We start from the raw sequence: 72,089 nt of genomic DNA, 5'->3' as shown, positions 1-72,089 counted from the left end.
AATAGTGACAGATATCATATTTCATAGTTGTCTATTGACAGTTTGATTCAAATATGGATGCATATTGATGGGTGTCGAATCCACCAAAAATAAAATTTTCTACTCTCTCAATGAAAACTTGTAGATAGGGCAAGTAGAGTCGTATCCACAGAGATTGGGTTATTTATCTGAAATATAATAAAATAAAGCAAGAGGGATTTTGTTGTTTCGAATCGTACGGATAAACAAAAATAAGTTAATTCAGAATTAAATAATCAAAGTAATCAAAAAACTAGGTTGAAACAATAAAAAGGCGAGTTCTAGCCAAGTAATTCAGGTATGGTTCAATTCAATTGATCATCGATAAAAAGATTAATTTTTCCTTTTAAATAAATCGGTTATGAAACATCGAGACGCTCGTTGTTCTGCTTTTCCTTAGGTGTTGGTAATTAAGAAACGTTCTTTAATTACTTCTCTTGTTTTTCAATCAGTTCTAGATACGATCTTAGAATTTAAATTGAAAACAGAATTAAGAATTAGAAAAGCCACCGATTCTAATCAACAAAACACAGACGCTGTTTTTGTTTAAATTAGATTAACCTATTCCACTAATATATAATAATCATTCTACTTCACCAAGCATACTAGCCAGCCACTTATGATTAGATCATCAAACAATTACGGATTCAACAATTTAATCTAGCAAAGTTGTTTTTAATCCAAAATAAATAAGATGTGTCCTATTTAATTGAACAAGACAACAATAAATAAAATTAGGAATAAATTAAATATTTAAAAGAAAAGAACGGGTAAAGAAGATCTCACAATCATCGTAGAACCATGATCCTGATTACTCGACTAAAGAAAAGAGTTAGCCACTCATGTTTATGTTCATGGCTTCACAGAAAATTAAAATAAAAATCCTATCCTAATTGAAAAAGAACCAGCGAAGAGTTGCGGCTGTCTTTCTTTCTGAAAGAAAAGGATGCTAAAAACTAGAAAAACCCTAAAACAGAAAGCAATTGTCCTTTTTATAGTGCCAAGTCTGCTTCAGTCATTAAGAGATATTTTTGTGCCAAATATCATCCAAAGGACTTGAACTTCCTCCAATTGTTAATTAAATCTTCAACTGTGAATTTCTCAATAAATAGCGCGATTCTCTCCTTTCCACAATCAGCCATCTCCTATGTATTTTGCCGTCATTCTATCTTGATACGTGACAACTCTAAATTCCTTTTATTTTGCATCTTTTCTCAGAATAATGTAATTAATGCCCAATTTCCTAAAACAAACAATTAATCAAATAATTAACGAATTAAATATCACAAATCAAGGAAATTAAATGCTGAAAAATATGGAATTTCACACACTAACACATATTATAGATATTTCTACCAAACAATCCGTCAAGATGAGTTCATATGAATGATTATTTTAGTGTTTATGAAATATATTCTCTTAGTAAATGGAGTTACATGTGATTCTTACATTTGAAATTACCATATTGTCTTGTTAAGGATTGATATGATTTGACACTAACTCAACATAGTGATTATAGAAGATTGATATAAAGGTGGTGATTTGTTATATCGAAATATATACAAAGACTATGATAGATCAATAATGGATTTGTCACTCTTGGACATGAGAACTAATATCTCATATAAGCTCACTAATAGATGACAATGACTAATTAAATTTGTGATCACAGTAAATTCGAGTTAGTACTCAGTCCAATACCATATAACCCTTATGCAACTGTTCGACTAGATTTTGTTTGCTCCCCCGTATACCTGCTACTCATCTCTCTTTGTAAAATCACAAAAAAGGAATACGCGAGTGAAAAACACTTAGCAAGGTAACTCAGTACCCTAAAAAGAAGTCTAAAACTAAAATTGGTGCTCCACTAGTAAATCTTAATGCAGTCACAGTTCGATACCCTTGTGCATTAATATAGGTCATCTAAGAGGTCACTAAGGTTTAAACTGATCTTGACATATTTGATATTTTAATGAAAACAAATGATACCTTACATGTCCACTCACTGTCGTGCCTTACGCACATGTCATATGCTCTATTAGGATAACTAACATGATACCCTAGTCGCATAGAGAAATACCATATCCTTGCAGTAGTCAAGCAAACATTGAACATAGCGGTAGTAAACACAATAAAAAGAGATGTGCATGCAACATAATAAACAAAAAAACATGCTGACATGAAATCAAATCCATCTTGAAATAAAAATTATTTCGGAACATTCATTGATACCTTGTGGTGGTAGAAGTTTTTTAAATTTTCTCTTTTTGAAGTTCAATTATTGAGTAACATGCATATATGTGTGGCATCAAATATCAATTAACTAATTTCAATACACACATTTGCCAAGATTAAATTGGAAAGAGAAAAAAAGAGAAATTGAAAGTATTTTAACTAGAATTCGTTTCATCATATTTTCGATAAAGCTCACATATCACCCAATTTATCCCTCATTAATTTTTTCTTGGTAAAGTTTTTTTTTATTTTAGTGAAAAGAGTTAATCGAACACTAAGCCCATAGATGAACAACCATGTTCGCATTCTTCTACACCTGACTTGCCTTCTTGCCTTTGGCCCAAAAAGTTATTTGGTTGATACAAACAATTGCAAGTACGAATGTAATTGAAAATGCATTTACTGCATTTGGAAATTTGACAAGTTATATGCCTTGGCAATTTTCCAGTGCAACCCCCCATTTTCTTAATTCCTTGTATATTACAATCATGATGCACATCTGGGATTACATCGGAAGCCGCAACTATGATACTTACAAGTCAATCTAAAACTACTGTGAACTCTAGTACTAGACCAATACAATCCTTTTACTTGATAAATAACTGAATCCAAAATCTAGTATCTTCCCTATCTTTTACATGGAAAATAAATAGATAAATCTGATTATTATTATTATTATTAATTATAATGATAAATAAAGTTTCAAGATATTTACCTTTTAAGAAAACACTTTCAATAAAGATCACTAGATGAATATTACTTTGGAATACCTAAATAAAACAACTTATTCCCATGAAAAAGCACTTAAATTTATACTTGTTATCCATTCTAATATGTGAAATAGTCTCAAGGTTACAAAGCAACAAATTATAACAATAATCTAATAACAACATGAATGACTGAGTAACATACATCTTAATATTTATAATGTCTAATTTTTTGTCTGTCATGCCTGTGTAAATGATATATTAATATTATACCTATTAGATATGTCAAGAATAATTTCTTTCAATCAATATACATTACAAACATCAACTTCAATATTTGTTCCAATGCTCGAGCCTTTGCTTGTTTATAATGTGACAATATTTGATTTCTTAAACATATGTGTTGAGAATTTATACGTCGAAGTTAAAAATAGTCATAATGTTCTAACCTTATTGTACATGAACACTGTCTACATTGTTCATAAGAACATTTTATCTTCTATCTTGATTTTGTGGATTTATTAACTTTGTATTAATATCCATCCTCCAATGCATGTGTTCTGAATGCATTTTACAAATAGTTTTTGTCTAAGGAAATGTCATCTACTTTGAAAGATTGTCTCACTCTCCACTCCTTGGGCATTAGACTTTGATGGTTGGTTAGGGAAATGAGATAATGAATGAAATGCATGACAAAAGCATTCTCAATCTTGGGTGGTACATTAATGTGAAATAGATTTGCACGTTTGAAACTATTCATACCTTTAGTACCATAATGAATATTAATCTTCTCCTAAGATACAGATTCCTCAATAGGAACTTCATCTATTTTGTGACCATGGTCAAAGGAATCGTAATTCAAAACTCTTTTTTTATTTTTACATACCCAATTTTTTAATAGTCTCCAATATATCGACATTATTCATAATCTTCATCTTCTCTTCAACGATAAAGTATAGTTTCTTACTAAATTAAACAAAAAATTTCATAACTAAATGTGTAAATATAATCTTTAAAAAAATTCAAAACAAATATTAAAAAAAATCAATTTAGCACCCCCCCTCCCCCCCGCAAACCCACCCGGCCATGGTATGAAATCATTTACCCTGTATAGTAAATATCAATTTACCTCCAAATCAAATTAACACGACACCGTAAAATATTATTTACCCCTATATGGTGAGATATCAATTTAACCCCCATCACTTATATTATTTTCCAACTAAATTAATTAGAAATTTTATAATTAAATGTACAAATAAAAATCTTAGCAATTTTGGCAAGAATATTGGAAAGTATCAATTCACCCCTACATGTTAAAATACGAATTTGTTGTCAAACCAAACCAAAACAATAACAAAACTCTCCATTTTGATCTATCTTATATATTTTGTAACTAAATTAACAATAAACTTTATAATTAAATGTACAAATATGATCTTGAAAGAATTTTGGTATGAATGTTACAAAATATCAATTTACCACCTACCCCCTCTTGCATGTTAAAATTAAAAAAAAAGAAAAGAAAAAACTCTGCATATATAAATTATAAAAAGAAACCGCTAGTGTAAAATAACATCTAAACATCCTAATTTTTTTCTACCAGAAAAAATTTTATTTCAGTCATTTCTATTATTTATAAGGATAAGGGTATTTTGGTATTTAAATTTGAGTTTTGGTCATATTCGTATAACTCTAAAGAGTTAGTCAATATTGTATACATCCTCCTCAATTTTGTCAATTTAATCAGTAACTGGTTAATCAGTTTCAAAAAATTTGTTTATTAATCTATTAGAAAAACATAAAAGAAGTTCTTGTATCTTACATTACAAAAAAAAAATAAAAATTAGTATATCATAAATATAAAATCAAATTTCTAAATAACATAAGGATATTTTTAAAATTTTAAAACTTTAAATAAACTCAAAAACAATTTATTAGAAAAACTGATTGTAGACATAAAATTATTTTTATACAATCAAATAACTTAAATTTTTTTTTAAATTTAAAAAAAAAATTTATGGTTAGTAGATAAGCCGAACTTAATAGGGTTAATTCTCTTAAAATATAGAGACTAAAACGTTATGTCTTAAATTTTTTTTATTAACTATCATAATTATTTAATTGTCGCAAAATATAGAGATGAGATGTTATTTTTTCGATTAACAGTGTCATTTTGTTCTGCTTTCTGGAGTTCTGGGCTTCTATGGCTTTTAAGTCTGGGCTTGCTGCTTCTGCCTTGGTCTCCCTCTCTGCCTCCTTTGTTCGTAGTCTGGAGTTCTTATTCGGTGCTGTGCCTGCTGTGATTTGATTTCTTGTGCTTTGGAGATGATTGCTGCAGAATTCGGCATATGTTTGTTTCCCGTAGTCTGGGTTTGCTGCTTGCTGTGGGCTTGTGTCTGCTTTTGGAAGCTACAGGATGGAAATCATGATGAAGTGCATTGTACAATTTCTTAGTTTGCTCTTCTTTGGTGGCTGGTTTCCCTGTGGCTGCCAATCTTGTTTGAGGCTATTGCTTTTGCTGTTATGGAATTAGAGACTAGATAGGATTGTGCTAAATCGGACATTTATACTTGTGACTTAGGTTTAGGGCTTGTTTTGTTACTGTTAAGATGTTGGAGATGTCCAGAGATGTTTCCTTGCATGCTTGAGCCTTGCATTCCTCCTTTGCTGTGCTTAGGTTGTATTACCTTTGAGCTTTGTTTTGCAATGTATATACTTACTAAAAAAAAAAAAAAATTACAAATGACAATAGTTAGGAAGAAATCCAGAATCTCTAGGGACTTTATGGTAGTAAAAATAAAAGAGACACGTGAAAATTGAAAAGTTATAATTAGTCGACACAAACTGACAGGGATGACGTAATGCCTGAGAAAGGCTGAAAACTTGAAAAACTCAGAGCAAGTTGGAGCAGAATTGCCCCACTATTTGCTTACAATTATTTTCATATTGATGGACCTTATTCGTTCAGTACTTCCAAAAAAAAAAAAAAAAAGTCTTTAAGATAAAAGACATAATATACCTAACCATAATTGTTAATAGGCAAAGAATTGTTCACACCCCAAGTATGCTATAATCTCTTTTTTCTTATTAATTTTAAAATTTTTATTTATTGACCTATAAAAGGTTAAAATTAATAGAATTATAACTTCTTTAAATTTATCTCTTTTTACTCTCTTAAACCCTAAAAACTAACTATTTCTCTCTTAGATCAAGTTTTAAAAAATAATATTCTCCGCTAGGGTTTAGTTTTCAATCTTCGATGTCAAATCTAGCATCATTGCTGGCGACGAAACTTTTCAGATACATCACCATGCTCTGGCGACGTAAATCTGGTTTGAAAAAATGGAAAGCTTCATCAGATACATCACCATGCTCTGGCGACGTAAATCTGGTTTGAAAAAATGGAAAGCTTCATTGAAAGATGAAGCTCTCCATCTTTTTAGGCTAGATTTACGTCGATCAGCGTTCTAGAGGAGGCAAGAGAAACCATCGGAGCATGGTGATGTGTCGGAGAAGCTTCGTCATTGGCGATGGCACCGGATTTGGAGCTGGAGATTGAAAAATAAACCCTAAGGGGGAATGTAATTTTTTAAAATTTGACCTAAGAAAAATAGTTAGTTTTTAGGGCTTTGGAGAGAAAAGGAGATTAAATTTTAGTTTATTTTTAATATTACAGATAAAATAGCGATTCTGCCTTGAAACCGTTAATTTTAACTGTTTATGGATGGGTAAATGAGATTTTCAAAGTTAACAAAAAAAAACTTGAGATAACAACATACTTTGAGTGGGAAATAGTCCTTCCCCCCCCCCCCCTCTCTCTCTCTCTATATATATATATATATATATATATATATATATATAAAATATAAATGAAAAATGATACGTATCATGAAATATATCAAATTACTACGATATAGTAGATATATTATATAATACAATATATATCCTACAATATAATACATATTACTAATATGGATTGATACATTTAAAAAAAAATGATATAATAGGAGTGTACATGAGAAATCTTAAATTTTTAAGATGTTCATGATATTTTTTAAAATAATAACATGTCAATTAATTTTTTTATTATTTAAAAATTATATCATACAATATGATATGATTCCCGATATATAATACGAAAAGTTAAATTTTCGATATAATTTGTGATACACAATTCGACTACCATGCACCTAGCGCCAAGAAATACTTAGGAAAAAATTACACCATTTCTACGTTAACTCAATTTAATTACAAAATTTTGGTGGGAACATGCTTAAATTGACACTGTTTCAATATATAAACTCACTTGGATGAACTTTGGCCTTTTTTTTTTTACTGCATTCTTCTCAAATTCTCAATCCCTTTTATAACAAGTTGTACCAATAATGCAATATAATTGTAGTGTGGATTCCTACTGAAACAGGAAAGAACGTCAATTACAATTTGACAATTCCCACTCAGAAAATAATTTTCTTGCTATACAAGCTAACTCCCACTCAGAAAATACAAGTAAAATTTATTGGATGTTTGAGGTAATTGAAGAGGAAGAAATCGTAATTTTGATTTTTGGTGTGTGTTTTCAATGTAGCAAGAAGAATTATTGGTGAAACTGATTGCAATGGTGGTTGGCATCATGGCGGATTGCACTTGGTCCAGGTGATTTTGATCGAATGCACCTTTCCAAGTTTGATTCAACAAGCGAAGTTGACAATATTTTTTCTCATTTATTTTTTTAAAATATGGAAAGATGAAATGACTGTCATATCCTTTTACACTTTGTTCACAAAATTAGTTTTTGGTTGAAAAATATTATTTATGCACTTAAATATGGGAGGAAATGTGTTTTTAAGCCACACCTAGCGTGGAAAAATGTAAATCACTCTTTTCTAATAGCGAAAAATTTTATTATCAAGAATGTATGTCGTTAGACTATCATCATAATGTGGTACATAATATGACATTTTAAAACCTGTAATTTTAAGGTTTTTAAAAAAAATAAATATAAGCATTTTAAATTATGTGTCAAAGCAATCGCTTTGACTCCTTTAGAATAAAATGTAATAAACATAAAATTAATGTTTTTAAAACTGGACTGAATCATTCATTTTGATTGGTTAATCATAAACTAATCTATAATTCGATTCGATTTTATAATTTGATTTAATTTATATATAAATATTGGCTTATTTAAAATTTGATCAAACTCGCTAAATCTGTTAAACCGAAAAAACTATTTAAAGTTAATAATTTGTAATTAGGTTTTTTTAATCTATGTAATAAAGTGTCAATTGTTTAATTAATATATTTGAAATTATGTTTTATATATTTAATATATTTTATGTTTAAAAATATGATAAATATTTAATTCTATTTAAAATATATATAATAATTTAATAATAAATTAAACTAATTAATTAATTAGTTAAATTAAATGAATTGATTGAATTATAAACCAGTAAAATAATAAGTTTAATCACTACTCTTATGTTAAAAACTCGGTATATAATATTCGTTCTAGCTAAATGGCTGGCAGTCAATTGTACTAAGTTGTTGGGTATCATAAATTTAGGTATTGGTAACTCAAATGGATGCACAAAACTGACCAAGGAAGTGACGTGAGGGGGTCACGTTGTCACCGGTTCTACAGTATTTCATGGCAGCCACCCAATGTTTGATTCTGCAATTCAATTGATCTACCAGAAAACTAATATCATTATCGTCGTCTTCATCTTTCTATATATTTATATCATTTTAAAGTGAAGCACATCAATGGCATTAAACAGATCCAAAATGTTTAAACTGATTCTGGGTAGATCCAACACCTCTGAAAATTACTAATATTTTCATAATATATACATCGTTGAAAGGCAATGATCGATGCTCAAAACATTAACAAAATAATATAAACTCAAGCATTATTTAATTATTTAATTGTTCACCAAAATACTATTACTTGTGTAAATCCCATCGCACAACTGGAAACACTGCCGGGCAGCGTCCGGATTCTTGGTAATGGCAGCCGTCATCGAAGTTCTGAGAATAGCTAACGGCATCGTAATGGAAAGACAAGTGTTTGGATCCGTAAAAGCTCTTCCCATCTCTTACTAATCTTCGCAGAAAGTTTCGCCATCGGCGGCCTCTTTTGTTGCTGCCACCGCAGTAATGAATGCGGGAGTATTCCATCTCTTCATGCACAGGAAAGCATGAAGGCGACATGATGCAACCACTCAAAGTGTAAAAGGATCGCCGGTGACTCAGATCTTCCCTCTCCATTATTCAGATGCTACCTGATGATAAAGATGAAGAAGTGTTTAAGCTTTTCTCATGTCTCTCTCCAACGATGATGTTACATCTTATATGTATACATATATAAAAAATATTTTATTGGAATTTCCATTATTTTTGCGCTGGTTTAATTATTGGACCCAACCAATGTTTTTCATTTTCTTCTCTTTTTAAAATTTGCAAAGCCAAGCAATCTTGTGACGTTTCTCTTCATCATTTTAAGTCAGTAAACATTACTGGTAAAACGGTGCCATGTTAGGTATGAGAAATTGGGTTCAAATTTTTCAATGAAATATTAAAATTATACTTTGAATTAATGTGATTGAGTAATTATATTGTGCTATTTTAATTAATTACTGATTTGTAATTATCTCATGAACCTCGTAATTATTTTAAAAATAAATAACATTTTCTCACTTAAGTTTGGTTTAAAAACATTTTTCTATCTTTAATCTATATAATTAATATTATTTTACTTAAACTCAAACACCATCCAAAAAAAAAAAAAACAAATAGCATAAGTATATTATAGTAATTTTAAAATCTATTAATTTTAAAATAAAAACGGTAAATTTTTATCAGACTAAAATATTTTAGAGATGACAATTTAACCTTTAAAAATATTATTACATTTTATTCAATTTTTTGAGAGTATAATTCACTTTTATTTTAATAATAGCTAAATGGCACAATTATTATTTCTCTCCATTGTTAGTTAAAGGGCTACATCAACCGAACCACTGCAAGTTAACCTAAATTATAATGTTAACTTTGTTCTTCACGCTTTAAATATATGAAGGTCAAAATTTTATTGGTTCGCATTAACACTCTTGACTCTCCCATAAATCCTTCCTTGTGAAAGGAAGAAGAAGAATCTCAATCAATAACATGTGACTAATTGACCAGCTTGGTTTGTAATTTTTAAAAGTAGACTGATGGTGGTAATTGCTTTAAGAAATCTTTTATTTAGGCCAAAGGACTATTTCTCATCCAAGTTTTAATGCAAGAACAAATATCATCTAAAGAATATCAAAAACTCAAACACTTATCCATAGATTAACTTTTGTTAGAATTTTTTGTAAAAAATAAGGGTAAAATCGTTATTTTATCATTAAATCCTAAAACCTAAAAAATTTATATCATTTCCCCTTAGTTTGAAAAATAACACTTTCTTCTGATGATTAAGTTTTGAAAAATTTGTTTTTCCCCCTAAATTTTTTTTCGCTGGTTATTGGAGAAAGTTTCGATTGTCAACCGACCTTCCCACCACAACCTTCTCCCATCGTATGCCTTCCAACCATAGAATTTTCATCATAAAAAGATGAACCATTTTTGTCGGACGAAGAGACAAAGACAATTTGTCGTTATCCGGCCGATAGATTGGAGTTCTCATTGAACCTATAATTTTAAAAGCAGAAAATAATGGTTTTTGACCATACAAGCATCCTTGAAAGGATTCTAACCCTAAATCTTGTGATAACAAACTATATAACTAACCATCCATTTAAATCCCTTTTGAATAATAACTTCATTTTTTTGAATTTAATTTTTCACTAAGAGCTGCAAAATCTAAGAACTCAGCCATTCATTATTTTGATGGATTTTTTTATCAGGACATGTGAAAACAATAGATAAGGAAGGAATAAACGTTGACTGGCCGCACAAAGAAATTAAGAAATAGAGAAAAGAAGTAGCTAAAGAGTAAAGCATGTGATTTTGGTGCAACGAAACCTGCGGTGGTCTCCACACAAAAACCTGTGGGGACTTGGCCATTGTCGTAATATGAAAGGGCAGAGAGATAGAGATAAAGAGCTAGCAGAACACAAAGTGGCATTTACGAAAACAATGTGCAGGCCCTCTAGTCTTTCTAATATTCGCTGTCCCCATCTCCTTTTCTTTCTGGTTGTTCTATGATTCTTGAATTCCTTTAATTTTCATCCTCACTTTTTTTAAACAACAACAATATAATGATAATGTTTGATCTGGAATATTATATTGGAGCTACAATGATAGTTGTGTTGATCACAAGTGATTATTATTTGTGCTGAAAGTAACCATTGTGAACCAATACACTTTACAAATGTAATGATAGTTTTGATTTAATAATAAAATCAAATAATTAAATACTCTAATAATAATTTACAAATGTGTTTAAATGATTAATAAAGACAAGTTAATACACTTTATATGTTATGATTTAGATAGACAATTATTGTGGGTTTTTGGATCTTTGGTTGGAAATCTAATAATCTATTATATTTGCTTTATAGGTTCCCTCATCAAAACCCTAATATAACATTGTTTTCATTGAAAGTTATCATTTACGAAAGTTGTAAAGGATAAAGAGCAGTCACCCCTATATAGGTAATTTCAAAATTTCAAAAGTTTTATGGATCTAGAAAACATAGTGCTTCAAGTATTCTTTTAACCTTTAACTAATTTAATTGAGTAATACTATGTGTATCCAATTTAAGTATACAATTATGTACATACTTATATGTGTCATCACATGATAAAATATTACTTTATTATTAATTTAAATTCACTCAATTATGTAATGACACTTAGAAGTTGATACATATAGTTTTATTGAATTTAGTTGGCCAAAAGATTTGTTTTCACCCAATGTGTAGTGAAATCTCAAAGTTTCACTCACCAATTTTTAAAAACCTAAATACTCAGTTACAAGTCAAATTCTGTTAAAATTTTCAGTTAAAGTTAGGGGAAAATCATCATTTAACAAAAAAAATTTAAAAACTAAAGTTTTATCACATTTTCCCTACTCAATTTGAAAATCTAACAATTTCCTCCTATCCAAAGTGTGAAAAATGGTCATTTCTCCCCTAAGGTTTTCTCTCCTTTCCTGTGACTAATTTCTTCTCAGTTGTCAATCGGGCTTTTCTCCTACTTCTCTTTTCGTCGACACCTTCTTCTTCCCTCTTTCATTAGAGACAGAGACCGAGTGACAGAGAAGAAGGAGGGAGTAAAACCGATGATTGGAGACAACAACTCATCGTCGAAAAGAAGAGGAAAAAATCTTAGAGAAAAATTGTTATTTTTCAAACTTTGAGTGAGGGGGAGAACGAGAGATTTTTAAACCTGAGAAAGAAAAATGATAAAACTTTAATTTTTAAAATTTTTAAATAAATAATGATTGTATCTCTAATTCTAACTAAAATTCTTAATAAAAATTTACTCATAAATAGGTATTTGAGTTTTTAAAAGTTAGAGAATGAGACTTTAAAATTTCAATATACCTTAGGTGGAAATAAGTCTTTTAGCCAATTTAAGTTAGTATTTTATAGTTGGTAAGTAGATCATGTAGATTAGAATTAAAAGTATTTGTTTTTAATATAAAGTTAATTCTATATGTCCTATTAGACCTAAACGTATTAAATTATAAAATTTACAATTTAAAGATGAGACTTGGGGATTGAGAATTTCAAAATTAGAGTTCCTAGCAAATTGGGATTTGGTTCGATTTAATTTAAGCTCAGAAATCAATGATCATAAACCCCTAAACTGGTATTTCAAAAGTCAAATTTTAGTCAAGTGAGCTCGGTTTTGGCCTTTAACATGATTTTTTTTTGACTCTTTTCGAACTAAATTGCCATCGTGTGCTGTTACCTTCCTATTATGATGTGCAAAAAAATTGTAGAAGGCTAAGCTGCCGCCGACGTGGGGCATGTACACCGACTTTCCTTCCTTATTAACTAGAACAGCCAATCGATGTCAAGGTTAGGAAGAAAAGAAATACAGTGTCGTGGTTTTTTCCCTTCAATTGCGACTTTCGATGACAATCTGATCAGTTGAATCACGTGGAGCAACACTAGATTGAGGTGACCTTTCATTGCCCCGTGGTATGGATCTGAGCCATTGATCTGAATTGAGGAATCATGAATGTTGACTGTAACGCACACCCCACCCTTAAAGCTTGTTACCAGGTCTTATCAAGCACAGAGAATAATTCACTATTAAATTCATGCTCAAAGAATTATTTACTGAATTACCTCACAAACTGAATTATTAGTAATAACAAATCATAACTGAAATCAAAATAATTAATAATAAAGACGTGTACTTAATCAAAATCCAATATTCATAATAATAATGATAATTAAATCTTAAAATGAGTTCGTTCGCTCCATCATTGGCTAGTTGTTTCATCGATATCACTTCTATGCCTCTCATCCGCAAAATCAATAGGAAAGAGCAAGTGCCAGTCATTCAGTAAAATCTCTTTCAACAACCAAAAAGATGACCATACCAGATTTCATTTGTTACAGAAGAAATAACTTAATTCAGCTTTTAGAGCACAGGAAGGCAAAAAGAAAATGGCAATGGCAATGGCGCTTCGCAGGCTTTGATCTTCTTTCAACAAATCTATTTGTCCTCTTTTCAGTGGCTCCAGTCTCTGTTACATGGTTTCGCTTCTTATTTTTTTTAAGTTATACTCTTTTTGGACTTAGAATTGGCTCATTTTCTTGTGATGCTCCTTTTTTTTTTTTTTTTTTGCAGTCATCTTTGCCAAGTGAAGCTGTCTACGAGAAAGAGAAAGTGGTGTCACCGTAAGTTGATAATTTCTTTTCTTCTCTTTTTGTGATTATTTAACTTCATTAGTAGGCTGTTGTTCATGGTGTTTGGATTTTGTTTTCTTTACAGTGGCCAAAACAACTGAACGCTCCACTGGAGGTTGTTGATCCCGAGATTGCTGACATCATCGAACTAAAAAAAACCAGACAATGGAAGGTAATTTCATAGCATTTCTTTGCTTAAATTGTTTGTTTCTATGAGGTTACAATAGCTGTCCGTTCTAGAATTCAAGGTGTATATTTCAAATGTTCATTTGTTTCATAAACTCTATCCTAAAGTCTTACCTGTGTTTCTCTCTAGGGATACAAATATTTGCTACAACTGGAATACTGGATTAACACTTTTACAACTCTAAACTTGAGTTTTTTTTTTGGATGAATTTCTTTAGTTTTGTGGAATATTCTGAAGTATCTAAGTATGCTTGGTTTCATTCAACTTTCTTTCGTTACTAAGTTTCTACTAGTTTAGAGTTCTATGGCTTACCAGAAAAGTTTTGTATGCTTTTGAAGGGACTTGAACTCATTCCTTCAGAAAACTTCACTTCAGTATCAGTTATGCAAGCTGTTGGTTCAGTCATGACCAACAAGTACAGTGAAGGATATCCTGGTGCACGGTACTATGGAGGAAACGAGTATGTTATCTATCTCTTCTGCTAACTGTAATACTAGTGGTATTTAGTATCCACTGATTTGACTGAAAAATTACATGGCTAAGTACTTCATATCTTCTTATTGAATTTCCTGTTTTAGTTGGATGCTGAAACTGATTGAGCTTTTAATTTTCAGGTATATTGATGTGGCGGAATCCTTACGCCAAAAACGAGCTTTGGAAGCATTTCGGTTGGATCCCACAAAGTGGGGAGGTAAATTTATGTAAAGCAGGAAAATTGTGGCCAATATCTGTTCTTTTGTCATTTTTAAACTCAGGATTCTGATTGATTTGCTAACCATGCCAGCATGGGCATGGCAATATGAAAATCTCACTTGATATTTTTTTGGGACCAGACTTATGACCATTTGCAAATTATGAGTCCGCTATAGATCTATGAGTTTAAATCACTTTTGCATTTTAAAGAATATGATTTGATGTCAGAGAGAGGTGACTTAATGGCATAATTAGGAACAGAATCTTTAATGAGATGAGTTCTGTAATTTGTTGTTGTGTTATTGTTTTCCCATATTTATTATGCTCTGTTATTGCAGTGAATGTGCAGTCCGTCTCTGGTTCTGCCGCTAATTTTCAAGTCTACACTGCATTGTTAAAACCCCACGAAGGATCATGGCACTTGATCTTCCTCATGGTGGACATCTATCATATCATATGGCTATCAGGTGTGTTCTACTCTCACTTTGCTTGATAATTGACAGGGTATTGTTACTTTGTACCTGCATTTGCTTCACATCTTTCACTACAAGTTCAAACAGTTGTAGGATAACTTGGCATCTGATAATATGCCATTCTCTTTTCAGTAAAACTGATGGTGTTAGTATAAATTTTTGTACCAGAAGAAACAATAAAATTAGTGAACTCTTTGTCGCTGGCCTTAGTTGAATTTCAAATCTAATATCCAGATCATTGGCGCTCTTTCTAACTGCAGAAAATGGTCTGTTAGGACGGGGGGACACCTATCTTATAGTTTAGGTTTTATTGTATAAAGGGAGAGTTAGGGTTAACAAAAGGAGGGGAAGAAAAATTTGGGAATTTTGGGCAACCTGTGGGTGGCCTTAGGGTTGATTGTGGGAGGTTTCTGACCTCTCCAATAGTCAAATAGGATGCCTCAATCCTTGATTTGTCTGAGTCTATCCATATAAATACCTTTTCTGTTTGTGCTTAAATTAGGAATAATAGTTTGGGATTTTAATAGGGGCCTTTGTCATGTAACTATTAGAAATTGTCTACTCCCTTATTGTGATTGTATCACCTTTCTTACAGAACATTAGGAAAGTTTTCAGTTTAGTTCGGGTTTGCATCTAATTAGAATTTTCAGATCACCTTGACAGAAGTATCTGTGTTCTAGTATTTTTGAAGGTCGAAGCTCCAGCTCTCCATCTTCAAACCATGCATTCCTGAATTAGTTAACTAACCACTGCAGGTTTTACTTGTTTTTTGAGCTGTAAAACCTGAAAAAGTGAATGTATTTTGACTATGGGTGGTAGCTAAGGCGATACATGGTCGTCCCTACTTTCTCCAATATTTCAAAGGGCCCATAAAAATGAGGGTTGAGTTTTCCATTAGGTTGGGTAGCTAGCGATCTATAACGATATGGTTGCATTTTGAGAAACACTTGATTACTCACTTCATGACACACTTCTCTCCTTTTGTGATCTGCAAATTTCTTCATTTTATTTTGAGCCTTACGAAGGTTGTCCTTGAGCTTGTCTAGGATGATGTTTCTGTCCTTAATTATCATATTGACTTCTTCTAGCTTTGATGTTTCTTCCACCCCTTGCATTAACATGACAAGATCCTTTCCATAGAGTGCTTTGAAAGGAGTCCCTAAAGAGTTGTTGTAAGATGTATTAAACCAAAACTTCGCCTATGAAAGTCATTTAGGCCACTACCTTGGCTGCTTGAAACAAAAACACTGTAAATAAGTTTCTAAACTACAATTTACCACTTCTGTTTGGTCGTCGAATTGAGGATGATAGGTCGAGCTGAATTTCAATGAAATCCCCGTAGCCTTGAATAACTTCCCTCAAAATTAGCTTAGAAACACCCGGTCCTTATCTGAAACAATAAAGCATGGAAAACCATGAAATCTTACAACCTCTTAGATGAATTTTTGAGCCATTCCTTCACCGTGAATGGATGTTGAAAAGCTACAAAGTGGTTGTACTTCATCAATCTATCAACCACTACCAAAATGATGTTTACGTTGGCTACCTTCGATAACCCAAATATGAAGTCTATAGATATATCCTTCCATACGCTAGTCAGTATTGAAAGGGGCTATAGTAACCCAACAGAATTGGTTGTTTCATACTTCATTGTTTGACATGTCTCATACTCTATCACATATCTTTTTATATCGACCTTTATTCCCTTCCAAAACAACATGGCAACAATGCGCTTATAAGTTCAAAAATAACCCGAATGAACACCACAAAGGGATGCATGAAATTCAGAGAGAAACTGAGGGATGAAAACAGAATTTTTGGACAACACCATCCTACTTTTGTAAAATAACCTACCACGTTTCAACTGATACCTAGCATGTGACTTGGAATTTCTTAGCAACTCCTACATTATTCCTTGCAGTCATGGGTCCTCAGTAACTTCCCAATTAGTCACATCCAACCCTTCTAATTGAATTGTTGTAACAACTCTCAGCTTTTTGTCTGCTTTTGGATGATGCAATAATATGTTTGCGGCTCCAATTTCACACCCCGGTTTATATTGTATCTCAAATTGTATCCCAACATTTTCATCACCCATTTTTGTTAGTCATTACTGATGACTTTTTGATTTGTGAGGTATTGTAAGCTTCGCTGATCTGTCCTTACTTTAAAGTGTCTTCTAAGGAGGTAATACCTTCTTTTTTGAAACGTCATCATGACTGCCATTAACTCTTGTTTATACACTGATTTCCCTTGAGTTCAAATTGAAAAAGCCTTACTAATGTAAGTGATCGGTCTTCCTTCTTGCATTAATACAACGTCTAGACCCTTTCCTGAAGCGTCCATCTCAACTATAAATTCTTTTGAGAAGTCAAACATCGCAAGGATTGGAATGGTAGTCATGGCCTGTTTTAATTTTTCTAAGGTCGATATGGCCTCATTGTTCCAAACAAAGATATTTTTCTTGAGAAGTCGGTGAGTGGTTCGACTATTTTTTCTGTATCTTTTTACAAATCTCCGATGATATTTTGTCAAACCCAAGAATCCCCTCAACTCCCTCAAATCTCGTGGTATAGGCTAATATCACTGCTCGTATTTTTTTCAAATTCGTCTCAACCCTATCTGAAGATACAATGTGACCCAAATATTTCATATGTTGCTACCCAAAAGCACAATTTTTAATATTCACAACCAAGTGGTGATCCTTTAGCGGCTTTAAGATGATTCTAGTGTGTATCGAATGTTCATCAAATTGCTTACTATATACTAAAATGACATTGAATAAAACAAGGAAAAATTGCTTCAAATATGGTAAAAAAATCTCATTTATCAACCTTTGGAAAGTCGCTAGAGTGTTGGATAGCTCGAACGACATCACTAAAAATTCATAGTGGCCGTAGGTGATCTTCTCGACATCTTCTTTCCTTACACGAATTTGGTGATACCTAGACTTGAGATCAAATTTATTGAACACCATTACTTTTGCTAACTTATCGAGTAACTCATTTATAATGAGTATCAAAAATTTATCTGGTATTGTGATTCAATTCAGTGAGTGATAGTCCATGCAAAACCTCCATCCACCATCTTTCTTCCTCACTAATAGCTAAATGGCACAATTATTATTTCTTTTTAATCTTATTTTGTTGTCATAACTCCCACTACCAATATTGCTCTCATGATCTTTTTAATCTTATTTTTTTGAAAATGTGGATAATGATATGACAACAAGTTAAGAGGTTGAGCGGATGACAACAATCAGATGGTGTGCTCTTAAATATGTTTCAAAAAAAGCTTTGTAGGTTCACAAAATAATGGTTGATCCTCTTCTAATAATTTTTTTAGTTTGACCTTCAGTGTTGGAAATTATAGTGTCTTTAGTTTGCACCATCCCACAATACTTCAGCCAAAATCCTTCCCCTCCATTCGTAGCTGTGCATATGACTGTTTTTAGAGATGATTCCAAGCGGAAAAAAGAGGTTTTATCTTGCACTAAAGCTTTCTTACCTTACCAGTTAAATTTTATCGTTTGTAACTTCCAATTAATTTTGACTTTCTCCTAATTTGCAGAGCTAATCCATGCCCAATATAACATCTATGCTATTTAGTTTGAATGGAAAAAAAATTTGGACTATCGAGATGCCTTGAAATTTTAATTTGACCTAGTCGTAATGCCCCTTCCTATGGATTTTCCTCTCATCCCTCAAGGTTATGACAAAACACGCTAGAGAAATAGGTAGCTTCAATTCCTCTGCCAACATTTTAGAGATGAAATTGTATGTTGCTCTACTATTTAACAGAATAATAACACTCTTCCCTTTTACTAAAATTGTGAACTTCATGGTCTTCGAAGTATTTAATCTGACGATGGAGCTAGCATTAAGAGATACTTCCATTTTCCTCTCCTCTGTGTCTTCTTCTAAGCCTTCAATTTCTCCTTCTTCCTCCTTTGGCTCCTCAGAAACTATCATCACTCTCAATTAGCGGTGGCGACATTTGTGCCTTAGGAAATACCTCTCATCACAGCCGAAGCATAATCCTTTCTTAAGCTTTGATCGAAATTTCTCATCTAAAAAGTGTCTAAAATTTTTGTCCCAGCGTGGCTATGAAATGGTGGTACTTGAGCTATTAGGTTGGTTTGTCGAAGGTGAGGCTAAGCGTATAAGGGTGGAAAGGCGATGGGTCTGGGTATTTAGATTATGGGAGGGTTGGGTTTGATTGGGCCAAGTTATGGTAAAGAAGGTTAGGTCTGTTGTTGGGTTGGCTTGAATGCACAATGGGGCTATGTGATTACGCTATGGAAATGGATCAATGGACTGTTAGGCCAGGTAAGGATGTGGCTTGTATGTGGTTGGTTTAGGTAGGGTATTGGATCCTCTGATTTTGGTGGGTATAATGTGTCTGGTCAGAGTCGATTACTGCATTCTTCTCTATAATCTCTTGAGCTCTAAGCATGACTTCTTTCAACGTCTTTAGTCTGAATAACTTGACCTCCACCCTTACCTCTATCTTAAGTTTGTTTATGAATGCTGACATCAAAACCTCCTCTAAAGCTTCTGATAATGACATCGATAGAGATTCGAATTCATTATGAAAATCCTCCACAGATCCTGTTTGCCTTGACACCATAAGGTCTTTGTACAAGGATCCTTCTAATACTGGCTCAAATTAACATAACATTTCTCTTTTCAATTTTGTTTAGTAGACAAAGGGTTATTGTGACTCATTCCACTGAAACCATCGAAGTGTTTTGCTATCCATACATATTGTGGCATCAACGAGTTTTTCATGTTCTATAATGCGGTTAACAGAGAAATATTGTTTCACTTGGAATATCCATCCCATCGAGTCCTTCCCTATAAACATTGACAACTCTAGATGTCGATGTATCACTTCCTATCGAGCAATCCTTGCATTTTTAGCAACTTCATCTTTCCACTCCCTTTCATCTGCGATTTGCTCAGATTCCTCAACTATTGGAGACATGGGTGTAAGTGGTGGTTGAGGTTCCATCGGTGCATTCCCTTTGTCAGATGGTCTGACTTCTTCTTTAACCACCAAGAGTTCCTTTAGTTCATGTAGGTAGTCCTTTATAGTTTCCATCCCCTCTTCAACTCCTCCCAAATGCTAGTTTACATCTTGCATGTTACTATTCACCTCCCTAAACTTTCCTTCAATAGGTAATTGATGGCTCAAGAGTTTAAAAGGTGTTAGAAGCTATTCATATTGCATCTAACAAAAACATTGTTCCAAGAAGTGTTTGCCATGATTCTTGGTAGGGGTAGATTTGAGCCGAGTCAAGCTCAAACACAGCAAACTCAATATTAGCTCGATAACTGTTCATTCGAGCTCGAACCACGGCTCGAGCTCGTTGAGTGTAATGAAAAGGCAACTCGTATTCGAGCTCATTGGCTCACGAGTTATTTGTGAGCATTTCATGAGTCTGGCTCTGAATACGTAACTAGTCGAGCTATTCGCGAGCCTTTAACAAGTTGAGATCGAATATGTTTAATGATCTGAGCTATTGAGCTAGACTCGATTATGCTTAACGAGCTGAGCCTAAAAGCTTAAAGTTCACAAGATCACAGTTTCAAAATGTTATTTTCGTTTAAACATCACTTAATGCATTTTCATTGTTTGTAAATCAATTTATTTATATATTTTAAATATTTTCAGAAAGAAACACAAAACTAATTCAGCAGATAATCAATCCCTGTAACTTCCATTCTTGTTTGTCAATTGTGGTTTAGTATAAAATTTGGGCTGCTTCTAACAAATTCCCCTCCATCAATGACTACAAGAGATCTATAGCTGCTAACATTTATGTTTTTTGTCCCGGAGTTTTGATCTCACAAATCTTTAGTAAGCACCCTTGGGGAAGACAACAACATTTTCAGTTTATTAGATCCTGCATCATCTCTAAATCAAGAAGTCAAACTCACTTTTGAATGATATCACAATATGGTAATCAGTGGACTAAAAATCCGAAAACTCAAAACTATATGGGACTTAATCTTAAGCAATAATCTTCAAGTTCACACTAAAGCATATGAAGCATAAAGAAAAATATGGGAACTCTTAAGGTGAGTTTCCTTTTTTTTTTGTCAAATCTACTATAACCATTGAAGTTCTTACTCTATATCATGCTCACACCCAGACACATTTACTTCTATTTTTATTAATTTTTAGACCTGATGCAGCAGTGATCTGGAGATATTATATGAGTTCAAATTGTGGCAGTTTAGCATTTGTTCAGAAGAAAGCAACTTTTGGTTTAGTTCTTTGACATCTCACTTGGGTATTTTGAAATCTCATATCCTCTCTCCTAAAAAAAGAACTAATACCCCATATGTATTGTTTACCCCGGTGAATTCAATTATTCACTGTTGTATTGTGCAATATTTTGGTTTAAAAAAAAAGGAATTTGATGTAGCCAAGGGTTTGGGAGGCACCTACTTGTATTTTGCAGAATCCATTCATAGTTTTTGCTTTTCCTTTGAGTTCTACATCTTCAAAGTTTGATTACTAGTAAATAGTTTTATATATACTTCATGACCCCAGGCATACACTATTTTATATGTACACTGTTTTACCTCAAAATCCATTATTTATTCAAAAGAGAATAGAAATTTATAAATAGTTTTGAAAAATGGTTCAATCAGTCATCTGAATTTTAATTTTCTCATCTTGTGTATCAAATGCCTAATCTTGATGTCCACTGCTTCCCATATTTTTCTTTATGTTTCCTATGTTATTATTAAAGAATTCTTAGACATAACATAATCTACAAATCAAGACAACCAAATAAGGAAAAGATACAAAGAAAAAATATATCCAAGATCATCATGCCATTCGACAATTCAAACATTTTAAACCCGATTTAAATTAAATAATCTACAAATCAAGACAACCAAATAAGAAAAAGATACAAATAAAAATATATTCAAGATTATCATACCATTCAACAATTCAAACAAATCAAAACAAATTTTGAATCAATAATCTAAACATTTTTAATATTTAAAAATGAAAGTTTTCTCCACCGTTAAAGTATAATAATAGCATTTCAAAATTATATCAATAATCTGATGGGGGTCATTTACTTCAAGGAAGCGTTAAGGGTTTCCCCTAATAAACCCAATATAGTATCACTCTTGTCTTGTCTTCTTTTACTTGCGTTATTTTTTTATCTTTGCTCTGTTTGAATAGACAAAAAGTGTTTGTCTAACTAACAATATAGGTGTAAAAAAGTTCATAAATGTTATTAAATCCAACCAGATTTTATTAAGATAAAAAAAGGTCACATACATCCATAAAGTTACTCAACTATTAAACATTATAAAGACAACAACAATTAAGAATTAAATACTATTAAACAATATGTTACCTTATATCTTTATTTATCTAGCAAGATAAGCTCAGCAATCTCGTTTTCACCTTCCATCTTCAAGAAATTAAAAATGAATGAAAGTTATTAATCATATTGTCAACAATTAAATGAAAAATCAATTTAAAGATCATACAGTTGTGATAAGTAATTGACTACCTCATCTTGTTTCTTACTATTATAACGCGTTCTCATCCAACCGGCTCCACACATAAATATATTGATTGTTTCTGACGATAGAGATGACCTATACTTGTCAATCACTTTACTATCTGCACTAAATGCACTCTCCGAAGCCACTGTTGTAATAGGAATTGCTAAGATATCGACTGTCATTTATAAAAGTACTTTATACTTATATTGATTGTCCCTCCACCAGTGAAGCACATTAAAGTCGCCTGAGTTGACATCATCAGATATCTCAACACTATGTTCTTCCAGATACATTTCTAACTCAGACTTCATGGTTTCTTCTGAGTATGTTTTCTCTTTATGATCCTTTAAATATAGCCAACTATATTTAGGACCATAATGTCTACTCTCTGAATATCGAAAGCTTGATGATTTACCTACAAATTAAATGTTAAAACCTATGATATGTTATAAAGTTTCATTTAATGACAATAATCTAATGTACCTAATGTATTTGATGGTGCTTGTTGGGTCCTTAGCTGATGTTGTGAATGTGCAAATACAGTTGATGAATTTTTTGATGATAACATGTCAACGTTTTCTTTGTATAATTTTTCTAACATTCTTTTGATATATTCTATCTCCACAGGGGCATTTTCTTTACCATATAAAATGGAAAATGTCAAAGTAATTCTAAGAAACTTTATCCTGAAATCATCATAAGCCAAACTAATTAGTTAGAAACATGTTCTTTATATACATATATATTATAATAAACCCAATCAATTGTAAATTAATTACCTGAGATCTATGATGCTAGCAATCGCCATAAGTAAATTCATGCTTTGCTTGATAAGCCCTAATACAATCAACTTTTACTTGTTTCCTTCTAACTTTTTCATAAAGAGGTTGCAGAACGTGACAAAAATTAATGAAGTTGGGGTGCTTAACTATATTAAACGACAATTCAGATATCATAACCAAGTGAGTTAAGACCTCTTGAATCTGAAACACCAACACCATAATCATTGCATTAGTTAATACAATTAATTTCATAACAATTTCATAGTAACAATAAACGTTCTTAATTGAACTCAAAATAACCTTGGGATGCTCATAATTCGTCTTTGTTTTCACCACAGTTGGAGTAGGTAACCCTAAGGGTGAACGCTCAAAACTTAAGATAGTTTGTACCCCCACGACTAAGTCTTTCCCCATTGCTTTCTTCCTTTCAACACATTGACCCATATGTGGTGTCAAATGGGGAGTAGCCTTGGTCTTTTGCAATTTCATCTTTTCTGGCAGTACTTGCATACCGCATATGTAGCATCTCCAATAATAACAAACATATCTTTTGAAAAATACTCCAAAAAAATTGATGTTTTCCTCCTTTTATTAGATGAAATAATAGAATGTGGTGCTTCTGTTTGTCTTTTAGTACATTTAGTTGCTTCGACTTCTTTACTTGAAGTTGAGACATCAAAATCTCCTATTGTAGCCAAATCAATATCAACATTATCAACTCCAACCATTTAAGAAAGTATAGGTACTTCAATTTGTACTGATTTTCTCTTAATGGATGCACATACAGAAGGAGTCATCGTGTTAGCAGTAGATGCTTGCGATGAAACTCGACTTGCTCTATATGGTTCTACTCTTCTTGACCTCATATTCTACATTACAATCACATTTAAACGGTTCGTTGTAAATGTAATTAAAATATATATAGAATATAGAAATTACAACAACGAAGGAAAAATAGTAAAAATATAACTTGGACAGTTAAAAGAAAAATAATAAAACAAAAAGTCCTATCAGGTATTTTTAACTATTATCATTATTTTTAAATCAAAAAGTATTTTCATATCAGTTTTCTATCTTTGATCCCTTTGACTCCATCCATGCCTAAAACCTAACATACAAGTCAATGCTTCAGATTTTTTTTCTTCCCTTATATTACTTTACTAATCAATGAACTAAACTCAGTCTTCTCGGCCTTGAATTGAATATTTTAGATTTCAAATTGATATTAAAGAAACTCTTATTTGAATTAGACTCTAAGGGTTTCACTAGCATGATTTTTCTATCATGTGAAAAATTTATACTAATTAACTTGGAAGTAAATAATGAAGTGTTATAATAGTTACTTGATACAATGATTATAGGAACAATCATTATCCAAAGATTTACAAATTTGACAAAATTGAACAAGATTCCAAGAAATTTAAAAAAAAAAATCAAACCTTTTTATTTAACCCCATCACTACCCCAGTATTACCCTCTATGATAAAATTTGATCAGATTCCCAATCATTAAAAACAAAAAAAAAATACTCTTATCTAAACAATACAATTTCTTGTAATTATAACAATTTCTGTTTTAAGTTCCTTATTGCTCTCAGATGGTTTTGTTTGGACTTTCTTTGCCTTGTGTACTAGTTATGAATTTTACGCATATAGACTTATTCTGTCAATATCTAAATTTTCTATGCTCAGTTACATATTTTTGTTTGTTGAGGGAATTCGGAAATGTATGTTATCTATTCTACAATCATGATTATAAAATATATCTTTAGGCAAAAAAAAAAAAGAATATATCTTTAGGTGAATATAAAAAAAGTCTTCTTAAATGATGTATCATGGAAGATTTAATCAAGAGTTGGGATCATCTTCATAATACTAATGCCTCCAAGGGAGAAGAAAAATCAGTTTTCACTTGTATATTCTGTTTGATCGACAGAACACATTGTTTCATTTTTTTCAAAATGAATGAAATCATACAATGGATTGTGATGATAATTTTAATGCATTTTCTTTCTTTTGTATCTGTAAAACTACTCTTCTATTCAGTTTGAGTCACTAAATTTACATGCTCATATTAATTAAGATAAAACTCAATTTCTTCTTTCAATTGGTGATCTCCTGAGACAGAATATTGGATCTGTGATTCCAGATAAAAATTTTATGTATGACCTCTCAACTTATATTTCAGAATATTGATATAATTGACAATTAGATGCAAGACAAAATAGATTGAAAACCTGAAAAAACTAAGCACATCACCAACAAAAAAAAATTGAATCAAACCAATTTCAAAATGCAAAGGCATAAAACGAAATCCACCATAGCAAGCCAACAACACAAATAAAGAAGTTTGATAAAACCCTCAATTCAGAAACCATAATTCCAAAGTTAGGGTTTAATCAATTTAAGGCAAAAATTAACAAATTAAAAGTGAAAAAAAATGGAAAAACACAAACCTGAAATATATTTGTGTCGTCGACATTGTCGTCATCGTCAAACCTCTCAACGTCGAAATCTCGATCACTGGACAAATCTTTTATTGGCACGTGAGAACACTTGAATTGAACCGTTTCACCCTGAGAAATCCCTGTCGATGGACCGAGAAAATAGGTTGGAACTTAAGATTGAGGAAGGTTGTACTTTGGAACTGGAACTGGAGAGCAGTTGCACATACTTGGAGGAGAGATGCGCGACTAAAACAAAAACAAAAACAAAAACAAGTGAATGAAGCAATTAAATTTCATTCACTTTTCATTTAACCAAAAACGACACCGCTTTTGGTTAAATAAGACTTGGCTCGCGAGCCTAGTTGAACTGCTCGGCTTACAGTTCAGACTCAGGCTTGAGCTCGGTTTCCTTGAACACTGTAGCTCGAGCTCAGGCTCGATTTGAATCCACCCTTATATTAAACCTTGGGTGGAAAATTTAGTTGGCCCAAAAAAAAAGTTGTTTTAAGTATTAACGAACCCGAACCCGAGCCTGAGCCCATGCTGTAGTATTCAAGAAAATCGAGCTCGAGCCCAAGTCTGAACTGTAAGCCAAACAGCTCGACTAGGCTCGTGAGTCGAGCAGCTCGATTCGGCACATGAGCAGAGTAGCTTGACTTCACTCGTAAGCCGAGTCATATTTAACCAAAAACGGTGTCGTTTTTGGTTGAATGAAAAGTGAATGAAATTTAATTGCTTTCTTCATTTGTTTTTGTTTCAGTTACGGATCTCTCCTCTAAGTATGTACAGTCGCTCTCTAGTTCTAGTTCCAAAGTACAACCCTCCTCGATCTTAAGTTCTGGCCTATTTTCTCCATCCATTGACAAAGATTTCTCAGGGTGAAACGGTTTAATTCAAGTGTTCTCATGTGCCAATAAAAGATTTGTCCAGTGATCAGGATTTCGACGACGAGAGGTTTGACGATGACGACGATGTCGATGACACAAATATATTTCAGGTTTGTGTTTTTCCATTTTTTCACTTTTAATTTGTTAATTTTTGCCTTAAATTGATTGAATCCTAACTTTGAAATTAGGGTTTCTGAATTAAGGGTTTTATCAAACTTCCTTATTTGTGTTGTTGGCTTGCCATGGTGGATTTCGTTTTATACCTTTGCATTTTGAAATTGGTTTGATTCAATTTTTTTTTTGTTGGTGATGTGCTTAGTTTTTCCAGTTTTTCGATCTATTTTGTCTTGCATCTAGTTTTCAATTGTATCAATATTCTGAAATATAGGATGAAAAGTCACACATAAAATTTTCATCTAGAATCACAGGTTCAATATTCTGTCCCAGGAGATCGCCAATTGAAAGAAGAAATTGAGTCTTATCCTAATTAATATGAGCATATAAATTTAGTGATTCAAACTGAATAGAAGAGTAGTTTTACAGGTACAAAAGAAAGAAAATGCATTAAAATTATCATTACAATCCATTGCATGATTCCATTTATTTTGAAAAAAATGAAACAATGCGTTCTGTATATCAAACAGAATATACAAGTGAAAACTGATTTTTCTTCTCCCTTGGAGGCATTAGTATTATGAAGAGGATCCTAACTCTTGATTAAATCTTCCATGATACATCATTTAAGAAGACTTTTTTTAGATTCACCTAAAAATATATTCTTTTTTTTTTTAGCCTAAAGATATATTCTATAATCATGATTATAGAATAGATAACATACATTTTTGAATTCCCCCAACAAACAAAAATATGTAACTGAGCATAGAAAATTTAGATATTGACAGAATAGGTTTGTATGCATAAAATTCATAACTAGTACATAAGGCAAGAAAGTCTGTTAGAACTCATATATCACTCTTGCAGGAAGAAAAATCAAAGGAAGAAAATGTCTCTTAAGACACATGGCAGTAAGGTAAAGGAACATGCAACAAAAAGCCATATGCTAACATTATGCACAACAGGCCCACAACTAACAGAGGGGACCACAGGGGTATTCATAGATGAGGTGACATCATAAGAATGGAGGAGGCACTGCAAGAAGGAGGTGGGTATAATAACCGTGGGAAAGAAAGAAAAGGGGAGAAGGAAGAAAATAGAAGAATACGCAGTAAGGGAGAGACCCAGCCTCTCAAATGCTGGTGATGGAGGCCTGAGCTGGAGTTCCTTCAGTCCAGAGCTTGAGTTTCTTTAGTATTTAGTTTCTTGATTTTCTATCTTTATTGTTAAACTGGTTGTAAGAGAAACAGAGCACTCGTGATTTCGTTGGCTGCTATTTTATCTCAATATTAAGGAAACATTCTGAAACATCAATTTGTCTATTGTTCACTACACTATTTCATGCAACATTCACGGTTACATTACTCTCGTATCCACTATAGTCTGATTGTTGTGACAGCCGAATACCACATCAAAGCCAACCCGAGCCGCTTACCAGATATTCGACATCAGGTACCTAACAAAGTCCAAACAAAAACATCTGAGAACAATAAAGAATTTAAAACAGAAATTGTTACAGTTACAAGAAATTGTATTGTTTAGATAAGAGGGTTTTTTTTGTTTTTAATGATTAGAAATTCGATCAAATTTTATCATATAGGGTAATACTAGGATAATGATGGGGTTAAATAAAAAGGTTTGATTTTTTTTTTAAATTTCTTGTAATCTTGTTTGATTTTGTCAAATTTGTAAACCTTTGGATAATGATTAGACCTATAATCATTGTATCAAGTAATTATTATAACACTTCATTATTTAGTTTCAAGTTAGTATAAATTTTTCACATGATAGAAAAATCAAACTAGTGAAACCCTTGGGGTCTAATTCAAATAAGAGTTAGTTTAATATCAATTTGAAATCTAAAATATTCAATTCAAGGTTGAGAAGACTGAGTTTAGTTCATTGATTAGTAAAGTAATATAAGGGAAGAAAAAGAATCTCAACCATTGACTTGTATGTTAGGTCTTAGGCATGGATAGAGTCAAAGGGATCAAAGATAGAAAACTGACATGAAAATACTTTTTGATTTAAAAATAATGATAATAGTTAAAAATACCTAATAAAACTCTTTGTTTTACTATTTTTCCTTTAACTGTCCAAGTTATACTTTTACTATTTTTCCTTCATTGTTGTAATTTCTATATTTTATATATATTTTATTTATTTTAGTTACATTTACAACTAATCGTTTAAATGTGATCATGATATAAAATATGACGTCAAGAAGAGTGGAACCATCTGGAACAAGTCGAGCTTCATTGTAAGCATCTACTGCTAGCACGATTGCTCATTCTGTATGTGCATCTATTAAGAGAAAATCGATGCAAATTGAAGCACCTATACCTATTGAAATGGTTGGAATTGATGATGTGGATATTGATTTGGCTATAATAGGAGATTTTGATGTCTCAGCTTCAAGTGAAGAAACCGAAACAACTAAATGTACTGAAAGACAAATAGAAGCACTACATTCTGTTTTTCCATCTAATAAGAGGAGGAAAACATCAACTGTTTGGAAGTATTTTCTAAAAGATATGTTTGTTACTATTGGAAATGGTACATATATAGTATGCAAATATTGTAAGAAAAAGATGAAATTATAAAAGACCAAGGCTACTCCCCATTTGACATAACATATGGGTCAATGTGTTGAAAGGAAGAAAGCGATAGGGAAGGATTTAGTCGTAGGAGGACAAACTATCTTGGGTTTTGAGCGTTCAACCTTAAGGGTACCTACTCTAATTGTGGTGAAAACAAAAACGAATTATGAGCATCCCAAGGTCAGTTTAAGTTCAATTAATAACGTTTATTGTTACTATGAAATTAATTTTATTAACTAATGCAATGATTATGGTGTTGGTGTTTCAAGTTCGAGAGGTCTTAGCTCATTTGGTTATGATATCTGAATTGCCATTTAATATAGTTGAACACCTTGACTTCATTAATTTTTGTCATGTTCTACAACCTCTTTATGAAAAAGTTGGAAGGAAATAAGTAAAAGTTGATTGCATTAGGGTTTATCAAGTAGAGCGCAAATTTTCTTATGGCGATTGCTAACATCATGGATCCTTGGTAATTAATTTACAATTGATTGAGTTTCTTATAATATATATGTATATAAAGAACATGTTTCTAACTAATTAGTTTGACTTGTGATGATTTCAGGATAAAGTTTTTTATGATTACTTTGGCATTTCCCGTTTTATATGGTGAATAAAGTGTCCTTGTGGAGATAGAGAATATCAAAAGAATGTTAGAAAAATTATACAAAGAATACGTTGACATGTTATTATCAGGAAATTCATTAACTGTATTTGCACATTCACAATATTAGCTAAGGACCCAACAAGCACCATCAAATACATAAGATACATTAGATTATTGTCATTAAATGAAACTTTATAACATATCATAAGTTTTAACATTTAATTTATAGGTAAATCATCAAGCTCTTGATATTCAGAGAGTAAACATTATAGTCTTGGATATAGTTTGCTGCATTTGAAGGATTATAAAGAGAAAACATACTCAAAAGAAACCATAAAGTCTGAGTTAGAAATGTATATGGAAGAACGTAGTGTTGAGATACCTGATGATGTCAACTCAAACGACTTTAATGTGTTTCACTAGTGGAGGGATAATCAATATAAGTATAAAGTACTTTCATAAATGACAGTCGATATCTTAGTAATTCTTATTACAACAGTGGCTTCAAAGAGTGCATTTAGTACAGGTAGTAAAGTGATTGACACGTATAGGTCATTTCTATCGTTAGAAACAGTCAATAGCTTATGTGTGGAGCCGATTGGATAAAAACGCGTTATAATAGTAAGAAACAAGATTAGGTAGTCAATTACTTATCATAACTGCATGATTTTTAAATTGATTTTTTATTTAATTGTTAGTAGTATGATTAATAGTTTTCATTTATTTTTAATTTCTTGAAGATGAAAGGTGAAAACGAGATTGCTGAGCTTATCTTGCCAGATAAATAAAGATATAAGGTAACATAATGTTTAATAATATTTAATTTTTAATTGTTATTGTCTTTATAATGTTTAATAGTTGAGTAACTTTGAGGGTGTATGTGATATTGTTTTTTTATCTTAATAGAATCTGATTGGGTTTAATAACATTTATGAACTTTTTTGCACCTATATTGTTAGTTAGACAAACATTTTTTGTCTATTCAAACAAAACAAAGGTAAAAAAGTAAAGCAAGTAAAATGAGACAAGACAAGAGTGATACTATATTGGGCTTATTAGGGTAAATCCTTAAGGCTTCCTTGAAGTAAATGAACTTCATCAGGTTATTGATATAATTTTGAAATGCTATTATTTTACTTTGAGGGTGGAAAAAACTTCCATTATTAAATATTAAAAATGTTTAGGTTATTGATTCAAAGTTCGTTTTGATTTGTTTGAATTGTTGAATGACATGATGATCTTGGATATATTCTTTGTTTGTATCTTGATTTGTAGATTATTTAATTTAAATTAGGTTTGAATTGTCAAATGACATGATAATCTTAGATATATTCTTTCTTTTTATCTTTTCCTTATTTGGTTGTCTTGATTTGTAGATTATGTTATGTCTAAGAATTTTTAATAATAACATAGGAAACATAAAAAAAATATAGGAAGCAATGGACATCAAGATTAGGCATTTGATACACAAGATGAGAAAATAAAAATTCAGATGACTGATTGAACCATTTTTTAAAACTATCTATAAATTTCTATTCTCTTTCGAATAAATAATGGATTTTGAGGTAAAGCAGTGTATATATAAAACAGTGTATGTCTAAGGTCATGAAGTATATATAAAAATATTTACTAGTAATCAAACTTTAAAGATGTAGAACTCAAAGGAACAATAAAAAATATAAATGGATTCTACAGAATATAGGTAAGTGCCTCCCAAACCCTGGGTTATATCAGATTCCTTTTTTTTAAAACTAAAAAATTGCACAATACAACAGTCTATAATTAAATTCACTGGTATAAACAATACATATAGGGTATTAGTTATTTTTTTAGGAGAGAGGATATGAGATTTCAACATACCTAAGTGAGATGTCGAAGAACTGAATCAAAAGTTGCTTTCTTCTGAACAAATGTTAAACTGCCACAATTTGAACTCATATAATACCTCGTTAAAGGCTCGCGAATAGCGCGGCTCATTACGTATTCCGAGCCAGACTCATGAAAGGCTCACGAATAGCTCGCGAGCCAACAAGCTCGAATACGAGTTGCCTTTTCATTATGCTCGATGAGCTCAAGCTGTGGCTCTAGCTTGAATGAACAGTTATCGAGTTGATGTCAAGTTTACTTGTGTTTGAGCTCGGTTTGATCCGAATTCACCCGTAGTAGACGCAAGTAAGTAAAAAGGATTTTTTTTTTTCTTCCATAATTCATATTCTAATTTCTCTCGTAACAAATATTATAGCCTAGCAGAGTGCAGACAGTAATTCGCTGCAATTCTTTCGCCCGCTAACAGGCTTCTCCAGATGGCATATCTGGTGAAGTTTCCCTCTTGAAAAACACCTTGCCTCCCCTAAACCCTAATTTTAGGAATCAGCTTTCAGCTTAAAGTGAATACTTGTATACTCACTCACAGTTTACCCAGCAACCAAGACAATCCTAATTACGAAACCTCAGTTCCAAGACAATCCTGAACACAGGCTCAGAAACATTGTTGTGGAAATCCTCAACCGGCTTCCACACGGTGAAGTTCTTCGTCCTTTTGTTCAGGATCTCTTGAAGGTTGCAATGCAAATATTAACCACGGATAATGAGGAAAATGGATTAATTTGTATTCGTATTTTATTTGATCTGCTCCGGAATTTCAGGCCTACATTGGAAAATGAAGTTCAGCCATTCTTAGATTTTGTATGCAAAATCTACTGGAATTTTAGATTAACAGTTAGCCACTTCTTTGAGAATGGAGCAACTGGTGTAGCGGATGTAAAGCCTGTTAATACTTCCACTTCTTCTGACCAAGGGATTGCCGGTACTGGGTACACTGGGACTGTCCAGCTTAATCCAAGTAGCAGGTCTTTCAAGATAATAACAGAGAGTCCACTTGTAGTCATGTTCTTGTTTCAGTTGTATAGTCGTCTTGTTTAAACCAATATTCCTCACCTGTTGCCTTCAATGGTCACTGCTATATCTGTTCCGGGTCCTGAGAAGGTTCCTTCACATTTGAAGTCGCACTTCATTGAGCTTAAAGGTGCACAAGTTAAGGTGAGTTATCTTATTTTTTATGGCCATTCTATTCGGTGGACTAAAATTTGCATATAAGGTGCAGTGTAATTAGATAATGATATATTGTGTGTTAAACATCTAGATCAATTGTGCTTAGGTGATACTTTTATGGTAATTTATGTCATCACTAAGTTGTTTATTTTTCTTGAACCATTGCTATTATTAGTGAGTTTGGAAATCATGCCATTCAAGCATTGCTTCTATAGCAAGGAGCTATGCCTCGAGATGTTCCAAAGCTTGACCTACTTAGTGATTGTAAATGGAATTTCCATCCATATTTGTCATACTATTTTTTTTAGTGATAATTCTTTCTGAGCTTGAATCATAGTAAAGCCTTTCTTTCCCCGTCATTCATAATTTGTAGGGGATGAATCTTTATCTCTTCAATGGAGATGCTTAAGGGGAGGTCAGCAAGCCGTAGTAAGACAATCTAAATATCCCAAAATATCCTTAAGTACAAGCACATCTCTCTATAGATACTCCAATGTGTACCAAGAACTAGGCGTGTGTATAATTCGATTCAAACTGTAAAACTGAACCGAATCATTTAAAAATTATAGTTTGGTTTGGTTTGTAAAATAGTTTTGTTTGGGTTAATAAATTTTTGAAAAATAGTTTTTAGTTTTGGTTGTGATTTAAACGATTTTCAAACCGAACTAAACTAAACCATACATTGTATTTTTTTAAAATACATATATGTAACTATATTTGACAAAATTTTTCAACAAATAATTAGGTGTACAACTTTTTTTTTTCATATTTATATTATAAGTTTATATTAAGTTCTAGAAAACTATAATTCAATTAATTTTATATATATAGAAGTAAATGATTTTAATAGATTCATATCATAATACAAATTGGACCAAATTATAGTTTTTCAGTTTGACATGTGTTAAAAAATCTATAAATATGTATATTACTATATACGGCTTAATTATAGTAGGATTTGATTATGGGAATCAATTATTCATCTTTCCTAATCTAGGATTCCTAATTTGTATATATACATGTATCTCTGTAACAATTTAAATATGAATGAAATATCCTTCTTTCCAATTTTGTTTATGCTATCAGAGTTCGGTGTTCCCTAATGTGCAAATCTGGAAATTTCTTCATACCCTAGTGAGCAAATTCGTAGGTCACCTTTGTAGAGTGATTATTCCATCTCACCACTAGCCTAGGAAGGAGCGCATCTAGACGATAGGTCGTTTCCCAGAATCTGGTCACGTCAAGTCCAACACTTGACTCACATGCGCTACAAGTTTCTTTTGCAACATCCTTACTCGATCTCCATTTCCGATACGCGTGAGTGCTCACTGTCGGCATAATCATACTCAGACAACGCTGGCTATTCAGAACCCTATAATCTTGTGTTTGAAATTGCTAGCTGGTCTTCTTTCTGAGTTTGAAACTACTAAATCTTAAATACTTGTTAGTCCTGAGATTTCATCTTTGCATGACATATTTACTGGGGTACTTTGCACAAAAAGCATCTCATCAATTCAAAATAATAGTGCTCTTGTTAGTTGGAGTAGTGCACATGAAATAATAGTGTACTGAGCCACCGTTCCCGTTTGCCTGTGTAATATGATCTGTTCATGCGGCGACCGGTGTTGGGACGATCCAAACCGAAGGAGTAGCTCCTTCTTTAACTCTCTCCACTCTCGGAATGGCCACCAAAGCTCCCTAAACTGAAACCAACTCAACGCCTCTCCTTCCAAGCAAAATATCACTGCCGCCAAACGCTCCCGTTCGTCCATGCTGTTCATCTGGAAATAGCACTCGACCTTGGCTACCCACCCCCAAAAGTCCACTCCACTGAACAGAGGTATCTCCAATTTTCGGTGATACTGGTCACGACGATTCGTCGTCTCGGTAGCAGCATAATGTGGTGGTCGCTGATTTCTGGACGATTCTCCAAATGCTACATTGTTGTTGTGTGGGTATGGAGGTTGCTGTGGTGGGGTATCGGTTGTTGAAACCCAAAGTTTCCTCCATTTGGTACCCTCTCCGGGGAATACTGTGGTGGTTCTTGGATGACGGTGGGTGATGTTGCTATTGTTTCGCCCTCCTTACCTTTCATGTCTTTAAACAATAACTGCCTTATCTCATGTAAGTTTTCGTCCAGCTTATCAAATTGGGAAGCTGTGTGATGTTCAGCTTTCATGAATCTTTCATCCGTGATGGCTACTTTCTCCATTAGGTTCTTAAGGTTTTCTTCTAAATCTTTCACTTTCCCTTCCATTCTGGTTTTGACCATAACCCAGCTCCAACGGCTCTGATACCACGTTTGTTGCGTACCTGTTCAGGCCAAAATCTCTCCTGCTCCAGTTTTAATTCCTCTTGGCAAATAAATGGAAAGAAATGGAACCTGTAATTTTCATGGCCTCAACATGTAGCATTCATTCTGTATAATTTGTACTCAATCAAATAAAAATAGATTCAATCCAGTCAATAGAAAATGCAGTCCATCCCATTCATTCATTCATCAAGGCAAATGTTTACACCAAGTGCTTCTCAACTAAACTTAGAGCAATGAAACAGAACAATAAAACTAAAAGGAAATGGACATGAACAAAACAAAGTAAATAGACACTGCTAATTCTGGAATTCGAGAGCCAGACCCCTCCTTCTTCTTTGACATACTTCAGTACATCATTCTAACAAAACAAAAACTGCCTTACTCCTTTTTCTGCTGCCATATAAAAGGATGAATTTCCTTAACCGAATTCTGCCTTCTGCCCACTCATAAGCTGCCAAGTGTTTCAACTGAATGGCCAGGATCACTCTGCTTCAGATCAGTTTCTGTAATCCCCAGATTGCCCTCCATCTTGTTAATTCTTGAATCCCCAGCTGAGAGTTTCATCCTTCCTTCCTTTTCTGGGTCTGCTTCCTCTTTGTTTTTCTTGGGCCTGCGGAAATAAACCTTGGTAATTAGGCCTCTATCACCATCATACTAAAATTTTATTATTTTATTAAGAGGAATTATTATTGCAAAAGAGTTTCTGTTTTCTGGATGTGAATCTCTAAGGTTTTGTCTGTTGCATATATTCAATAATTGTTTCCTGGTGTATTCATTTTTGATAGACGCCACTTACTTTTTCATTTGTTAATCATGCATTCCAGGGTTCTTGTTGGAACGGGGCACACATGTTTTGAGACATTATGGCCACTGGCTTATAGTCTACTGGCAGAGATTGTTCACCATGTTCGGGGGGACCTCACGTTATCACAGGTGTTGCTTTAATAAGATGTTTGAAGGCTAATTGTGGGCTTCTGTTTTAATTTCTTAGTTGGCATTAATTCTGCTTTCCTATTATTTCGTAACTGAGGCTTCAATTTCAACTTAATGTAGTGGTGTTGGGTGTTTATTTTTTTTTTTTTCTGATGCCTTTAAAATGTTTTTGGACTATTGTCATTAATGTCACTGGCATGTGTGGTTGTTTTGTCCTTGGTTCTTGGTGTGATGCAGTCATCATAAATCTCTTTTAAAACATGTGAATTCAGGTTTTTATTACGGTAAACATGCTCTCTTAATTTTGTTCTTCCAAATCTACTCACTGCCTCTGTTTTACATTCCAGAGAAGGAATTGCTTTGATTACATGGTATATGGCTTACTTTTTGGTTCCGTAAGTTAGATAATATTCAGCTGCTGTTATGTGGTTTCTAATATATCATCATCATATTGGTGGTGCATATTTCTTGTTCTAATTGATCATCATCAATTAAGAATTTGTTTTTGATTCACAAGATTAATTTTCATTGAAAAGTATATGATTTTGTACCATTAAAAAAAATTGATGAATATAGTGGTCTTCTCTTTTCAAAGAACATATAAACTTTGAATAATACATATTTTTGGCCCAAACCTCCAATTCAATTTAGTTGGAAAATGAAGATGTGTGACAAGTCTATGATAAATGCGGCTCTGATCTATTATCTTGCAATTTGATTTTTGTCATGTTTAAAGATTTAAAATTCTTTTCCTTTCACTCAGTAAATCAGAAAGATGTTTAAAGTAAATCTCTAGAAGAGTTCCAAAACAATAGGACTGGTAAGTCCAATTTGCCTTTCGAGTGTTGTTGCAGTCTAAACTATAGAGATGGGTGCTGTGATAGTAAATTGTTTGAATCTGAATCTATATTATGATGATGTGCCATTGACTGCCACCTATTCATCTTATGTATTGCTTTTTTTCTTCTTGTATATTTTGCAAGCATTTGATTGATGAGTGTTTAACAATTCATTTATATCAGTTGCTGCCAAATGTTTTATCTACATCGTCTTCTTCACAATGCTGACAAACTTGTATTATTGTTATGCAGCTTTCACGGATTATTTATCTGTTCTCAAGAAACATGCATGATGCTTCATTGTCACTAAGTATTCATACTACTTGTGCTCGGCTGATGTTGAATCTGGTGAATGAAAAACTCTATTCGTTATATACATTACTGTATAGTTTACTGCCTTATATAAGCTTATGAATTTTATATTGTATTGTTCTTTTTAGACAAATTCATGCAATGTGTTCTTTTGGATGTAGGTTGCGCCAATTTTTGAGAAAGGTGTTGACCAACATTCCATGGATGAGGCACGGATTCTATCGGTATGAGTTTCAATCTGATTATTCTGTGAGACAACTTTTGATTGGTAAAATCTATGAATTGTTATAGCTTGTTTCTTGGAGTGACATATTTTTCGTAGGGTCACATTTTGGATGCTTTTGTCAGGAAATTTAGTACTTTCAAGCGTACCATTCCCCAGGTAATTTGTGATTGCTGTGTAAGATTCTATTTGCTACTGTGATGCTTCCTGTGAGTTTTTTGCTTAGCAGTGCATGGTTCTTCTCTGCAATATGAACTGTTTTTAAAGGAATTTGAATCTGCTGAATTGCCTGACCTTATTTCTTTTCTGAAAGACCTTACCTTTGGTCCGTTGCTGAACTCTGATAGTTAATGCTTTGTTTTCCCAGCACTTGGCTTATGGTATTTACAGTTTAAATTAACCTGAAGGTAAAATTTAAAGGCCAAAATTTTACATGCTCTAAGCAGTTAAAGTGAATTTTCTTTTTGGTGTTAATGTGTCATGCTTTATGGAGTAATATATAGTTGTGTTGTCAGATTAGATAAACATGGCAATCTGTTTAGGGTTTCATCTTATTATTAACTCTTGGTCTTTCATAAAGATGCTGATATTTGTTCTGTTTTTTAACTTTGTTCAGAATGGGAATAACTCTAATACGTAGCAGATTGTTTCTTATAAAAAAAATAAATCAATAAATAACAGGGGAGTGTAGATGGAGTGTTTGTCTGAACTATCCTTGAATTTTATATGAATATGGGATGTGAGTTGGCTATCCTAACTGGTAGAAAAGTGTGGCAAATACTCCATGGGTGTTCATGGGATAAGTTATTAATCGGTGGTCCTAGGATAAGTTATCCTGTCACTTTGTGCAACAAGAGGCCTGGGATTGGGATTGTAACCCCGTGAACAAATCCATTCTAATGTTTTATCCCATGGATTAAAGCCTTAAAAAGTTCTGGTCTTAAAGACTAGAGGAATTATATTGAAACTCTATTATGCTTCAAAATTGCATGCATATTAGAAGAGTAGGTTTTCTTTATCGCTTGCATATTAAGCTGGATTTGTAACAATAACTTACTGGTTTATTATTAGAAAGTTATTGAGAAAGTTGTACTTGAATCCCCCAAATCATTAAAATGTTGATTTGTTTGACAATGCATCTAATTATGTGTGTTTGATGTACCTTTTCTTCATTTCCAGGGAGCTGCTTCCGTTCAAAATTCAAAATCTTGTCTCTTGGTTCTTGTTGAATTTTCATTATTTCAATGCTAACAACTTACATGTTCCTTTTATGGTGATAGCTGTTGGAAGAGGGTGAGGAGGGAAAAGATCGTGGTACTTTAAGGTCAAAGCTTGAACTCCCGGTGCAGGTTGTTTTGGTTACTTCCTTCTTAGTTAGTTGTTTTATGTTTCAACGTTACTATATATTGAAAGAGCTGGAATTGCTTTTGGAAATTGTCTTGGTATTTAGTCCTTTTTATTTCCCCTTGCCGTCTTTATGGCATTGAACCTTTTATTATTATTATTTTTTAGAAGGAATTATGATAATATCATTGATTGAAATAATAATTATGTGGAGAATGAATAAGCTGTCCACAAAATATAAGATCCATTAGGATCAACACAATATAGATTGAACAACACAATAAGGAGCTATAGACAACTAGAAATCAATGCCAATAGCACAAAATTAACCGAAAACCTTCCCTAATCTAAGTGCATAAAAAAAGGGATGTGTTCATAAAAGCTTTAGAGATTGAAGCCGAAAGAGAAGCAAGAGAACTGACTTTGTCTCATGAATTGAGAATATCTTCCATACATTGATCTTCATAAACGTTTTCATTTATTACTGGCCAAATCACCAAAATGTAGCTAAAATAGCATGACATCACAAGGCTATGGCCTTATATCCTCTACCAAAACCAAAATTGTGTTTCGAAAAATAATCACTACAAAAGACTTGAATAACGGCTTCATCTTTGCTGCTTGGTGAAGTTTGTGTCACGATCTTAAAGAAAAACTACAATGCAAGAAGAGCTGATTTGTAGTTTCCATGGTAAGAGACTAGGATGTGATATTGGAAACATTCTTTGAGTAACATCACCTATATTCCTTTCACAAAGAGAGATTGTCCAAGCAAAAATGTTGACCTTACTATAAGCTGTTTGGTTTCCTAAATCATCAGGTAGTTGAAAAAGCTAAGAGAGTGATCATTATAGGACAACAGTCAAAAGCCGATCTAATGAGAGCTTCTTGTATGATTTTATTGCAAAGTTCTCCCTATTTGGTGAAAAAGGAATTTGTGCAACCATTAACATAACACATTAGTTCGTAAGGGATAACAAGTTATGGTTGTCTCATGCAAAATACGGACCATGAGATTGGTTTCCTTGGTGAAATGAGTGAAATTCTCTATATTTCTAGCTTCTCTTCATCCAATAAAATTTTCAGAGATAAACCTTATGAGTTAACTTGCCTTCTAGTTATTCATCTAGGAGTGTACAAATCATAAAGGCCTTCTAATTTCTTCCAAAAGCTAACCATGTCTATTGTTTTATTCTGGCCATAAGTAGCTTTAAGCCACCAATCATTGCCCTCTTGATCCTTATCCTTGATAAATATAGAAAATTCACCCATCAGAGAATCAACCACCTTAATCGCCCTGAGTAAATACAATTCCTCCAGGCTTGCCACAAGAAGGAAGAAAAATCCATTATTTAATCTGGACCTTTATAAGCTTCCTCCTTTGGTTTCCATGAAGAATAACAATTTCTGAAGATGCTATAAGAAGAGTTTCTTTAATAAGTCTCCTCCTCATGCTTTGTAGCCTGCTAATATTCCATTGATAATCTTCATAGGGTTCTTGTTACACTCAGGTACTGAAAGCCACCCCTTTCATAGCTTAGCCAATGAAAGCTTTGGATTTTCCTGTCTTGGTGTAGCCCTTGTATCTCTATTGATAGCTAGTCTATCTTGACTAAGTTCATGCTTATAGGAGCTGAGGCTGAGTTCATTATCCCCATAAATTCCTTAAACTTATGGAAATTGTTTTCATCAATCTGACACATACAAACCTTTGATTGACTGCATGCTTCTTAAGCCTATTCATCTGATCAATGACGAAATGACTGTAGCAATTTGGTTTTCTTATTGTTTTTTTCTATGTCTGTATTGATAGACAATTGTTTTCTCTTTTTTTTTTTTTAAATGAAAATAATCTCCTTGATCAATGACGAAGTTTGTTATAGATCCATATTGTTCAACCAATTTCTCTATATGAATAGTCTGGTCATTTGCATAAATGTTTTTCAGTGTCTTCATAGGCTAAATTGAGATCTTCATCACCTGATTCGTCTTTTTCATCAGATGTATCTATACCATCGTGACAGGCACCATTAACAATAATTTCAACCTCATCATTCAACATCTCCTCCAACTTGTTGAAACACTTCCCTGCTGCAAGGGTAGCAAGCTCTTCAATGTCACACTCAGAAAAATTAGTTTTTTCTATATCATGAGTATTAGCTCTCTCTTTTAATTCTACCTCTAAGTTAAGATTATCTACTATATGGTCAACTTCTGATTGTGAAGCACATATTATATTACTCATGTTAGTTCTTTATTGTTGTTGTTAACTTCAATTTATGGGTTTATCATATAAAATGCTTTTCTTATTAGTTTTTTTGCTGTAATGTTTTCTTGTTGGCTGCATTTCAGAAATATGTAGATACTAACTTATAATAATTTAAATGAAAATTTGGATGTTTAGCTCCCTAATTAGTGTTTTTTGATATTCTGATGTTGTTGACCATTGTCTGGGGCAATAGTGGAAGTTGGGTGCTGAAAGTTATGAGCCTATGTGGGTTCTCTTGTGATAATGCCATGTATTTTCTTATGTAAAAAATAAGAAGTTAATGTATTAATTTTTTATTCTTAAGTTTAGTTCAGTATTTCAGTATTATTAAGTACATAAATGGTACTAGTCTCATTTCTCCTGTCAGAGTTTAGCAAGTTTCAAGGAAGGTGATTTGCTTTTTACCTGTACATTCCAACTTGTTCACATTTTGAACTTCTCTTTTTCTACTATTTCAATCTTTTATATTTGAACAAAATTGAGATGAAAAGTATATTTTCATTCATACTTTTACTGTTACAGATATATATATTAGGCATCCTAGATTAGGAAAGAGGAATATTTGATTCCTATAATTGTGATCCTATAATCAACTTCTATCATAATTAAACCCTTATAATTAAGCCCTATATAATAATGTACATATTTACAGATTCCGTAACACTCCCCCTTAAGCTGAAGCATAGATGTTAATTATTCCCAACTTGTTATAAATATAATCAATTCGAACTCTATTTATAGCTTTAGTGAAAATATCCCCTAGCTGTTCTCTAGTCTTTACATATCTTGTAGAAATAAAATTCTACTAAATTTTCTCTCGAACGAAATAACAATCAATCTCAATATGTTTAGTTCATTCATAAAACACAAGATTAAAGGCAATATGAAGAACAACTTGATTATCATACCACAATTGTGCTGGTAATAAAATTTGAAAACCCACTTCAGTCAAAAGTTGATATACCCATATTATTTCACACACAGACTGAGTCATAGTTCTATATTCTGATTCTGCACTAGATCGGGATATAACACTCTGCTTCTTGAAATCTGCTTCTTCCACAATATCAAATTTCCTCCAACAAAAACACAATAATCAGTAGTGGATCTTTTATCTATCTTAAAATCTGCCCACTCTACATCTAAGAAACACTCAATGTCAGTGTGACCATAATTTCCATATAATATGCCACATCTAGGAGCACCCTTCAAATAGCACAGAATTTGCTCTAAAACTACTCAATTAATCGACTGTTGGAGAAGACATGAATTGACTCACAACATTGACAGAATATGCAATGCCAGGATGAGTCATTGTCAGATAATTCAACTTTCTCACTAATTTTCTATACTTCTCAGGTTCTTCAAATGGTTCACTATCTTTTGTAAGTTGTAGATTAGACATCATTGAAGTGCTACATGGTTTAGCTCCTAATTTTTCTGTCTTAGTCAATAAGTCAAGCATATATTTACTTTGAGGTAAGAAGATGTCTTTCTTACTTTTTATCACTTCAATACCCAAGAAATATTTCAACCCCCTAAATCTTTTGTTTGAAACTGAGTGTGAAAAAATGAATTAAGAGAGAAAATTCCCATTGTATCGCTCCTCGTAATGATAATATCATCAACATACATAACTAGAAGAATACTACTAGCTTCAGACTATCTGTAAAAAACTGAATAATCACATTTGCTCTTTATCATGTTGAACTTTTGAACTACCTGATTAAATTTTCCAAACCAAGCACGAGCACTTTGTTTCAAACCATACGAGGATTTGCGAAGATGACAAACCTTCCCGTACTCCTCCTAAGCAAAAAAACAAGGGATAAGTGACTGTTGATCATCTAAACCAAACCATCCAATGACTTTCTTTCTTGTAGGTAGATTTACCAAATCCCAAGTACCATTATCATCTAAGACATTCATTTCCTCTATCATAGCCTCATGTTAACTTGGATGAGATAAAGCTTCATGAGTGGTTTTGGGAATAAAAATATAGTTGAGTGATGCAACAAAGGAACAAGAAATAGGGGATAAGTGACTATAAGAAACACAAGAAGAAATAGGGTAAGTACATTGTCTTTTACCTTTTTGAAGAGCAATTGGTAGATCAATATCACTAGGAACTGGATTTGATGACGAAGAGATTGGTTCAATACATGTATCCGAAGGTTGTTGACATCTGGAATAGACCTAGGTAATGGGTGGCCTAACAAGGGTAAACTTTTCAGGTGGAGAAACTGTTGGAGAACTAATAGATGTAAGAGCAATAAGTGGAGAGACCTCTAGAGGGTGAGAAGAGGTAACAGTGTACACCAATAAATCATCATCTTCCCCTGAATGGAGTAAGTAGGAGAAGTAGGCAAAAACGGAACGTTTTCCAAAAAGGTAACATCAACTAACACCAGATATCTATTTAGAGTGGGGCAAAAGCACCTATATCCTTTTTTAAGACGAGAGTATTGAAGAAATGCACATTTTAAAGACTTTGATCTAACTTTGTGACATCGGGACGAATATTACGAACAAAACAAATACTATCAAATATTTTAGGTTTAATAGGAAACAAAGATTTATTTGGAAAAAGAATACTGTAAAGAATCTAACCTTGAAGAACCAATGACGACATGCGGTTAATAAAAAAAAAGGATGTGGAAACAACATCAGCCCAAAATTGTTTGAGAACTTGCATTTGAAATAAGAGTGTTTGAGTTGTTTCAAGAAGGTGTTTATTTTTCCTTTCAATTACTCCATTTTAAGATGGTGTGATAGCATAAGAGGATTAATGAAGAATGCCATTTTGGATCAGATACGACTAAAAGGATTCAGAAAAATATTTGTTGGCATTATCACTACGTAAAGTATGAATAGAAATATTGAATTGTGTTTTTATTTCAGTATAAAAGGCACAAAAATGAGAAAACACTTCAAAACAATTTTTTATTAAATAAAACCAAGTCATACGAGAATAATCATCAACGAAAGTAACAAAATATTTAAATTTAGTTTTAGACACAATAGGACAAAGACCCCAAACATTTTAATGAACTAACTCAAAAGGAGAGCTAGCTTGTTTATTGACTCTAGAACCTGAAGACAGACAATGATGTTTGACAAATTAACATGACTCACAATTTAACGAAGATACATGACTAAATTGTGGAAATAGGGTCTTCAACAAAGGTAGAGAAGGATGTCTGAATTGACAATGAGCTTCAAATATAGTTAAGGTGCTAGAACATGCAATGGATCTTGGCATTTGCATATCAAAGACGCCCAGATTCATGTCCTCTACCAATAATTTGCTTCGTTGTAAGATCCTAAAATAAACAATGATCAGGGAAAAATGAAACACAACAATTAAGAGTACGCATGAGTTTTCTCACAGAGATTAAATTAAAAGAAAATTGTGGTTGACTCAAAACAGATGACAATGAAATTAATGGGGTTGGATTAACAGTGTCAGAACCAAGAATAGATGATGTTGATCCATCTGCTAAATTAACACTAGAAAATGATGCAAATGATTGAAAAGTTGAAAAGAGACTAGGATTACTTGTCATATGATTTGTAGCACCAGAATCAATGACCCATTTGGCTGATGAGGACACGACATGTATTTGATTTGCCTAACTCAGCAATGATAGTGATAAGAATCAATGAAGACTTCAGTGATTCTTGGTACTGAGAGAACTTGACATATTCATCTGCAGAAATCATAATAGTCTTTCCAGATGATGAATTGGCAATAGTGTTAGTAGCTGCAACATGTGCTAATTGGAATTTTGGAGCCCGATTTTGCAATTTTCTATAAGTGCGCTTTGTATGTCTTGACTCATGGCAATAATTGCACAAATCCCTCCTGACTTCTGACTTCGATCAGTAACCTTGTCACGGTTGCTACTTGCCCTCTCTCTATTACCATTCCTATTATATGAACGTCCAGGTTCGGGTGCACTACTTTGACTAACAAGAAACTATTACTCTGAAATGATGGAGTGCTTTCTGTGCGAAGTATCCTATTAAATGTGTCATGCAAAGATGAAATCTTAGGACTAGCAAGTATTGGATATTTAGCAGTTTTGAGCTTAGATGGAAGACCAACTATGAGGCTTATGATGGCCATTTGTTCTTGTTGCGCTTGTTGAACCTTCACATCAGGACTAAAAGCTAATAGCATATTAAGTTCTTTTGAAGTCTATAAAATAAGATGTGATAGTGCTCTCCTGTTTTTCTGCATGATAGAAAACTTTGCATACCTCATATATATTTGAGAAAGATTACCTCTTCCAGGGTACAAGAAGTCTAAATATTCCATTAGTTTTTTAACCAATTCATAGTGATTAATTAAACTAACTACCTCACTTTTAATGGAATTCCAAATCTATAGGAGTAATCGGACATCATCTCTCAGCCATACTTGTCTAGTACCATCCATAGGAAGAGCTTGTGTAAGTTGATCATCTTTCTCAAGGCTTAATAGATACAGTTGAACGGTTTTACTCTATTCTAGATAATTGGAACCATTAAACTTGTGTTCAGTGATTTTTGACATAATAAAAACCATATCAATCATAGTTATAGGTTTAATATCAGTCATAATAGCGCTCGAAACAACCGAATAGAATAAGCAACAAGAAATTGTTGGACTACCTGATTTATGTTGCAACTGAGTGCACGAATATGTTGTACAGAAAAAGAGAATAGCAAAAAAGGAGCTGAAATCTAATTAGGAAGAGAAATTTGGTGATAGCAATTGTTCCAACGACAGCGATGACACATGCGATGAGATTATGGGGATCTGAATCATCGGCGTTGTCTGAGTTTGACTGTGCCGGCAGTGAGAACTAACATGAGTCAAAGCAAGAGATTCGATGTGAACGTTTGCAAAAGAAACGTGTGGCACGTGAGTCACGCACTAAGCTTCCGATGATCGAATTTTGGGAAATGGGCGATTGTTTGGGCGCGTTCTTTTTTAGAGTGGCGGTGAGATCCAATGGTTACTTTACAAGGGTGAACTACGAAATTGCTTACTAGGGTAAGAAGAAATTTCCAGGTTTTGCACACTAAGGCAAATCGGGCTCTGATAACATGAACAAAACTGAGATGAAGAGTATGTTTTCATTCATACTTTTACTGTTATAGAGATACATATATATATATACATTAGGTATCCTAGATTAGGAAAGAGGAATATTTAATTTCTATAATTGCGATCTTATAATCAACTTCTATCATAATTAAACCCCTATAATTAGTTTCTATATAATAATGTATATATTTATTGATTCTTACAAAAGTAAAGGGAAAAAAAAGTGAGGCTTCTTGCAATTTAGTGCACTATTAGATCAAATTTTTCACCTTCCAATTTGTGAGACTAGTACTTAACAGATCAATTAGGTATCGAACCTCTGTTTAAGCATTATACTTTTGGTTTCTCAGATCAAGGATTTGTTAATTTTAAGATAGTCCTGAACAATTGTGGTTTGTGACCAAACATTGAAGATTGTGTTATTTCTATTCATCAAGAAACGTGCCTTCGACAACTTTTAATTTTTTGTCATGTAGTGTTGGAATTGGGTTAGCATTCCCTCCATTGGGAAGAATTTGAATGTTTCACTGGAATGTTTGGAAGCCAATCTATACTATTCATTTTCTTCACAACATTTTTCTTATTGTTAAATTGCCAGCCGCTTCCTTCTTTCAAACATCACATTTAATGTTTTTGATGGCTGTCTTCCTAAATTCTGGATATATTGTATTGCTGCAGGCAGTTTTAAATTTGCAGGTCCCTGTGGAGCATTCAAAGGAAGTTAGTGACTGTAAAACTTTGATCAAGACTTTGGTTATGGGTAATTGATCTTTTTAATTTTTTCTTCTTATTTCCTTTTAATGTAATACCGGTTCATTGGCAGAGTTCATAGAACTTGTAATGCTTGCTACTCCCACATAAATCTTCCCTAATCCACTGTTAATGATTACATGTCAAAACTAACCAATCTTTGGCTGGATTCATTTGTAGGAATGAAGACTGTGATGGAATATGAGATAAAAAAAAAATAATTCTGAATTTTTTCTTCTGATTCTTGAATTGATAGTACATGGTATTATATAGTAGATTACAAGAGGAAAAATAGGAAACTAAATCACTCCTAAATCTGGAAAATTGTTTAATCCTTCTATTCAAGGGATTTTAAATTGGGTACTTCCTAATCTAACTTAATCCCTCCATTTAAGGGATTTCCTAATCTTATTTACAACTCATTACTTCCTAATTTATTTACAACTCAACACTCCCCCTCAAGCTGAGGAATAGATGTCTTCCATTCCCAACTTGAATACAAGATCATGGAATCTCGAACTGTTCAACCCCTTTGTTAGAACATCAGCTAATTGACATTCTGATGGAACATAAGACATACACACTAATCCTTCCTCCAATTTCTCTTTAATGAAATATCTATCAATTTCAATATGTTTTGTCCTATCATGTTGTATAGGATTATGAGCAATATTGATAGCTGACTTGTTGTCACAATAAAGTTTCATAGGACCTTCCCATTTGACTCTTAAATCATCTAGGATAATCTTCAGCCATAGCAGTTCACACAATCCTTGAGCAATAGCCCTAAATTTTGATTCTGCAGATGATCTTGCCACCACATTTTGCTTCTTACTCCTCCAAGTTACTAGATTACCTCCAAGGAAAGTACTATACCCTGTAGTTGATCTTCTATCCACTAGAGAACCTGTATAGTCCGCATCAGTGTAAGCCTCTAAAGTAAGATTATCGTTCTTCTTGAACAAGATTCCTTTCCCTAGATTGCCTTTTAAGTAATGCAACACCCTGTAAGCAGTTTGAAGATGAGGTTCTCTTGGATCATGCATGAATTGACTAATCACACTCACCGAGTATGCTATGTCTGGCCGAGTGTGAGCAAGGTATATGAGTTTACCGACTAACCTCTGGTACATTCTTTTATCAACGGTTTGTTCTCCTTTAGCTTCTCCCAACTTATGATTGGGATCCATTGGGATAGAGACTGGCTTACACCCAATTTTTCCTGTTTCTGTTAATAAATCAGTCACGTACTTTTGCTAAGATATGAAGATCCCTCTTAGAACATATTTTTATCATCGGCAAGATATCTTGATCATTATGAATGGTTGTGCAAATTATATTGACCATAAGATTTTTATCAAAGTACATTTTATTTTGTTTTATAAAATTGTTACTAGTGTTATGCTTTGTTATACTTTTGATTGCTCTTCTTATATATTTCCTTTTTAGTTCAGGTCATTAATCAACAAAGGATGCCTAAAGAACTTCTTCAGAACAGCCTCAAGCCTATCTTAGTCAACTTGGCAAATACCAAAAATCTAAGCATGTCTCTTTTGCGAGGTTTGACCCTGCCTTCTTGAACGTTTGTCCAATTGGTTTAATGTTACTTTGGGTGGAAAGTTGTTGGAGCACCTTAAGAAATGGTTGGAGCCTGAAAAACTTGCTCAGAGTCAAAAATCATGGAAGGCTGGTGAAGAGCCCAAAATTGCTGCAGGTAACATGTTTAACTTATGTCTTGTTATAGCAGTTTGGTTAACTTGTTTAGACTTCCACATATTAATGAGATCGTAGTTTTGTTTCTTTTTCTTTTCAGCTATAATTGAACTCTTTCACTTGCTTCCTCAAGCTGCATCAAAATTTCTTGATGAACTTGTAACCTTAACCATTGATTTAGAAGGAGCTCTTCCCCCCGGACAATTCTACAGCGAGATTAATAGTCCATATCGCCTTCCACTTACAAAACTTTTAAATCGATATGCAATGCTTGCTGTTGATTATTTTCTTGCTCGATTAAATGAGCCAAAATAGTTTAGACGGTAAGCTTATGATGCTTGATTGAAGTTGTTAACATATTTACTAGCATATCAATGAGATTCATAAGAGTTCGTCATCTTCTCTTTTTTTTTCTTACACCTTCTGTTCCAACTTCTAGGTTTATGTATGTGATACAGTCAGATACTGGTCAACCATTGAGAGACGAGCTTGCAAAGTCCCCACAAAAGATACTTACAATTGCCTTTCCTGAATTTATGCAAAAACTGGATACAGCTACTGGATCATCAACTCCACCTGCTGCTTTAATGGGGGATGAATGCCTCACAGTTCCACCCCCTGATAGTTCTAATCTATCATCTGCAGCCCCTGCTGCAGCATCAGATGCTTATTTTCAGGGTCTTGTACTTGTCAAAAAATTTGTGAAGTTAATTCCCGGCTGGTTGCAGAGTAATCATATTGCGTTTGATGCTTTGGTTCTTCTCTGGAAGTCACCGGCAAGAATGTTTCGTTTGCACAATGAACAATAGCTCAACTTAGTGCAGGTAAAGTCATTCACTATTTAGGCTTGATTTAGTTTTAAAATTTGTTACCTTAGGATCTGCTGTGAGTTTACACTAATTTTTTCATTTTTCCAGTAAAATGTTTGTGTGAGTCAATTACTATGTGGTCCTGGTTCTTTTGTAATCTTGATTCTCATGTGTAGGTGAAAGAAAGCAAATGGCTTGTCAAATGCTTCTTGAATTACTTGCATCATGACCGAAATGAAGTGAATGTTCTCTTTGATATCCTTTCTATCTTCTTGTTCCATACTCCAATCGATTACACCTTCTTGAAAGAGTTTTATATAATTGACGTAATTAAATTTTCATAATCGTATTTTGAGTTTTAAACTTATGCTAGTTTGTTGGTGTCTGTATAACAAATTGTTACTGTCTTTAGGTTGCAGGAGGTTATCCCCCCAACATGAAGAAAGCACTTCTATTGCATTTTTGAATCTTTTCCAATCTAAACAACTTGCTCATGATCATCTGGTGATTGTGATGCAAATGCTAATTCTTCCCAATGTTAGCTCATGCATTCCGGAATGGCCAAAGTTGGGGGTTGTTGACCCTAATATTATAAAAACAATTGTTGACAAACTTCTTGATCCTCCAGAAGAGGTGATCACCCCAATTGTGCAATTTGATTATGTTTATTGCAATTCTTTTAGAAGTTTTGCTGTTTAGATTTATATAATGTTGTCACTTATATATTGATTATTCTTTGCCTTCAATTTACAAATATTCTCTATTTCTATCATAGGTTTCTTCTGAATATGATGAGCCATTAAGGATAGAACTTTTGCAACTTGCGACGTTACTTCTTAAGTATCTCCAGAATGATCTTGTTGATCACAGGAAAGAACTTATCAAATTTGGTTGGAATCATCTCAAACGGGAAGATAGTGTTAGTAAGCAGTGGGCATTTGTCAATGTGTGTCACTTCTTGGAGGCATATCAGGCCCCAGAAAAAATTATTCTCCAGGTAACTTGCAATGATGCATGGTCAAGTAGATCTATAAACTTGATATCTATATAATTGCTTTCACTAGTTACGGCCTTGTCAGCAAGTTCTTGGTATTGCAACATCCTAGGAATCTTTGTTCTTGTCACTATCAACTTAGTGTGGAATACTTTTTGCTTGTATTGTACCATTACAACTCAATGCTACAGAGGGCTTTGGGATAATTAACTAATTTGAGTGGACTATGTAAAATTCTAGACCACTTTATTGTATTGACATGTCTTGAATTTCAGTCAAATCAACATATTTTCAATTGAGTACCTCTTCAGGATCGATCTGAACAGAAAACTGATGAGTGACAATGGCAGGTGCTTGAGTTAAAAAAGTGCTGATATGAAATTATTGACTTCATGACCATTCGCTTATTTTCTCATACCATTGATAAAAATATACTGATGTGGGTATAAAAATCAGGTTTTTGTTGCACTTCTTAGAACTTGCCAGCCAGAGAATAAATTGTTGGTCAAGCAGGCCCTTGATATACTAATACCAGCTTTACCAAAAAGGTTGCCTCTTGGGGATTCTCAAATGCCAATTCGGATACGGTACACCAAAAAGATTTTGGTTGAGGAGGGTCACTCACTTCCTAATCTGATTCACATTTTCCAGCTCATTGTACATCATTCAGATCTCTTCTACAGCTGTAGAGCACAATTTGTGCCTCAGATGGTGAATTCTCTTAGTCGACTTGGATTGCCACATAATACTGCAGCAGAAAACAGGCGCCTTGCCATTGAACTTGCTGGATTGGTTGTCAGTTGGGAAAAACAAAGGCAAAATGAAATGAAAGTGGTAACCGATAGCAATGCCCCCAACCAGATGACTGATGGATTCAATCCTGGCTCTGCTTGCACTGACTCTAAATGTCCGGTTGATGGGTCTACATCTTCTGTTAAAGTAGAGCCTGGTCTTCAATCCCTATGTGTCATGTCACCTGGGGCTACCTCATCAATCCCTAATGTAGAAATACCAGGATCTGTCGGCCAACCTGATGAAGAATTCAAGCCAAATGCTGCTATGGAAGAAATGATTATCAATTTTCTTATCAGAGTGAGACTTCCTTTCCAATTGTGAATTTATTTATTGTAAGATCTATTTGAGATGCCAGATTATAGTTTACAATTTTTTGGAGTCTGCTTTCCCATTAATATCTTTTTATAAATCTAAAGCTGTCTGATTAAATGATGAATTGCTTGATTCCTTCTTCTTGGAAGCAAATTGCTTTAATTTTGTTCTATGGGTACAACATTGCATAGTGTTATTTGTGTGATATTTCTATTGTCCATTTGTTTTTATATCCCCACTTCTTTATCAAAATCCCAAACTCTCAAGTCTTCTTTTATTTTACATGAAATTATATGACTATTTTTGGTCCAGTTTTGAGATACTTCAGGTTAGGAGATTCTCACAGCGCAATTTTTTCAAAGATTATGGCAGATTCGTCTCTTCATTTATCATACTTGCATTATGAGATCTCTATGTGTTGAAGCTTTTAATTCATCTTGTTTTGCCACACTTCTTGTGGAAAGGGCTGTATATTTATTTTTACTTTGGGGAATCGAGTTACTGGAGTTTTTTATGAAGAAAACCATTTTTCTTGTGTGTCTGAAAACAGGTGGCATTGGTCATAGAGCCTAAGGACAAGGAAGCAAGTATTATGTACAAGCAGGCTTTAGAGCTACTTTCACAAGCTCTGGAGGTGTGGCCAAATGCCAATGTTAAGTTTAATTATTTGGAAAGGTTGCTGAGCAGTATTCAACCAACTCAGTCAAAGGACCCTTCCACAGCTCTTGCACAGGGATTGGATGTCATGACCAAGATCCTGGAGAAGCAGCCACACTTGTTCATTAGAAACAACATCAATCACATATCTCAGGTATTGTCCCCTATAAATTAGGCTTTTGATTTTCCCTCGTTTCTCTGCAGGTGCCTAAATTTTCACATTTATCATTGTATTTATAATTTTCAGATTCTTGAACCTTGTTTCAAGCATAAAATGTAATTTGCTGGAAAGTCGTTGTATGCCTTGTTGAAGATGGTCTTTGTTGCTTTCCCTCCAGATGCAGCAAGCACACCGACCGATGTAAAGCTTTTGAATCAGAAGGTCAACGAGCTAATACAGAAGTATATAAATATGATTACAGCTCCTCAGACATTGGGAGAAGATAACTCTGCTAATTCAATTAGCTTTGTTCTTCTTGTCATCAAAACCTTGACAGAGGTGCAGAAGAACTTCCTTGACCCTTCACTCTTCGTTCGTATCTTCCAACGTCTGGCACAAGATATAGGATCTTCAGCAGGATGTCATTTGAAACAAGTATGTTAATGTGACTTATAGAATTATGATATAATTCCCATTTTACTCTTTATTCAATTCTTATGAGGCTTCAAGTTTCTGTCCATCAGCATTTTCTTTCTGATGCCCTTTATGATAATGTTGATAATGAGGACAAATATGCTGCCGGTCTTTGATGGTAATGATGTCTTTTCCTACTTACATTGCTAGAATTTCACTTAGGGTAAAATATGTGCCAGACATGACCAGTAAATGCTGGAAATTTTCAAATGCTTCAGTAATTTTATGAGATTTTGCTTTTTGTTAATTCTTTTTCTCTTCTTCTTCTTCTTCTTCTTCTTCTTGGTATTATTATTATTATTATTATTATTATTATTTATGTCATGCCCTATAGGATTTATTCTGTTTTTACAATTAGGCTACATTTATGCTGCATCTAATATTTTTATTGCTCCTAATGCATGCATTTCTCATTGTCTTCCAAAATGATACATGTTTTCTACTTGTTTATGCACTGATCAGATCATTTGATACTTTTTTGGGACAAGTGGAGTTGATAGCAGGGATTCTAGTCTTCATGTTAGTTAAGCATTAAGTTATGGTTCTGCAATAGAGGTTCGGTTATGGTGATGCTGTTTGAAGGGTGCTTTTGGTTGATTTAGGTTTCAATTTTGAGAACATTTTTGAACTCCATATTATGTTTGGAATGTCAAGAATGGGGTCAACTTCTTTTCTCGAAAGTTCATTATAAATTGCTGTGTGGACTCCCTTGTTCTTACCCATGTCTTCAAGATTAACATATTTTTGACCTTGTAAGATGTACTGCTTTCCTTTCTGGATTAGGGATCTTATTTGCAATTGTCATCAACCGATTTTATGTTATCTTATTTTGTCCACTTTTAATTTTTTTTCATATAAAGAAACATCACTTGAAAATGTCAAATTAAATGCCGTGACTACTTTCTCCTTACAATCTTAGTGTTGTAATTGTATGCTTTCCTTCGTAAATTTGATTGGCATGACACTCGATGTCTGCTTTATGTTCATTTTTCTTGAAATCCTTGAAGTAAGATATCCTTCACATGCAGGGTCAGCAAGCTGATCCTTATTCTGCTGTCTCTTCATCATGTCAAGTGGTTGATGTTGAAGCAGTCATCTCAAATATAAAATCTGTCTTAAAGCTTATAAGTGAGAGAGTCATGCTTGTTCCAGAATGCAAACAGACCGTGACTCAACTATTGAATGCCTTGCTCTCAGAGAAGGGTACTGATCCTAGTGTGCTGCTTTGCATACTTGATGTGCTGAAAGGGTGGATTGAAGATGACTTAAGCAAACCAGGCACATCTGGCTTATCTAGTGCTTTCCTCACTCATAAGGAAATATTGTCTTTTCTTCAGAAGCTTTCACAAGTTGAAAATGAGAACTTTCTCCCTGATGCTGTGGACGAGTGGAACAGGAAATATCTTCAACTGCTTTATGAAATTTGTGCTGAGTCAGATAAGTATGTGACTTGCTTTGAGTTAATTTCCATTATATTTTATTACAGTACTAGTAACATGATTGGTTGACTTCCAGATATCATCTGGCTCTACGTCAAGATGTGTTCCAGAAGGTTGAAAAACAATACATGCTTGGTTTATGGGCAAAGGATCCAGAAATGAGGATCAAATTCTTCTCACTGTATGATGAATCTCTTGGGAAGACCTTGTTCACAAGGCTTCAGTACATTATCCAAATTCAGGACTGGGAGGCATTGAGTGATGTCTTCTGGCTTAAACAGGGACTTGATCTTATTCTAGCAATCTTGGTTGAAAATAAGCCTATTACACTTGCTCCGAACTCTGCAAGGATTTTTCCATTTGTGGTTTCAGGTTCACTTTCTGATAGTTCAGCAATGCAGCACCAGAGTACAGATGTTCCAGAGAGTCATGATGATACTCCTCTAACATTAGATAACCTTCTTCTGAAGCACGCACAGTTTTTGAGTGAAATGAGCAAACTTCAGGTTATATTTAAATTTTTATATATACTTTTTAGAATCTTATTTCTAGTGTCACATTGTTCTAGTGCTGAACTTTGTTTGCCTTGTAGTCAACCATGTTCTTAATATGGAATCTCAAAATTAATTTAGTCACTGTATTAGAATGAATTTCTATCTAGATTTCAAATTTGTAATTAGGTTGTTTTAATTTATTTGTCACTACAGTTCATGGCTTGGCTGATATACCTCACCCTAGGTTGTTTTTATGGAGACTTGGCCTCACTATTGAAATGATAAATATTGGTTTCTTAACACCCACCACCCCCCTTGGTGCATCGTTGATAAATACATGCCAGTTGGAGAGCTTAATGGGTAGAATGCAAAGATTGACTTAATGTTTGTCACTATTATTTTTTACTTCCATTTAATTTCTTCTGTCAGATGAACTAAAGGGACACACTAATTGGCAAATACTTGTGCTGGCATCGTTTCTTTATTTATGTTTTTAAGTGACCATAGCATTTGTTAATGATAACCCTTTTGTAAAACGGCTTGTTGGAAGTTTCTTCATTTTGGATACATGTTGCATATCACATTTAAGCCTGACTTGTTTTCTTCTTCCAGGTGGTTGATCTTATTATCCCATTGAGAAAGCTGGCTCACACTGATGCGAATGTTGCATACCATCTGTGGGTGTTGGTATTTCCCACTGGTTGGGTGACCTTACACAAAGAAGAGCAGGTCGCTCTAGCTAAACCAATGATTTCTCTTCTGTCAAAGGATTATCATAAGAGGCAACAAGCGAGCAGACCAAATGTTGTGCAAGCACTTCTGGAAGGACTTCAGTTGAGCCATCCTCAACCTCGGATGCCAAGTGAACTCATTAAATACATAGGAAAAACTTATAATGTGTGGCACATAGCATTGGCTCTGCTTGAAAGTCATGTAATGTTGTTTATGAATGACACAAAATGCTCTGAGTCTCTAGCAGAGCTGTATCGTTTGCTCAATGAAGAAGATATGAGGTGTGGGTTATGGAAGAAAAGATCAATCACCGCAGAAACCAGGGCAGGTCTTTCACTTGTTCAGCATGGTTACTGGCAGCTGGCTCAAAGTCTTTTTTACCAAGCAATGGTTAAGGCTACTCAAGGAACATATAACAATACAGTGCCAAAGGCTGAAATGTGTCTTTGGGAAGAGCAATGGCTTTACTGTGCTTGCCAACTTAGTCAGTGGGATGCATTGGTAGACTTTGGGAAGAGCATTGAGAATTATGAAATTCTACTTGATAGCCTATGGAAATTGCCTGATTGGGCACATTTGAAGGATCATGTAATCCCAAAGGCACAAGTAGAGGAAACTCCAAAACTTCGTTTGATTCAAGCCTTCTTTGCCTTACATGACAGAAATATAAATGGTGTAGGGGATGCTGAAAGCATTGTTGGGAAAGGTGTTGATCTTGCTTTAGAACAGTGGTGGCAGTTACCTGAAATGTCAGTTCATGCAAGGATTCCTCTTTTGCAGCAATTCCAGCAGCTGGTTGAGGTTCAAGAATCTGCTAGAATTCTCACAGATATTTCCAATGGGAACAAGGTTTCTGGCAGTTCTGTTGTTGGGGTACATGGAAATCTTTATGCTGATCTCAAGGACATCCTAGAGACTTGGAGGCTGAGAACTCCAAATGAATGGGATAATATATCTGTTTGGTATGATTTGCTTCACTGGAGGAATGAAATGTATAATTCTGTTATAGATGCATTCAAGGATTTTAGCAACTCAAATCCACAGCTTCATCAGCTTGGTTATCGTGACAAAGCTTGGAATGTGAATAAGCTTGCTCGCATTGCCCGTAAGCGAGGCCTTTATGATGTTTGTGTGATGATACTGGAAAATATGTATGGTCATACCACCATGGAAGTACAGGTATTAGATGCTATAAAGAATGTGTCATCTAGAAAAGTATAAAAACTATTTTCCTCTTTGCCAAATGGTTGGCTTCTTCTCAAATATTTTGGGACGCCTCATCTTTAATTTTTTTTTACCAAGGAACAAGTAGTTGTACCAATTATTTGAAGTTCTGTAATGAGATTTCTTGATTTGTAAATTCAATTCCATCATTTAATCAGGTGAACTTTATGATGAGTCTGCTGTGTTAATCTCTCCTGAGCTTATCTTTAGTCATTTTTTATGATTATCTAATTGCTGATTCTCTTGCATATTGCAGGAGGCCTTTGTTAAGATAAGAGAACAGACGAAAGCTTACCTGGAGATGAAGGGGGAGCTTAGCAGTGGGCTGAATTTGATCAACAGCAATAATTTGGAGTATTTTCCTGTGAAACACAAAGCAGAAATTTTCCGCCTCAAGGGGGATTTCCTGTTAAAGCTAAATGATACTGAAGGAGCTAATGTTGCATATTCCAGTACTATCAGTCTTTTCAAAAATTTGCCTAAGGGGTGGATAAGCTGGGGAAACTATTGTGACATGGTAATCAAATGATCTGCTTTTTCTTGCCATGGAGTCATCTGTGACTCAAACTTGGTACTGTGGTACTGATCTGTTTTTTTATTTGTAACTTAAGGTGTATAAAGAGGGCAATGATGAGGTTTGGTTAGAATACGCCATTAGCTGCTTTCTTCAAGGTATTAAATTTGGTGTTTCTAATTCCAGCAGCCATCTTGCTCGTGTTCTATATCTTCTAAGCTTTGATACTCCCAATGAGCCTGTGGGTAGGGCATTTGATAAGTACTTGGAACAAATACCCCATTGGGTCTGGCTTTCTTGGATTCCACAGCTACTACTTTCACTGCAAAGAGCAGAAGCACCTCATTGCAAACTGGTCCTACTAAAAATTGCCTCAGTGTACCCACAGGTAGATTTCTTTACAAATGTGAGATACACACACACGCACACACACACAATGTTTTTATTTTGTAAGCTTTATCCTTAATTGTTTTGAACTGTCAGGCTCTGTATTACTGGCTCCGCACATATTTGCTTGAACGTCGTGATGTTGCAAATAAATCTGAACTAGGTAGAATTGTAATGGCACAGCAAAGAATGCAGCAAAATGCCTCTGCTTCCAGTGCTGGTTCTCTTGGATTGGTTGATGGAAATGCAAGAGCCCAGTGTCAGGGTGGGGGGATTTTACCTTCAGACAAACCAATTAATCAAGCCACTCAGTCTGGTGGGATTGGATCTAATGATAATTGTATCTCTCATGGGCAAGATCCTGAACGGCCGATAACTGCAGAAAGTAGTGTGAACACATCCAATGATCAACCTGTGCAACAAGGTTCTGCCACCAATGAAGGTGGTCAAAATGCAATGAGGCGTAATGGTGCTTTAGGTTTGGTAGCTTCTGCTGCCAGTGCTTTTGATGCTGCAAAGGATATAATGGAGACCCTCAGAAGCAAGCACACAAGCCTGTTTGGTGAACTTTCTGTACTGAATTTCTTGTTTTACTTGAATGATGATTCATGAGGATGTCATAGTAGATAAGTGCAAATAACTGCTTCACCAGAAAATCATGCTTCACTATTATTTTATTTATTTATTTATTTTTTTTGTCAATTTGAGGAAGGAAAAATTTAGAACACAAGAAACATGACTAGTTTATTTCTTAATTGCTCTTGATACTGCCATTATTTTACTTGGTGCCACTGAAATTGATGAGATAACACGAGGAAGTAGCTTTTAATGTGAGGGTTTTTTTCTGCATTTGTATGCAGAGTTTACTTACGGAAATTGGTTCAAGATTTGTTACTCTGCCAGAGGAGAGACTTCTGGCAGTTGTAAATGCTCTACTGCATCGTTGTTACAAGTATCCTACAGCTACAACAGCAGAGGTTCCACAATCCCTAAAGAAGGAGCTTTCTGGTGTTTGCAGGGCGTGCTTCTCTGCAGATGCAGTGAACAAGCATGTTGACTTTGTGAGAGAGTACAAGCAGGATTTTGAAAGAGATCTTGATCCAGAAAGTACAGCTACTTTCCCTGCTACCCTCTCTGAGCTGACTGAAAGATTGAAACATTGGAAAAATGTTCTCCAGAGCAATGTTGAAGGCAGGTTTCCAGCCATGTTAAAATTGGAAGAGGAAAGCAGGGTTTGCGTGATTTCCATGTGGTTGATGTAGAGATTCCTGGACAGTATTTTGGTGATCAGGTGAATTACATCAGTATTTAGTTTTTCAGTTTCTGTCATCATGGTCAGTTGAATATTTTGTGAGTCATGATGGTTAAAATTGAGTTGGAAATTTATATATATATATTTTTTAGTGCTCGCTCTGTTAATCAAACTCCCTAAATTTCCTAAGAAGAGGCCTATTAAAAAGATGCAAGTTAGAAGACAATAATGCCGTACAAGAGCAATAGTATTTGTTGTTAGTCTAGTTTAACTTTTCTACTCAATTTTTCAGGAAATTGCACCGGACCATTCCATTAAGCTAGATAGGGTTGGATCTGATATACCAATAGTGCGAAGGCATGGAAGTAGTTTTCGTCATTTGACCTTGATAGGCTCTGGTGGCTCTCAACGACATTTCATTGTTCAGACATCTTTGACCCCAAATGCTAGGAGTGATGAAAGAATATTACAGCTTTTCAGGATGATGAACCAAATGTTTGATAAGCACAAGGAATCAAGACGACGCCACATATGCATTCACACACCAATTATTATTCCTGTTTGGTCACAGGTGCTGTACTTTCTTTTTTCAACATTTTATGTCCTCTATTTCTCTGTTCTTCCTTTGAATGGAAAACCATGGTTATAAGAAACCACATAAGAAGTCAGTGTGGCATGGGATGAATGCAGAAGGTACCTTTGACCGAGAAAATCATTCCCTTTTTATTTCCATGTTCATTCACTTGTATTTATTGAGTGGTGATTGCTGACTAACCTGTACAGAGATTTCTGTAAAAAATAATTTGTCTAATAATTGAAATGCTGCATGGCCAGGTTCGAATGGTTGAAGATGATCTGATGTACAGCACCTTCCTTGAGGTGTATGAGAACCATTGTTCTAGGAATGATCGAGAGGCTGATCAACCTATTGCCTATTTCAAGGAGCAGTTAAACCAAGCTATATCAGGCCAAATCTCACCTGAAGCTGTTGTAGATCTGCGTCTCCAAGCTTATAATGATATAACAAAGAATTGTGACTGAGAGCATTTTTTCGCAGTGCATGTACAAGACACTGCTGAGTGGTAATCATATGTGGGCTTTCAAAAAGCAATTTGCCATACAGTTGGCCCTTTCAAGTTTCATGTCTTTTATGCTACAAATTGGAGGAAGGTCTCCAAACAAGATTTTGTTTGCTAAGAACACTGGGAAAATATTCCAGACAGATTTTCACCCAGCTTATGACGCAAATGGAATGATAGAGTTTAATGAACCAGTGCCTTTCCGTCTGACAAGGAACATGCAATCATTTTTCTCCCATTTTGGTGTGGAAGGCCTCATTGTGTCCGCAATGTGCGCTGCAGCACAGGCTGTGGTTTCATCCAAAGTAAGTTTTCTGAAAGTTGTTTCATTTAACCTATAGATCTAGAGCACAGGTAGAACTTTGACTTAACTTTTTCTTGTTCTTTTTTTTTTTTTTTCTCCTATATATTGCAGCAAAGCCAGCATTTATGGTATCAATTAGCCATGTTTTTCCGTGACGAGTTGCTATCATGGTCTTGGAGAAGACCACTCGGGATGCCTGTGCCCCCAGTTGGAGGAAGCAGTTTGAACCCTGTTGATTTCAAACACAAGGTTAGCACCAATGTGGAGAATGTTATCGGCCGGATCAATGAAATCGCGCCTCATTATTCTGAAGAGGTAATGGTAAAGTTTGCTTTTTCATACCCAGTAGGCTGAATTTGGACATCTTTGGTGGATTTTAATTTGATGACATCTTATTTTGTTTTGGCATTCAGGAAGAGGATGCCATGGAGTCACCCCAATCAGCGCAGAGGGGCGTCAATGAGTTGGTTGAAGCTGCTTTGACCCCCAGAAACTTGTGTATGATGGATCCAACATGGCATCCCTGGTTCTGATTGTAAGTTATCAATTACTTTTGCCATGGATATTGGATGTGATAACGAAATTTTTTATACACGAATCCAAGGCTAGTTGTGCATGATCCGTCCCCTCACACAACACCCCTCCGCGATAGCATGAACTAATTTGTGGAAATGAATGCATATTAAATGAAATAAGCATTGTCTAAGTATCATTGGACTAGTGTCTAATGTGGGATTCAATAACAATATACAGGCGGTTTTGTGAAAAACAAATTACTCTTAAGGGTGTGTTTAGATTAGGAAATGTTTTATTATTAAATATGAAAGATTACTGTAAATATAAATCATCTTGAAGGATATTGACTATAATTATTATGTTAATTAAAAATAAAGTGATTTTAGACTTAAAAATTTAGTAAATAAGAATAAAATAAAAAATATTTTAATATTTGAAATAAAAATTGTTATATTATTATTGATAATAAAAAATTATCAAAATAACATTTGATAATATTTTTTTATGGCAAATGAGACGGCCTAATGGGCTGAAATGATATTGTCCTCTAATAATTTTAACAATAAAATTATGTGTGTCTATTTTTGATACATAATTTATATACACAAATGAGGTGTTATCATATGGTTGGATGTTTCTTTATCATATGATAACGCATGTTTTAAAATCACTTAATTATATAATGATATATTACTGTGTATATAAATTATGTATCAAAAATATGTACATATAGCATTGTTCTAATTTTAACGCACATCAAGTGCTAATACAGTAACTATTCATCAATGGAATGGATAATGTGAACAGGTAGAAGAATTTGTTTTTTATCAGAAAATTAATTAGGTATCAGACCGCATCTAGTACTGTTTACCTTTTATTTAATTTTTGCTTACCCAACCAGGTTCCTTCGTAATAACAAAATAATATCTCAGCATCGTAGTCTTTGCCAGACTAAGTTGATTTTAACACAGCATTTCGTCAGTGTAAAACAAAGGTAGATGAATCAAATTCGAATTCATCTACGAGTGAGTCGAATTTGAATTCATCTAAGTTCGAGTTTAACTTGTTTCAGTGAAGTCAAATTTGAGTTCAAATTTAAATTCGTTAAGTTCGTTTTAAAAGTGTTTGAACTCAATTAGTTTGAGAGAAATCGAGTCCTAGTTTGGCTCGAATTGAGCTTTGAGCTCGGTTCGATATTAAAATAACATTATTTTGTTATATATTAGTGAAAATAATGTCGTTTTAATCGATTTGTACTGAATTTTTCAAGTTCACAAGTTTTATAAGTTTTTTCAAGTTTATGAGTTTTATGAGTCGAACACCCATAAAACTCAAGCTCAAAAATGTTGAATTTTCAAGCTTGAGTTTGGGTTTGAATTCAATTTATCTCAAGCTTATTTGAATCAAACTCGAGTTCAAATAAATTTGATTCGAATTTAACCCTACATGCTAATTCCAAATAGTTGGCAAATCTGATTTGGGTTTGAATATTTTACTTAACCTCAGTCTAATGGTATTAATTACTATGCTACTTAAATAATTATTTAAATTTTATTAGTTTTAGAAAATATAACGACAAACATAAACAAAAAAATATATAAATTTATTTTTATTAGTTGAAAGAGTGTTTTCATATGTTATAAAATAGTAGTGTTATATATACAATTTTTATATACAAATTTTATGCATAAATAATATATTATTATATGATTAAATAGTTAAAAATTAAAGATAAGATAATATCTAATTATATAGCAACACGTCATTATTTGTATTTAAAATTGTATACATAGTATTATTAATCATAAAAAAAAAAATGAAATTTTAAAAATATAACTAAATTATATTGTAAATTTGATTTTTAAAAAGAAAATGAGCAATGCTCAAAGTTATAATATTTTGAATCCACTATCTCTCCATCCACCTTACCCCATAACCCACCACAATTCGAAACACTCCCTAATCCACTCTTTATTTCTTTATAACTTTCTCTCTTGTTGTTCTCTCCTCGTCCCACCTATCCTTGAATAGATTACAAATTCAATATAAATATATTCATTATCAGTATGATAAAAAAAGACTTATGAGCCACACACAAAAGGGATAGATTTGGATTTTAGAGATCTTGGGTTGCATGGTTGAATTGTGTTTTGTATTCAAATTATTTGTTTCGAGTTTATAGAATAATTGGATTTAAATATGATTATGTGATGCATACTCGACTCCATCACCATTGTTGGGTTCCAAACCTTCCTCAAGCCTTCATGCCATCCAACAGCTTAAGAAAAATGAAAATCTAGCAACTCACAAGCCAAAAAAAGCATTGCTCCCTTGTTTTTTGCCTAATTTCACTTTTGAGTATAGCGTCATAGTATAAACCCAAGGTCCAAGTGAATAGCTTACACTCATTAGCCCAAATAAGCAACAAATGAAGTCCATTTTGAACCCAAACTGTCCAAGGAGCTTTAAGAAGCCCATTTGACCCAAATTTGTACATTTAATTGCTTTAGAACTAGATGGAAACTTGGATGCAATGATAGGAGACATATTTCCTAGATTTAGAAAAACACATAACCATTAGGGGGCGTTTGGTTTGGGTAATGTTTGATTACTAAAATAGAAAGATTACCTTGAAGATAGATTACTTAGAAGATTACTGGGTATAAATGATTACTATGTTTGATAAAATTTAATAGATATAAATAATTATTGTATTTGGTTAAAGGTAATAAAAGATTACTAGTAAATTATTTTACTTAAATGCCCTTGAATATAATTATTTTTAAATATTTTTTATATTATTTGTCATATTAATTAAAAATAAATTTATTTTTATCTCAAAAAATTAATAAATAATAATATAATTATAATAAACTCAAGATTATTCCAGTAATCTTTAAATACCTAAGGTGAAGGTGGTAATCAGATTACCACCTATATTACCTGTCACATCAGCATTGGTAATAGAAGATTACTGTAATCTTTTATTACTGACAAACCAAACAAGGGAATAAAAGATAGATTATCAAGGTAATCTTAAAATCTCTCAACCAAACGCACCCTTAATGTTTCCTAGTAAATTAATGAGGTATGAGTTTAGTTTATAATAGAAGACTTAGCATACATTAAGGAGTTTAATTGATTTTTAATTAATTTTGTTTGAGCTCGAGCTTGGCTCAAACAAACCTGAAACAAGCCTTATAATTGCGAGCTCGAGCTTTGTTTGATATTAAAACCTAGCTCAAGCCCGAGTCTGAGCTCGAATAATCACCCAAGTGGCTCAGCATAACTCGCAAGCCAATTAAGCTCGCCTAAGCTTCTGAAGATCAATATCTTTATTCTGTATTGAAAGAATCAACTTCAAATTCTTCCAGGGGAGGCCTTCTTCTAGCTTCTAGTCTTACTCAACTTCAAGTTCAACTTCTACCGACTCGTTCTTTGGTAAATATAAATTGATACGGTGGGCTTTAGTTTGGCCTTATTTCCTCTTGTTGAGAGGAAAGCTTTCTCTTCTTCTTTTTCACCAATTTGGCTGATAAATCAGCCATATCTGAATTTAGGAGTTTGGTCAATGACTTTTTGAAGAGGGTACAAGGGTTTAACGGGTCAGGGTAGTGTTTAGTGAAGAATAGTTGTTTCCCCATTATTTTTCTATGAGTGCACTTTAAAATTTTTTTAATTTGATTTTATTAATTAGAGAAAATTTAAATAAATAAATATTTCTATTGTCTCTCATTAACTTTTTAGTATAATTTTTTTTTATCAAAAGTCAAAGTGTATTTCATTTTGGCTTTGCTTTCAACTTTAAAGTTTCAGTCTCTCATCATCTCATGCACGCATCTTCTAGCTTTATGTAAACTCTTCATCATTCGACTTTCAAAAAACCTCGTCACTTAATGTCTCTATCGATAACATCAACATCCAGTTGACTCTTTCTACCTTTCAAGATCGAGCACTTCCTCTGTTCCACTTCGGTGACAAATCATCTTTGCTTTTGGTTTTAGGCACTTCTATTTGTCAAGCACTCACGTTTGAAGTTGACGAGTTCAGCAATAACGACAAAAGATATATCAGATTTGTTATTTGTTTACTCGAATTTTTAATTATTTTTCCAAAGTAGAAACCCTAATTTTGGAATTAGAATTTCTAATTCGTGTTATTTATTTTATTTTATGTGTTTGCTAGTACTTTTTTTTCAGATTGATAATTGTCTTTGTTTTGTCATTTGTGTTTTAAAAACTAAATCTATGTTACTATGTACTGTGATAATACTTTATGTGTCTTCATATCTAATCGTTTAGTAGAAATGTATGCAAAATGTGAGAGTTTAGGTGCTGCCTAGAAAGTTTTTAATGCAATGAGTGAAAGAGATCTGTGTTCATATAACATCGTGATATTGACTTACACGAAAATAGGGTTTCTTGAACAAGCAAGAAAAGTGTTTAATCAAATTCCTCAAATAGACAACTTTTCTTAGACTATGATGATTTCAGGTTATGTATGTTATAATAAGATAGTGGAGGCTTTAGATTTGGATAAAAGCATGCAAAGAAATTAAAATTCAGTGTCAATAAGTTTACAGATTTAGTTTGCATGCTTACATTTTTGCTTTGAAACTACTGGCTCAAAAAAAAAAAAAGGCCTAGAATTGTTGCCAACTATCTGGCTAATCATAGCCTAATGCAAAGTAAAACAATTCCAGAGAATGACATTTGGTTTATTCTTGAGTGGTATCTTTAACCCTTTTAGCTTTTGAGAATTTATCTAAGTATAGCACGACCACGACATCACCAAAATGCTTATCTCCTTGATTTTGTTTGTAGAATCTTAATGAAATCACTATGATTACAAGTTAAACATGTAGATTTTGAAGCTATTTTGTGAACTAAGTTTGACTTGAATCTCTGAATGGTTAAAAAACCAACTTTGTCTATGTTTCAACAATTCCAAAAACGTTAACATTTTCTTTCAATAAAAAGTTTGGCTATTTATTTTTATTTCGTCTTTAATATTCATTCAGCTATTCATTCATATATATTTAATTGAATTGAAACATCCTCAGTAGTGTTATATCAATTTGTTATTTGAAGTTAAACTTTATTATTTAAAACAAATAAGCTCATGAAATTAACAAGTTGTTGCATATATAAAGAGTATTCAAAACCCAAACAACCTTGAAAAAAACTATTGTATTAGCAAATTTTCTTGTATCAGCACCAAAAAGATGTAGAGTAGAACCAATATATATCATAACTGTCTTTGTTAATTGGACACAATGTTCACTGAATATAAATTTTGGATTTTGTTTGAACTAATTAATTTCCCAATTCTAAATCTAGAATTGACTTGATATTCAACTTCTATAACAAAATGCAAGTACAAAGAATGCTACTAAAGCTTATTTAACTGTCCAAGGTATGCTTTTACTATTTATCCTTCATTATTTTAATTGTTTATATTTATTTTAATTAAATTAACAACTAATCATCTAATTTTGATTGTGATATAGAATATGACATCAAAAAGAATAAAACCATCCAGAGCAAGTCGAGCTTCATCGCAAGCATTTACAGCTAGTATGATGGCTTCTTCTGCATGTACATCCATTAAGAGAAAGTCGGTGCAAATTGCCGCACTCATACCTACTTAAATGGTTGGAATAGATGTATGGATATTGATATGGTTGCAATAGAAGATTTTGACGTTTCATCTTCAGCTGAAGAAGATAAAGTTATTGTACATACTAAAGGACAAATAGAAGCACCATTTTCTGTTATTCCCTCTAATAAAAGGAGGAAAACATTAGTTATTTGGGAGTGTTTGCTAAAAGAGACGTTTGTTACTATTGGAGATGTTACATAAATGGTATGCCAGTATTGCAAGAAAAATGTGAAATTGCAAAAGACCAAGGCTACTACCCATTTGACATGGCAAATAGGTCAATATGTTGAAAGGAAGAAAGCTATGGGGAAAGATTTAGTTGTGGGTGGGGAGGGGGGGCAAACTATATTGGGTTTTGAGCGTTCAAACTTAGGGTTACCTACTTCAACCATGGTGAAAACAAACATGAATTATGTGTATCCCAAGATTGAATTCAGTTAATAACGTTTATTGTTACTATGAAATGTTGTGAAATTAATTATATTAACTAATGCAATGATTATGGTATTGGTGTTTCAAGTTCGAAAGATCTCAGCTCACCTGGTCATGATATCTAGATTGTTGTTTAATATAGTTAAGCATCCCGACTTTATTAATTTTTGTCACGCTCTTCAAGCTTTTTACGAAAAAGTTGGAAGGAAACAAATAAAAACTATTTGCATTAAGGTTTATCGAGCAGAATGTTTAATGTTGAAGAAAACTTTTGAGAAGATCAAAAGGATTAATATTATTACTGATCTTTGGAAGTCAGATTATTAAAATATTAATATGGTAATCATGACACATTGGGTGGACTAGTAATTTTCCCTAAATAAACAAATTATAAATTTTGTGCACTTACCTCTACTTAGGGGAGGAATAGACATTGCAACAATAGTTTTTAAGTATTTAAAGGGTTGGTGATTGAAAATAAGGTAAAATCAACTTTGCAAAATGTTTTTAAGAATACATGTATAATTTTATTGTATGTAATTTCATTATTATTCATTAATTTTGTTTATAGGTGGAAACTGTCATAGTAGACAATACTACTGCAAACGATAGTTGCATTAAAAGATTGAAAGAAGATTTTCAAATGCAAAAACCTTTATTGTGTGATGGAAAACTTTTCTATGTTAGGTGCATTGCCCATATTGTAAATTTGTTAGTTTAGGATGGGGTGGTTGTAATTAAACCTATCATAGATAATATTCAGGATAGTGTGAAGTTTATAAAAACTAGTGAGGCAAGACAAAAAATTTTTGCAAAAATTGCTCTACAGTGTGGAATAAAAGAGAGAAAGTTAGTTTTGGATTATGCTACACGATGGAATAGTACATACAAAATGCTTACTACGATACTGCAGTTTAGAAAGGTCTTTCTTCATTTTATGTTTGTTGAATCAAGCTATATGTATTGCCCGACAAGAGAAAAGTAGGAGAGATTGAAGGTTGTTTGTGACTTTTTAGAAATATTTGATAAGATAACAAAATTAATTTTTGGGTCATAGTATACAACTGCAAATAGGTATTTTTAAGAAGTGTTTAGGATAAAAGAGATTTTTAAAGAGCAAGAATTTGATGAAGATTATGCTATATCAACAATGGCACGAGCAATGTCTAAATAATTTAACAAGTATTAGGGTAAGGTGAATTCTCTTATGGTCATTGCTTGCATCATGAATCCCAAGTATTTAAGTTATAATTGATTATGTTCATTATAATATATATGTATATAAAGAAAATGTTTCTAACTTATTAGTTTGGCTTATGATTATTTCAAGATAAATTTTTTGATGATTACTTTGGCATTTCCCATTTTATATGGTGAAGAAAATGTCTCTGTAGAGATAGAAAATATCAAAAGAATGCTAGAAAAATTATACAATGAATACATTTACATGCTATCTTTAGAAAATCCATCTACTGTATTTGCACATCAACAACATCAGCTGAGGACCCAACAAGCACCATCAAATATATCAGGTATATTAGATCAATGTCATTAATTGAAACTTTATAACATATCATAAGTTTTAATATTTAATTTGTAGGCAAATTATCAAGCTTTCAATATTCTCAGAGTATACATTATGGTCATAAACATAGTTGGCTACTTTTGAAAGATCATAAAAAGAAAATATACTCGAAAGAAACCATGAAGTCAGAGTTAGAAATGTATTTTGAAGAATGTGGTGTTGAGATTCCTGATGATGTCAACTCAAGCGGCTTTAATGCACTTCACTAGTGGAGGGATAATCAATATAAGTATAAAGTACTTTAACAAATGGCAGTTGATATCTTAGTGATTCCTATTACAATAATGGCCTTTAAGAGTGAATTTAGTGTAGGTAGAAGAGTAATTGACACGTATAGGTCATCCCTATTCCCATAAACAGTTAATATATTTGTGTGGAGCCGACTGGATGAGAACACACTATATTATTAAGAAACAAGATGAGATAGTCAATTACTTACCACAATTGCATGTTTTTTAAATTGATTTTTCATTTAATTGTTGACAGTATAATTAATAGCTTTCACTTATTTTAACTTCATGAAGATGGAAGTTGAAAATGAGATTTTTGAGCTTATCTTGCCAAATAAATAAAGATATAAGGTAACATAATGTTTAATACTATTTGCTTTTTAATTGATCTTGTCTTTATAATGTTGAATAATTGAGTAACTTTGAGGGTGTAGTTTAGTTAGTTTGTTGTTGTTAATAGAATATGGTTACTTTTTTTTAACCTTATAGTTATTGTCAATTGAAAGAATATTTATTTTGTTTGTTCTAATTAAAGTTAGTTTATGAGTTCCTTCTCATTTTATATGAAAGGATCTGAGTAAAATATGGTTTGTAACCCTGAAGTATCAGTTCTGCATGCCTCCATACTGTATTACATGAATCTAATTTTAATTTTCATCTTTGTAAAGGGAACTTTTTTGGCAAACATGATTTGAAGTTGGTCTTGTCTTATTTGATAAACAAATTTGATGACACATAATGACTGTCAAATTAGAATAATAGAAGGCAAAAGAACCACGAGGTAATGAGCTGGTGGTTCTTGGTCATCTCTAATAATAAACCAGCAATTTGAAGAGTCTTTTTTTTAATTTAAATAATAATTCAAATATTCTATCTTTTCTTCTCAGGTTTGGTAGTAACTGCAGATCCAAATTTCACGACATTTGAAGTTGCCTACCCTTTTGTTATTCAGAAGCTACTCACTGAAAATTCTGCTAATATAAGAAAAATTTTGCATTCAGTAACAAATTCTGTTAGTTCATTGGTTTCTCAGTAGATATGTTACATTATTCTACATTCATATGACTTAAGTATTTGTGCTTGTTACTATTTCTATTAGCAATAGAAACTGATAAGAAGAGAAAATTTAGCTTTATTTAGGAGGATGGAGATGATGGGCCTGTACGAAGCAAAAGCTTTTTGTCAATTGATTCTTACAGACCTATCACCCAAAATGTTTGCACTGAGACTTTTTTGCTTGACAATCTCTAGCATGGGAGAGGCTAGTCACTGCTGATCCAGCATAATCATGTTGTTGGTGGATTTCAAATCCACAACCATATAAAGGTTAAAATGTATCAATACAGAATTTATTTGTCAGAGGTATAACGTTTTCGTCCTTATAGCTAAAAGAAAATAATGCAACTATACATATATAAACTACTTGATCTTTACATATTTGTAGGGAAATTGTGTTGTTTGCAAAACAGATGATAGTGGTGCAACAACTTTGAGCTCCTTCACTTCTTGCAAGGATTTGTATGGAACCCATTGCATTGGTATATATGGCAAAATACAATCATGAAAATTAGTAAGCTTTGAAATTTCTTATTTTAATATACCTACACTACATAAAAATTTTCTTTAGCAAACTCTTTTCACTAGTTAATTGATTTCTTATAGGTAGCAGTTCTTGAGATGCTAGAAAAGCAAATAGGATCGAACTTCTTCAGCAAAATAAGGCCTAACAACTTGTTTTATAGTTAATTGTTATATAAATCCTCTTTGGTTTCCCTTGTCCTTTAGATGGATCTTAACTTCTGTGAATAGTTTTTTCACTCTTGCAATTTCTTCAAGCTACTGTCATCTCATAAATTTTCCTGTCTTCTAAGTGTATTATTCTGTATAAACACATTAGTACATATTGTGACATATTTGTGCAGGAAAACCTTGCAACGGGTGGTAGGATCTAATAATGAAACTTCTTTTGATTATTTACCAAATAGAGCTAGCATTTTAGATGTTGCAAATTTGGTCTTGTAGCTTTTACCATCTCATTTTATGTTTATTTGTCATACAAGTTGACAGTCATAATTTGATGCTTTAAGTAGTAGTAGCTTTGACATATAGTATATATATTTTATGTAGAAGTTAAAAGAAGCACATTGCTAATATTACAATATGTTTTTTTATAACATCTTTGATCTTATCTAGTTTCTCTTTTGACAGCTTTTCAAGACAAAGGCCTATAGTTGCAATAACATCTATTTGAAAAATTAAAGGCAACATGATCTTAAAAAAAAATTAAAATGCCAAAAAAAAAACTATGACATTGGCTTCCCAAAACAATTTTTTTTCCCAGCCACGGATGTGATAGAACAATTTGGCTTCCTCTAGTTTCCTTGCCTTTGAGGATATGAAATAATATCAAATGTTGGATGGCAGAAGCAACATCTAAAAATGATTTTGTGATGGTGATGAGTCCAAAGCCAGAAATGAAACTTTGTATATCTGGATTTTGTAAAATTTGCCCTCGTATTTTTCCTCTTTATACAAACTTTAAAGAACAGGGCTAAAGCATGCTTACGAGTTAATGCTACTAGAAAAATAACCTCTTTATAAATAAGCAAAATATGAGTAAAATATTGTGTACACCATAATGAATATAAATATTAAAAAATAATTTAATGCTAGTTTTGGGAGAATCACCTTGTAAGAGTGAACTGTGGAATTTAAATTTTATATCTTATTTTTAGGATTGTAATATATATCTTTTTCAGGGATGTTGAACAAGCTTGCGAAGCTCGGCTTGTGATTGGGCTTGATGAGCCTAGCCAAGCCAAGCTCGCAAGCAGCTCGGCTCGTGAACGAGCTCAAGCTGAGTAACAATTTTCCAAGCTCGTTTTCTATTAATTGAGCTAAATTCGAGTTTGACTCAGTTCGAATCCAGCCTTGCCTGTCCATGCTTCCTATATAAAGGGGTAGGCCTTCATTTGTATTTTTGTGATTGGCATTTTTGAATTAAACGTGAGATAAAATATTAAAGCTTTTATCCCTCATTT

At 33.2% G+C, this 72,089-nt stretch overlaps 2 protein-coding genes across 12 annotated transcripts; both read left to right on the top strand.

Annotated features, from left to right (window-relative positions):
• Positions 1-13,372: 13,372 nt before the first annotated feature.
• LOC123198665 (serine hydroxymethyltransferase, mitochondrial-like) lies at positions 13,373-48,867 on the top strand. Of its 8 annotated transcripts, none has more exons than XR_006498100.1 (13): positions 13,374-13,672; positions 13,767-13,816; positions 13,911-13,997; positions 14,351-14,472; positions 14,627-14,703; positions 15,044-15,172; positions 36,345-36,453; positions 37,766-37,828; positions 37,953-37,986; positions 39,108-39,176; positions 41,173-41,324; positions 47,214-47,295; positions 48,740-48,793. XR_006498100.1 is itself a non-coding variant. In XM_044613406.1 (12 exons), the coding sequence occupies exons 4-12, from the start codon at positions 14,396-14,398 to the stop codon at positions 48,745-48,747; spliced, it is 648 nt and encodes a 215-aa protein (XP_044469341.1). In that variant the 5' UTR covers positions 13,374-13,672; positions 13,767-13,816; positions 13,911-13,997; positions 14,351-14,395; the 3' UTR covers positions 48,748-48,867. The 8 variants fall into 8 exon arrangements, 5 of the variants coding, with proteins under 5 accessions (XP_044469340.1, XP_044469341.1, XP_044469344.1 ...); XR_006498102.1 differs by having other exon boundaries at positions 13,375-13,672; positions 37,927-37,986; XM_044613406.1 differs by lacking the exon at positions 41,173-41,324 and having other exon boundaries at positions 48,740-48,867.
• Positions 48,868-52,579: 3,712 nt separating this feature from the next.
• LOC123198664 (transcription-associated protein 1-like) lies at positions 52,580-61,333 on the top strand. Of its 4 annotated transcripts, none has more exons than XM_044613402.1 (13): positions 52,580-52,719; positions 52,904-53,160; positions 54,228-54,640; positions 54,715-55,144; positions 55,745-57,043; positions 57,345-57,605; positions 57,700-57,990; positions 58,086-58,551; positions 58,850-59,280; positions 59,534-59,812; positions 60,076-60,625; positions 60,736-60,939; positions 61,038-61,333. In XM_044613402.1, the coding sequence occupies exons 2-9, from the start codon at positions 52,978-52,980 to the stop codon at positions 59,044-59,046; spliced, it is 3,540 nt and encodes a 1,179-aa protein (XP_044469337.1). In that variant the 5' UTR covers positions 52,580-52,719; positions 52,904-52,977; the 3' UTR covers positions 59,047-59,280; positions 59,534-59,812; positions 60,076-60,625; positions 60,736-60,939; positions 61,038-61,333. The 4 variants fall into 4 exon arrangements, with proteins under 4 accessions (XP_044469337.1, XP_044469338.1, XP_044469336.1 ...); XM_044613403.1 differs by having other exon boundaries at positions 52,592-52,719; positions 52,813-53,160; positions 59,008-59,280; XM_044613401.1 differs by having other exon boundaries at positions 52,592-52,719; positions 52,813-53,160.
• The last annotated feature ends 10,756 nt before the right edge of the window (positions 61,334-72,089 follow it).

This window comes from Mangifera indica, chromosome 16 (assembly GCF_011075055.1).
Source record: "Mangifera indica cultivar Alphonso chromosome 16, CATAS_Mindica_2.1, whole genome shotgun sequence".
NCBI lineage: Eukaryota > Viridiplantae > Streptophyta > Magnoliopsida > Sapindales > Anacardiaceae > Mangifera > Mangifera indica.
The sequence above is the reverse complement of the archived record's forward strand: the minus strand, read 5'-3'. Positions and strand labels throughout refer to the sequence as shown.

Bases quoted from the DNA above. Each gene is read 5' to 3' on its own strand.
- LOC123198665 (XM_044613405.1), top strand. From the start codon at position 14,396: ATGCAAGCTGTTGGTTCAGTCATGACCAACAAGTACAGTGAAGGATAT. The intron at 14,704-15,043 runs GTAAATTTATGT...CTGTTATTGCAG, and splicing joins GGATCCCACAAAGTGGGGAG to TGAATGTGCAGTCCGTCTCT. The intron at 15,173-36,344 runs GTGTGTTCTACT...CATGCATTCCAG, and splicing joins TCATATCATATGGCTATCAG to GGTTCTTGTTGGAACGGGGC.
- LOC123198664 (XM_044613401.1), top strand. From the start codon at position 52,879: ATGGTCTTTGTTGCTTTCCCTCCAGATGCAGCAAGCACACCGACCGAT. The intron at 57,606-57,699 runs GTAATCAAATGA...TTGTAACTTAAG, and splicing joins GGGGAAACTATTGTGACATG to GTGTATAAAGAGGGCAATGA. The intron at 57,991-58,085 runs GTAGATTTCTTT...TTGAACTGTCAG, and splicing joins TTGCCTCAGTGTACCCACAG to GCTCTGTATTACTGGCTCCG.